Source organism: Papaver somniferum, chromosome 3 (assembly GCF_003573695.1).
Source record: "Papaver somniferum cultivar HN1 chromosome 3, ASM357369v1, whole genome shotgun sequence".
NCBI lineage: Eukaryota > Viridiplantae > Streptophyta > Magnoliopsida > Ranunculales > Papaveraceae > Papaver > Papaver somniferum.
This window is the reverse complement of record NC_039360.1, coordinates 61,091,655-61,163,743: the sequence shown is the minus strand read 5'-3', so window position 1 is coordinate 61,163,743 and position 72,089 is coordinate 61,091,655. Positions and strand designations below refer to the sequence as shown.

Here is a 72,089-nt window from a genome sequence, read left to right as displayed (position 1 = left end):
GTTATTCTAGTCCCATCTTAAGTCATAAATGTATTGTATGTAATCTTAATACTTCTCTTTTTGTGTGAATTTTGTGCTTCTGACTCAGAGTCTCAACCTTTTTTGGTTTCTGTTGGTTGTATGCCTTGATAATTGTCTGTTGTTTTATGCATGTTTAGATATATCCACCAGATTCTCTTCCAGAGGGTACATTACCCCATGTTTCTTGACCTATGTATGCTAATCTATGCAGTGGCTTACAACAATGGATCTTGGCATTTTGGAAGGCTGACATCCTTTGCTGGAAGACGTACATGTTATGATCAATCCTTAAAAAGGTTATATCTTATTGAAGGTATATCATATGATGAACAGAAGGATCTCTGGCACCTGGAAGTTAAATATATTTTGATTTTTTTCTTCTTGGTTGTTATTTTGAACAAGAAGTAGCTTATGTAGTTGAATTTGAGATACTTGGTTTCTCAAAGTTATAATTTTTCTATTGAAGCATCGTGTGTTACTGAATTTAAGTTAACTTAAATAAAATGGTTCAAATTTGTTTATAAAATTCCATATGCTGGCTTGTTTGTCTCAAGTATTAATATTCTGAAAGTGCTACTAATAAGAAAAAAAACACACTTAGCTGAATCATAGTGAAGCTGACTCAGCTGAATCACATCATGCTGAATCCAGCTGAATCTTAAAACCTATATTTCGACAAAGAGAGCCTGTTGTTATTTGTCTTATAAGACTGTTTTTGACAGTTTCTGCCCGTCCTAAATTCCACGTTTTGGACTAGTGAATGCAAATTGCAAACCGTCGCTATATAGTTCATGAACCGATTCGAGTGAATCAAATCGTTTTTGCTTCAATTGTGTCTTGTGTAGTTACATAAGATTTCCTTGCAATTGAACAACTCTCTAACGAGTTCATTTGAGTCACTTGAACTAGCTATGGTGAAGAAGAATATGGTTTATATGAAAGTGATCATATGGCTAACCATTTGGTTGACTTTGTTGAACCAACAAATGTACAAGTTTGGGTACGGTTACACAAGTCTAGAAACGTGCATTTCATTTGTGTGTAACAAGCTAGTTTTCGATCTAACGGTTGAAAGATATTAGCTTGAATCTAATCAGGTTTTCATCTAACGGTGAATATTGAATGCTTTGTTACCAAGCTAACATTGATTGCAAACCCTGATTTGAAAGACTATATAAGGGAGAACTCTAACAAATGGGAAACCTAATCCCCACATCTTATGTGTGATACTAGTTGTGATAAGCTAGAGTCGATTCTCCTTTAACCTTTGGTTTCTTCTTCTAAACCAGGTTAACGACTTAAAGACTTCATTGGGATTGTGAAGCCAGACCGATACTACTTTCTTGTAGTTGTGCGATCTGATCTTGCTGTTTCTATCATACGAGTACAAATGTAATAATTGTCTTGAGATTGATATCTCTGATAGGCAAGATATAAAAGAAATCACAAACACTTCGTCTCATCGTTTGTGATTCCGCAATATCTTTTTTCGCTGCGTCGATTAAGATTATTGTGAGGTGATTGATAATACTAGGCTGTTCTTCGGGAATATAAGTCCGGTTTATCATTTGGTTCCTGTTCACCTTGATTTATCAAAAGACGGAACAAAACTCATAGGTATATTAGTGGGAGATGGATTTAACTATTACCGTAGACTTTTCTGTGTATGATACAGATTTGTTTATTAAAGTCTTCAACTTAGGGTCATAGCAACTCTTAGTTGTGGGTGAGATCAGCTAAGGGAATCAAGTACGTAGCATCCTGCTGGGATCAGAGACGTAGGAGCATAACTGTACCTTGGATCAGTGTGAGATTGATTGGGGTTCAACTACAGTCCAGACCGAAGTTAATTTGGAGTAGGCTAGTGTCTGTAGCGGCTTAATACAGTGTGTGTTCAATCTGGACTAGGTCCCGGGGTTTTTCTTCATTTGCGGTTTCCTCGTTAACAAAATTCTGGTGTCTGTGTTATTTCTTTTCCGCATTATATTTTGTTATATAATTGAAATATCACAGGTTGTGCGTTGTTCAATCAATTAGAATATCCGACCTTTTGGTTGTTGATTTAAATTGATTGACACTTGGATATTGGTCTTTGGTACCATCCAAGTTATCTCTCTAGTATTTGATAAAGACTCGCAGATTTCTATTTGCTTGAGTATATATCAAATCGAGAGATTGAGATATAAACTCTTTGATATACTTTTTATCTAGATTGAGTCTGACTGTCTAGTTGATTATATAAAAAGTATATTGGAGTTTGTCCATACAGATTGCTAAGCGAAATATTGGGTGTGGTTGTTGTACCCCTGCTTTTTCAGTAATCACAACAGTTCTTCGTCTCAGACTCTTGTGATTCCGCAATAACTTCTTCTGTTAATCATTTAGGTTATTGTGAGGTGACTAATATTCTAGGATGCTCTTCGGGAGTATAAGACTGGATTATTAGTTGGTTCCTGTTCACCTTGATCTTTGTATCAAAAGACAGAATAAACAGAATAAAGGATATACATATCTGTGGAAGACAAATTTATTTACAAGTGTTCGATTTTGGGTCGTAACAACTCTTAGTTGTGGGTGAGATCAACTAAGGGAATCAAGTGCGCAGAATCCTGCGTGGTTCGAGAGGCGTAAGGAACACGGTTGTACCTTAATCGGTATGAGACTTGGTTAGGTCTCAACTGCATTCAAGTCCGAAGTTAACTTGTAGTATGCTAGAGTATTTAGCGGCTTAATACAGTGTGGTGTTCAAATCTGGACTAGGTCCAAGGGTTTTTCTGCAGTCGCGGTTTCCTCGTTAACAAAAATTCTAGTGTCTGTGTTATTTCTTTTCCGCATTATATTTGTCTATATAATTGAAATATCACAGATTGTGCATAGTTCAATCAGTTGATATATCCGATTTTTATCAGTTGATATATCAGTTGATTGACACTTGGTCATTGGTACCGTCAAAGTTCTTTCTCATATCAATCAGTCTCACGGATTTCTATCTAGTTGATTTACTGATTGTATTGAGAAAGAGATAAAGCTCTTTGATATATTTCTCTAACAAACGCATCACCAGGAATAAAATGTTTGTTTCTATGGATTCTATTAAAGATAAAGACTTGTCCGACTCAAATATAGATGAACATCTTGTTCCCATGAAACAGGCAAACATTGATAAGTGTTATCATTTTTACCTTACTAATGAGTCTGACTCTGAAGTAGAAAAGGAAGCAACCAAAGAAAGTGCAAAAATTATAAGACAAGCTAGAATTCAACTTACTGAAGTTATTTGGATGAAATACAAAGTCAATATGCTTATTGGTATGGTTAATGATCGTGACTTGCAATTAAAGATTTTCCGTGAAGAAAAAGCTGAAGTAAGCTTGTCAAGAAATTTACTAGAGGTGAAACTGGAGGAGAATACTTTAGAGAATAAACGGCTATTGAGTAAATCCCCTATTCAATGAACGGTTTGTTTTGAAAAGTCCACTATTGCTTATTGATAGACACATTTTTGTGTCTAATTTGTCCTCAATGTCCGTATTGTTGGAACTCTATTTTTGTACTAATATTGTGTTTTTATGTATTTTTAGGAAATAAACATTTTTGGAAAATTCGGCTCGAAAAGTTGATTTTGGCACCCCGGAGGACAAGTGTTATTCGGACTCTCGCCTTTAGATAAGGGGTAACCTAATTACTAAGGGCCACCCCCAGGTCACCCCCAAGGAATCTGCTATTCGCACCCCTACTCTGGATAGGGGACTACCAGTTTCTTCCCCATTTGAAACGATTTTGGCGGGAAATTTCTAAACAGTTCTGGCAGAATTTCGATCGTTAAAATGAAGGGGTTATGGGTCGATTCAATGGCTGAAATTTGGTATAGAGATGTGATATAGGTTAAGGAACATAGTATGGGTGACATGATCGATCAAATTTGGATGGAATTTTCGGTATGATTCACACACCCAAAACATAGCACTGTACTGTAACACGAGCAAAATTGAAGTTCTTGTGTGCATGGGGGAGTTCTGCTGGCGTTGGAAGAGTGTTGAGGCGTGAATAAGTCGAATGGGAGCGTGCAGGAAGAAAGTTGACGTGAGAAAATTCTTTAAATGGCAATTATTCTCTATTTTTGGCAGCGAGGAATAATCGAATTAAAGAGAGTATATACACAATCAATGGTCGGATTTTTGGCCTCAATTCACTATAAATACACGTACAATTAAAGTGAGCCAGGGGGTCGAGAGTTTTGGGAGCTAGGGAGAGCTAGAGAAGACAAAATCAGAGTTTAACAAAACTCTGTTTCTGCTGCTGCATGAAGATGAACACGAAGAACAATAGACTGTAAGAGACTGTCGTTCTTCAACAGTGACAGCGACAGTGGAGTGTGGGTCGTAGTTTCCCAAGACTACAACATTTCATATGTATCGTTCTTGTGTGACACTTCCTGTGGGTCGCACATTAGCTGTTTACACCATTTTCTCTTCTTCTCATCATTTGTAAACCATTTTTGAGCCATAATAAATTATTTTGAGAGCATTTATACTATAATGAGCTAATTCCCTCGTAACCAAGGCAATGGAGGAAGCTATTCACGCAACATAAATGGGTAACTATTTCATTTAATTATATAATTCACCTAATCGCTGCTTTTGCAGAGTTTTAAATTGTTTGAATGATTGTCTTAATTATTTGTTATTCAGTTTGATAGGTTATGCTTGGTTTAATCTCTTGATAATCTATGCTTAAGGTTTACAAATAATGTTTGAGAATCTGTATGATTGATAGTGAATTAAAGATAAAAGAGGACTTAAGAATTGAATATAGTTTTGAAATATTTATCATTCAATTTTGCATAATAGTGGAATCTAGTGTCTTGGTTACCTCTCTCACCCATTGTTAATAATTTTGTATATAATTGTATTAAATCTTTAAATTTAATATTCACAAGTCCGAGAGTATGAACCTCATTACTAAAATCCACAAAAAATCATTAATCACTTATGACAAAACTGAGATGTCAGAAAACATGACTACTTCTAATCGTGGTTCTCCAACGAAATCAGTTTATGAAGCCAAGTTGCTCTCCCTCCCAATCTCTAAAGATGTGCTTACAACTTCCTCTAATCAATGAACTACTGCATATCACGGGAGGAAGAAAACTTCTAACGATTATGTTAAACCTACTCACTCTAATCACTTCGGTGATCAGAAAGTATGTTTCTTTTATGGCACAAAGGGACGTGTTCGACGGAAGTGCAAATAAAGGTTGGATGATAATGATATTGGTTGACTCCAACACACTTTAGATTTAATTCTCAAAGGTGTAATTGATATTCGTATGTCTAAACCAATCGATTTTAGGACTCACCCTGAGAAATGTTCCAGTAAGATCATTTCAATTTGCTCCTCTAATGTCCGAACCTGTAATAATAGCTTTAACTTGAATCGATCAAGAAAGTTTCAAAATAATTCCTCACAAACTAGTATTCGGGATGATGTTCAAAGTGTTAAAAAGGTATCAGAAGAAGTCAATCACAATGGAGCTTCGAATTTGAAGGATATAAACATCTCATTGACAGACTGTCAAACTCCACCAAAAAAACTTCTTCAGGTAACGATTCAAACTTAGTCTCATATTTTGATGATAAAAAGTTTTATGATGTTTTTTCACATCAAAAAGGGTTTCCTCAAAAAATTGGAGGAAAAAAGAGGTTTAACCGTGAAAATCATTCATTTGATGAGCATAAAGCTCATACATGTGTTAATTAATCACAAGGTTTGAAATCTTACTCATGAAAAATCCCGTTGAGTAAGATATGCTAATGATCAGGTATACTTGATGGAAAAATGTTCTCTGTTTAGTTGAGCTATTTTCTTCTCGTTCATAGCTAGATTATTGTCTACAGACAACTTTGCATAAGTATTTTATTTGGTTAAAGTTCACTCCAAAGTTTTTTTTTTCGTATCATTAAGTTGATTACAAATAGTTTTTGTGCTAATCTTGTACTCTAAATTTTTCTCTTGTGAGAACATAAATTTATGGAGCTAAGATTCGTGAAACAAAAATTTTCACTTAGCAAAGATTGACATGTAACCATTTCAAGTTGCAAATGGGTTGTTACAGTATCTCTAAAGTTTTTTGGTTTGGGTTAAGATAGGATTTTCGTACGGGTACCCAAATAAGGAAGTGACGAACTGACTATAAAAACCCTAAAAATATATTCCCTAAAAACCGTTTATATACCTACCCTATTGAGTTGAGTTATCTCACTCTAGATTATTTTTTTCTTATATCAAGAATGTCTTCTCCTTCTCGCACTTGTGATTTTACGAAAGGATTTCTTGATAAGGGTATTGGTTACGGATCCAAAGGGAAGAAGAAAAGAACACTAGTAGAAGATGACCTTGTCAAATCTCATAAGTCTGAAGACTATCCTTATGTCTCATGCTACTATGCATATACTCATCAAGATTGTAGAGCATGATGAGATGGTTTCTGCTGAAGTTTTTCATGATTTTCTTAAATGTATTGAGAAAGCAAAACTGCAGCTCGTTGATACTATAAAAGGTCTCTATGTGTTACGAACTAAGTTGAAAAGGTTACTTCTGACCTTGTTCTCATGAAGACACATGTTAAATATCTTCTCAATGAGGATTTCTTCTCCGAGGAAGCAGTAGATGTTGTCAATCACAAGCTCAAAGATCTTAAAACCCATGAGGAATCAGAAAGTGTACTTTGATTTTAGTGCGGTCTTGTTTTGACTCTTAGGATTTTCGTTTTTTAATGTATATGAAACTTCTTATGAGAATTTATTCTTGTGTTTAAGAAGCAAAACTAGGGTTTGGAATAGCCAATATTGTGATTACACATAGTTATTGCCAGCGATTTTCATCTTGTAATGTTTTTAGATTTTTATTTAAATTCTAAAGTTCTGTGGAAGATGCTTTTTATAATATTTAATATTTTGGTTTTATATATTGCAAATGTCTTATGAGATATATACGTGTTTACGTTCGTGAACTGTGCTTATCTCATATATGCTCAAAAGTTAAGTCTATTATGTCTTAATGCAAATATTGATAAAAGATAGAATGAACTTTTGAGAAATTCTGCAGTATTTATCTTTCCCTGATCCATTTTTTATGTGAAAGTGCTGAATGGCTCCGTAAGTTTTCTTATGTTGAGTGTTTCCGATTAAATTAATCAATAAGGTCTCCTAGTGGTTAATTTATTCGAGTTTTCTGGATACAAATTCATGTGATTTGTTAATGTACAAAGAAATCCTTCTTTTCTTGTAAAAGTAAGGTCGCTCATGTTGTTCTCTTGGGAATGAAATCAAATGGGGGAGAGTTCTTAAATGAACTTGTGTTTAATTACCATATCTTTGTGGGGAGTGCGGCTGTGGAATACTGTAGGAGTTATCTTGTATCTTTATAAACTCCTTGATGAATACACTAAGTTTCAACTATGTGAAATCATTGAAACAAAGTTGATATGTTCTCTTTTAGTCATGAATTATCTTTTTGGAAATTTCATTATAATCCCGTAATTTTCGTACCTTTACCAATTTATATTGGCAAAAAGGGGGAGAATTATTTGGTAGTTCACACTACATACATATGGTTTACGGATCATTATGTAAGGGGGAGCGGTTTTCATTGTAAGATGGAAGTATTGACTAAGGGGGAGTGATACATATCACCATAGTATTATTTCAAAGTTGTGATACAATTGGACTTTGATTCTATATAATAATACTATGGCACTGTATAAAAATGATTGAGAACATCTGTTTTCTTATTGTTATGGCTACAGATCTTCAACAACAATGATGTTAAGTTGAACACATTCAGAATCGCTGGAGTACTTGGAGTAACGAAGAATTCAAGGAAAGTTGAAGAGCCAAGGAAATCAAGCATGATGGATGAGAAGCTACACAGTTTATTTATTTTGTAATCCATATGTATTGATAGTTTTGTCACTAAAATTGTCAAAAGGGGAGATTATTAGAGCACTGCTCGGTCGAACTCGCAAGCGTTGCTATCTCAAGCTTGTTTGTGAAGTTTAGTTGATCAAAACTATATACTTGATCTCTAGTCTACTTATAGCTATGTCTTGGATTAGGATAGAATGTGTAGTTGAGATTAAGACTTCACGGCGTTCACCAATTGAAGAAGAAGATCTACTGAGAAGCTTGAAGGAACTTCATCAACGAAAGGTATGTGGAGACTAAAACTTATCTATCACTCATAAGTATATTCTATTCTATATTCCAATGAAACTAAGTCGTATAGCTATATAGACTTTTACATTATGCACATTCGATATTTCGAGCTGAGTTTAACTCGCTCATCTATTTCTCGAAATACATGTTGGAAACTTTTTGCTTTAGGTGTTTTCATCATATTCTTGACGAGTTTAGTTGGAAACAATTTATTTGTTCGAAACTAAATATTAAGTCAAAAGATGATCACGTGAAAATTACCTTGAACATCTTATATGATTTGTGTGGGACAACCATTTGATGTTAGCTCAAGGAGTTTCGTATTAATCATTCGATCACTTGAAGCTAATAGTATGTGTGAGATTACCATTGTCGTCTTCTAAGGATGTTTCTATGATTGAAATAAGAGTTCCGAATGATTACCCATGTCTGGATACAACACGGTATGCATACCTAGTATGCGAACTGTATTTTGATGATTCAGGTATGGAACTCTTGTTTGCGTACCTAGTATGTGAAAGGATTTACCTGAGAAGTTCCGGAACTCTTGTTTGCGTACCTAGTATGTGAACGGGTTTACCTGAGTTGGGTCCGAAACGGTTGTTCGTGAACCGGGTTTGCGAACGCCTTGACTACACCAAGGTCCGGAGCTGTTGTTCGCGTACCCAATTTGCGAACATAGTGATTAAGTTCTAAAATCGGTAATGTGTAATTCTCATACTCATGAACTAAAACATTTATGATTTAAGGAATTAACTTTGCTAACCTTAACTTAATGTTTATGAATTGATTCTTGTATAATTACTTTGTGCAATCACGAATCAAACCGATTTCGCTTCAATTTGTTCGTGAATATTTCTATGCGATAGTGAACAATTGAACAACTCTATTGAAGCACCATTAGATTCATTTGATTATCAATCATGATTGATTGATCATCATATTTGATCTAGAAGTGTTCGATGAAAATGGTTAAGTCAAAAGTGTTCATATGGATAACTTTGGTTAACTGTTACTGAGCCAACCCAATATAAAATTTTAGGTACGGTTACCCCTATCTAAATATAAGTATATTTGATTTGTGTGTAACAAGCTAAGACCATCTAACGGTGGAGATTAATTGCTTAATTTCTAAGCAGACTTAGCTTGAATCTTAAATCAGGAGTTCATCTAACAGTGAATATTAAATGCTTTGTTACTAAGCTATCTTAGATTTGATTGTAAACAATCCTAATTTGAAAGACTATATAAGGGAGAACTCTAGAAACTGGAAAACCTAATCCCGACACTTCTCTGTGTCCTAGTTTCAAAGTAGAGTCGATTTTCCTTTAGCGTAGGTTTTCCAAAACCATTATTAGGTTAACGACTTGAAGACTTTATTTGGGATTCGCGAAGCCAAATCCAACTATTTTCTCTCTAGTTGCGTATTCTGATCTTACTTGTTCTATCGTATTGAGTTTTATCTTCTCTAAGATTTACTCGAGATTTATCTCCGATAGGTAAGATATAAAAAGTAATCACAACAGTTCTTCGTTTCAGACTCTTGTGATTCCGCAATAACTTCTTCTGTTAATCAGTTGGGTTATTGTGAGGTGACTAATATTTCTAGGTTGCTCTTCGGGAGTATAAGTGTTAGAGCATAGCTCGGTCAACCTCGCATGCGTTGCTATCTCAAGCATGTTTGTAAATGTTAGTGATCAAAACTATAAGTCTTGGTTTCTAGCCTACGTAGCTAAGTCTCGGAATAGGATAGAAAAGTGTAGTTGAGATCAAGGACTTCATGGTGATTCATCATACAACTACGAAGATCTATACAAGGAACCGTGGAATTTCATCAACAAAAAGGTATGTCGAGACTTGAACTTATCTATCACTTAAAAGTCCATCTCTTTTATCTCCTACTTCTTATGAGACAAAAATCGTATGCTATATAGACTAGATCATACACATTTGGCATTTCGAGCTGAGTATTCATTGCTTATCTTTTATCTCGAAATCGTGTGTTGGTAAAGCGTTTCTCTTTTATCAAGTTTATCTTCACCTAGTGACGAAAGTCATGAAAAGTTTCAATGAGAATTGCTCTGACGTGAATCGGTCTGTGAATAACGGATACATAGCGTCCTCTGAGAATATCTCAATGATTGAAATGAGAGTTTAGATTACATAACCATGTATTCCTTGAACTGAAGTTTTCGAACTTTGTTGATTAAGAGAAATCGGGAGGATTGTGGAATTGGCTTTCCAAGTCCGCGAATTGTCGGAAGTTCTCAACCGAGAATTTCTGCTGGATTTTCCGAAACTCGTTTGTGTGCTAAGTCCGCGAACTGGCGGAATTTCTCTTTCCGAGAATTTCTGTTGCGTTTGGAAAACTCAACCGATTAACTTAAGTCCGCGAACTTGTTTGTGAACTTAAGAGGTTGTGATCTAAAGATGTTCTATGAACATGAAACATTAAATTACTAAGGAATGCTTTATGTAAACCGTGGCTATAATGTTCATGAGCCGACTCAATCGAATCGAATCATCATTGTTTCAATTGTGTCTTGTGTAGTTACATAAGATCTCATATCAATTGAACAACTCTGTAACTAGTTCATTTGAGTCAATTGAACTAGTTATGGTGAAGAAGAACAAGGTTAATATGAAATGCTCATATGGTTAACCTTTTGGGTTACTATGTTGAACCAACATAAATGTACACGTTTGGGAATGGTTTTCACGAACCCAGTAAACGTCTACCCAAGTGTGTGTGACAAGCTAAGTTTTCGATCTAACAGTTGAGAAATATTAGCTTGAATCTAAATCAGATTCATCTAATGGTGAATAAGGATTGCTTTGTAACTAAGGCAAACCCCTGATTTGAAGGATATATAAAGGAGACATCTAGCATTGTGCAAAACTAATCCCCACACGTCTGTGTGCTACTAGTGCGCCCGCTAGAGTCGATCTCCACTAACCTTTGATTTTCTTCTCTAAAATCAGGTTAACGACTTAAAGACTTCATTGGGATTGTGAAGCCAGACCGATACTACTTTATCGTAGTTGTGTGATCTGATCTTGCATCTTCTATCGTACGAGTACAATCGATTGATTGGATTGAATCGTGAGAGTTCTCCGATAGGCAATATAAAGAAGTCACATACATCCTCGTCTCACTGTTTGTGATTCCTCGACAACCCGCTTGTGTAGTCAGGAAGGATTGTAGAGAGGTGATTGATTAATCTAGGTTGTTCTTCGGGAATATAAGACCGGATTATCAATTGGTTCATGTTACCTTGATTTTATATCTAAAAACGGAATAAAACCCAGGGTTTATCTGTGGGAGACAGATTTATCCTTTGATAGACTTTTGCGTGTGAGACAGATTTGTTTATTATCAAGTCTGTGATTTTGGGTTACAGCAACTCTTGGTTGTGGGTGAGATCATCTAAGAGAATCAAGTGCGCAATATCCTGCTGGGATCAGAGGCGTAGGAGTACAACTGTACCTTGGATCGGTGGGAGACTGTTTGGGGTTCAACTATAGTCCAGTCCGAAGTTAGTTTGCAGTAGGCTAGTGTCTGTAGCAGCTTAATACAATGTGTATTCAATCTGGACTAGGTCCAGGGGTTTTTCTGCATTTGCGGTTTCCTCGTTAACAAAATTTATGGTGTCTGTGTTATTTCTTTTCCGCATTATATTTTATATAATTGAAATAATACAGGTTGTGTGTTCGTGATCATCAATTGGAAATCCAACCTTTGGTTGTTGATTGATATTGATTGATCCTTGGACATTGGTCTTTGGTACCGTCCAAGTATTCCTTGTATTTGATAAAGACTCGCTATTGTTTTTAGCTTGAGTAAAAATCAAATCAAGAGAGAGATATTAACTCCTTGAGATACTTTTATCTAGATTGAGTCTGACTGTCTAGTTGATTCTCAGCAAAGTATTTCGGAGTTAGTCCATACATATTGCTAATCGAAATATTGGGTGGTGTTGTTAGACCCACGCTTTTCAATTGGTATCAGAGCAGGGAAACACGTTTAAGACCTAACAAGTCTGTGTTTGTAGCGATCTGACTCTATGGACAAGAGTACTATCTCTGATAAACGCGTCACCAGTAATAAAAATTCTCTCTCGTCTAAATATATTAAAGAGAAAAGTTCAATCTCGAATATAGAGAAACCTTGTGGTTCGACGAGACAGACAAACAATGACATGTGTGTTCATGATTACCCTTCGAAAGAGACATTCTCTTCTAATGAATGGGATACAGCTGAAGAGTGTAAATTGATTCTAAATCTTGTTAGAATTCAAGTTGTTAGAATGAATCAGTTAAAACACCATGTCAATGTTCTTCTTGGTATTGTAAGAGATTTCAAAGTCCATGGCAACGCTGAAGATCAGTCTTCATGCTTGACTCTTGAGGCCAGCCTCGAAGAGGACCCTTGGATATTGAACGTCGCTTGAATAAAATCTCCATTCAAGGATGTTCAGAGCAATCTAATGTACCAAGAACTTCTGATGCTTTACATTCAGAAGTAAATACAGATGTTCCTAATGTTTCCTCCAATCTTGAACTTGGGACATTCTGTAAAAGAGACAACACTTATGATGATGATATTAAGACTGCTTCCTCCAATCATTCCTATGATCAAAAGGTATGTCTTGTTTGTGAGACCAAGTGTTCTGTTAGACAAAAGAGAAACTCCAAGTTGAATAAAGACTTCTTAGTTCAACTTCAACACACCCTAGATTTGACTCTCAAAGGTATGACTGACATCCGTAGGATTGAGCCAATTGGTTTTCGTACATATCCTGTGTATGCTACCAGGAAAGTCAGTACAGTGAGTTCCTCCAATGTTCAATGGTAGAATATACGTCTTAATAATCATCGTCCTAAGAAAGTTTGACGCCTTGTCTCTAAATGCAACATTGTTCCTGTTGAGAAAGTCATTCTAGAAGAAAAGAAGATTGATAAGATAAGAAAAGAGATTAAAGAGGTAATTGTAAGGTACGAAGAGATTGTCAATAGATTATCTTCTTTCTCATGTCAAGGAACTTCTGGTAATAACTCTAACTATGTCTCTTATTTTGATGACAGTAAATTTTATGACAATTTCTCATGTCAAACAGGATCCCTCTCTAAGACTAATAGGAATAACAAACTTAACCAAAGACATAAACCTCGTAATGATCCTGTGGCTCGTACTTGTGCTAATTAATCACAAGGTTCGAGAACTTACTCATATAAAATCCTGTTGAGTAAGTAGTGTTAAAAACAGGTATACTTGTTGCTTGCATCTGTTAAGTTAAGCTATTTTCTTATCGTCCATAGCTAAACTTGTGTTGACATATTCGTTGAGATCAAGTATTGTTTAAGTCAAAAGAAAATGTTGCATACTGTCTTAAATTTTGTTTTTAGGTCCTGTTTTGAAAATGTTTGAAGGACTTTCCTTCCTGAGTATTTGTTGTACTCGAACGGATTTCGTTCTGGCCCGAGTCAACAGTTTCTGTTTGAAACCCTAAATTGTTGTCCCCAAGAATAAAATATCCAACCTCTTAGGGTTACAAGTCACGTACGTGTACTCCTGGTGGTTTTTCGGATTTTCAAGAATGTCTTCCTCCTCTTCTTGCTATGGTGGTTTTGCAAAAGGATTTCTTGACAAAGGTGTTGAGGTTGATTCCAAGAGGAAGAGAACACTTGTAGATGAAGATCATCCCAATGCTTCATGCTTCTTTGCTTATTCTCATGAAGATGTTGAGAAGGATGATATGATATCTGCTGAAGTTGTTCATGAATTTATTAAGTACTTTGGGGAAGCAAAACAACAACTTGTTGATACTCTAAAAGGTCTTGATAAGGTGAAATCTGAGTTGGAAAAGGTTGTGTCTGACCTTGGTCTCATAAAATCTCAAATCAATGATCTTCGTAAAGAGAATCATCTCTCTGATAATGCAGAGAAGGTTGTCGTTTAAAAGCTGGAAGACTCCTTGTCTTGTGAGGATCCTGTTGTGCCCTTATCCCTATCCGATGTCAGGGAAACAATGGAGTCTGATTCTCTCTAGCTTGTCTTTTTAGATGCCTAGGATGTCTTCTTTTTGGATTAGTTGGAAGAATAACTAGTGCTTTGAATAGCGATGATTGTGACTACACATAGCTATTTTTATTTTCATCTTCTTATGTTATTTTTTAGGTTTATTGGTATTAAATTTTAAAAATATTTGGAGGATGATGTTTATTGCAGTATTTTAATGGTTTGTGATATTACAAAATTTTTACGGGATATGTATTGTTTACGTCAGTGAACTTGAAGGTCCCATATTGCAGTCAAAAGTAAAGTCGTTCATGAATCGGTATTCTTATTGATGAAAGGACGAATAGACTTTTGACATATACAAAATTTAAGCCTATGCAATCATTAATTTGATGGAAAATATGATAAAATCTTTTGTTCAACAGGGATAAAGATCCTTGTATGTTATCCACGGTATTGATCTTCATTGATCCATTTTATTATGTTTTACCGTGAAGGCTCCATTGTATGTCTTATGTTGAGCACCTTACAACTAAGTCGATTTACCTTGTCTTTGTTGGTTGTTCCAAAAGATGTTATATGTCGAGCATTAGGAACTAAATTAATCAACTAGTTTGGTTATTTAGTTAGTACTCCATAAGTTTTCTTTCTTATGTTGAGTACATGTACGGTTAAGGTTGTCATATTCTATGATGAACTTAGTCGGGGTTCCATAAGTTCTCTTATGTTGAGCCCAAAATAATTAAATTGATTACTTCGGGTGATTAGTTTGGTTGTTTGTATTCCAATTAGATTAATTATAGGTTCTCTTGTAATTAATCTAGTTGAGATTTCATATATTCCACAAGTTCTTGTGTTGAGTATATGAAAGGCTACACTATCATGCTCTTTGGTTAATGTAGTCATATATTCCGTAAGGTTTTCCTTATGTTGAGTATTTGAACGGTTAAGTTAGTCATCTCCGTGTGATTGACTTAGTCGTAGATCCGTGAGTTTACTTATGTTGAGTACTTTCAAGTAAATTGATCACTTTTGTGGTTTGATTTAGTTGCGTATTCCAATTGAATTAATCATGGGTTTACTTGTAATTAATTTGGTTGAGCTTAGATATAGAAAATCATTCCTATGGGTTTTGGTGTCCAATAAAAAAAATCCTTCTTTTCTTTCGAGATTAAGGTCGCTCTTGTTGTTCTCTCGGGAATGACATCAAATGGGGGAGAGTTCTTTTGAACTTGTGCTTAATGGTAATATCTTGCGGGGAGTGTGGCTGTGGAATTTCATAGGGGTTATCTTGTATCTTAAAACTCCTTGATGCACCGTAGTATTATTGTTAAAGTCGTGATACAATTGGACTTTGATGTTATATAATAATACTATGACAATGTATAATAATGATCGAGAATCTTGATTTCTCTCATTGTTATAGCTACGGATCTTCAACAACGATGGTGCTAAACTTACAACCTTTGGGATCATTGGAGTACTTGGAAGGACTAAGATTTCAAGGAACGTTGAAGATTAGGCTATGGAATAGGAGCCACTAAAGTTTATTTTTTTTGTATTCCATATGTATTAATAGTTTTGTCACTAAAATTGACAAAAGGGGAGATTGTTAGAGCATAGATCGGTCAACCTCGCATGCGTTGCTATCTCAAGCGTGTTTGTCAATGTTAGTAATCAAAACTATAAGTCTTGATTTCTATCCTACATAGCTAAGTCTCGGACTAGGATAGAAAAGTGTAGTTGAGATCAAGGACTTCATGGTGATTCATCATACAACGACGAAGATCTATACAAGGAACCGTGGAATTTCATCAACAAAAAGGTATGTCGAGACTTGAACTTATCTATCACTTAAAAGTCCATCTCTTCTATCTCCTACTTCTTATGAGACAAAAATCGTATGCTATATAGACTAGATCATACACATTTGGCATTTCGAGCAGAGCATTCATTGTTTATCTTTTATCTCGAAATCGTGTGTTGGTAAAGTGTTTCGCTTTGATCAAGTTTATCTTCACCTAGTGACGAAAGTCATGAAAAGTTTCAATCACTTTGAGAATTTCTCTGACGTGAATCGGTCTGTGAATAACGGCTACATAGCATCCTCTGAGAATATCTCAATGATTGAAATGAGAGTTTAGATTAAATAACCATGTATTCCTTGAACCGAAGTTTTCAAACTTTGTTGATCAAAAGAAATCGGGAGGATTGTGGAATTGGCATTCCAAGTCCGCGAATTGTCGGAAGTTCTCGACCGAGAATTTCTACTGGATTTTCCAAAACTCGTTTGTGTGCTAAGTCCGCGAACTCAGTTCGCGAACTGGCGGAAGTTCTCTTTCCGAGAATATCTGCTGAGTTTGGAAAACTCAACCGATTAACTTAAGTCAGCGAACTTGTTTGTGAACTTAAGAGGTTATGATCTAAAGATGTGCTCTGAATATGAAACATTAAATTACTAAGGAATGCTTTATGGAAACCGTGGCTATAATGTTCATGAGCCGATCCAATCGAATCGAATCATCTTTGTTTCAATTGTGTCTTGTGTAGTTACATAAGATCTCTTAGCAATTGAACAACACTGTAACTAGTTTCAATTGAACTAGTTATGGTGAAGAATAACCAGGTTAATATGAAATGCTCATATGGTTAACCTTTTGGGTTACTATGTTGAACCAACATACATGTACACGTTTGGGCATGGTTTTAACGAACCCAATAAACGTCTACCCAAGTGTGTGTGACAAGCTAAGTCTTCGATCTAACGGTTGAGAAATATTAGCTTGACTTTAAATCCGGTTCATTTAACCGTGAATAAGGATTGCTTTGTAACTAAGGCAAAATCCTGATTTGAAGGCTATATAAAGGAGACATCTAGTATTGTGCAAAACTAATCCCCACACATCTGTGTGCTACTAGTGCGCCCGCTAGAGTCGGTCTCCATTAACCTTTGATTTTATTCTCTAAAATCAGGTTAACGAGTTAAAGACTTCATTGGGATTGTGGAGCCAGACCGATACTACTTTATCGTAGTTGTGTGATCTGATCTTGCATCTTCTATCGTACGAGTACAATCGATTGGTTGACTTGAGATCGTGAGAGTTCTCCGATAGGCAAGATAAAGAAGTCACAAACGTCTTCGTCTCACTGTTTGTGATTCCTCGACAATCTGCTTGTGTAGTCAGGAAGGATTGTAAAGAGGTGATTGATTAATCTAGGATGTTATTCGAGAATATAAGACCGGATTATCAATTGGTTCCTGTTACCTTGATTTTATATCTAAAGACGGAACAAAACCTAGGGTTTATCTGTGGGAGACAAATTTATCCTTTTATAGACTTTTCCTTGTGAGACAGATTTGTTTATTATCAAGTCTGTGATTTTGGGTTACAACAACTCTTGGTTGTGGGTGAGATCATCTAAGGGAATCAAGTGCGCAGTATCCTGCTGGGATCAGAGGCGTAGGAGTACAACTGTACCTTGGATCGGTGGGAGACTGATTGGGGTTCAACTATAGTCCAGTCCGAAGTTAGTTTGCAGTAGGCTAGTGTCTGTAGCAGCTTAATACAATGTGTATTCAATCTGGACTAGGTTCAGGGGTTTTTCTGCATTTTCGGTTTCCTCGTTAACAAAATTTCTGGTGTCTGTGTTATTTCTTTTCCGCATTATTTTTTTATATAATTGAAATAATACAGGTTGTGTGTTCGTGATCATCAATTGTAAATCCAACCTTTGGTTGTTGATTAATATTGATCCTTGGACATTGGTCTTTGGTACCGTCCAAGTATTCCTTGTTTTTGATAAAGACTCGTTATTGTTTTTATCTTGAGTAAAAATCAAATCAAGAGAGAGATATTAACTCCTTGAGATACATTTATCTATATTGAGTCTGACTATCTAGTTGATTCTCTAGCAAAGTATTTCGGAGTTAGTCCATACAGATTGCTAATTGAAATATTTGGTGGTGTTGTTAGATCCCCGCTTTTTCAATAAGACCGGATAATTAGTTGGTTCTTGTTCACCTTGATCTTTGTATTAAAAGACGGAACAAACAGAATAAAGGATAAACATATCTATGGGAGACAAATTTGTTTATAATTCTTCGACTTTGGGTCGTAGTAACTCTTAGTTGTGGCAGGTGATATCATCTAAGGGAATCAAGTGCGCAGAATCCGGTGTGGTTCTAGAGGCGTAAGGAACGCGACTGTACCTTAATCGGTGTGAGACTTGGTTAGGGCTCAACTGCATTCCGGTCTGAAGTTAGCTTGTATTAGGCTAGTGTCTGTAGCGGCTTAATACAGTGTGGTGTACAAATCTGGACTAGGTCCCGACGTTTTTCTATATTTGCGGTTTCCTCGTTAACAAAATTTCTGGTGTCTGTGTTATTTCTTTTCCGCATTATATTCGTTTATATAATTGAAATATCACAGGTTATGCGTAGTTCAATCAGTTGATAAATTCGACCTTGATTGTTGGATAGAACTTGATTGACACTTGGGCATTGGTCTTTGGTACCGTCCAAGTTCTTTCTCATATCAATCAGTCTCACGGATTTCCATCTAGTTGATTTACTAATTGTATTGAGAAAGAGATAAAGCTCTTTGTTATATTTCTTGATCGAGTTTCACTTTTAAGTTGGTGCTCTCGGAATTATATTGGAGTTTAGTCCATACATGTTGCCCGACGAATTATTGGGTGCAGTTGTTATACCCCCTCTTTTTCAAAAAGTTTTGATGAAAACTATTTTCGTCAGAAAAATTGTGAATGTGCACTTGTTATCAAAACGACTCTCGAGACTTCGTCCGGAGTCCGGTTTGAGTAGTTGACCACAACTTTCAAAGAGGATATACTCACTTTTTTTTCTCCAAAATGAAAATTTGAATTCGGAGTCTGTTAAGTTGGACCGATTACCCTGGACAGTTGAATTTCGGTTATTTTCCGGAAATTTTTTAGACTACACATCTATCAGTCTGGAGGCCATGAATATCAAAAAGTTAATCGAAATAAGTTGACCATTTGATATGTTATAGAGAATGCGTAGGCGAACAACTTTCATTTAGGATGTTTTACCTAGATTCCTACCCATTTGTACAGTTTTCGAGTTTAAAAACCATGCAACTCATAATTCAGTTTTTGAGCACGTTATGCGCTCTTTAGAACCGGTTTTGTCGACCAGTAATACCTATCATAAATTTAAATGATCCAAAAAATTTATAGGAAAACATCGAGGTCATACAAGCCATTTTAGTAAGTTGTATAGCATTGTTTGCGATAATCCCCATGCTAGAGCAATTGTCAATAATTGCGGATTTGGAACGATGTTTATAATTAATTACCCAAAACTTAACGACATGGCTCTAACTAGTGGCATACCATCTATACATTTCACTTGCCTAGTATTGAAATAGGCCTTACACCATGGGACTTCACACAAATATTAAGAATTTCTATTATCCTAGGAACCCGCGTATGTTTGCAACAAATGAGTCAAAAAAAAAAAGTGGGATAAACTTGTTCCCGAAACCATTGATTATTTGCTCCCTTTCATTGGCACGGATTTAAATCCAAAATTCGGATTGTATGTATCAACTGTTGCAAGACATCTAGAAAATTATCCACTCTGTCTAGATAATGTTAAATCTACTTCGAACTCCAGTTACAGTACGATTATATGGATTTCCTCCACAAACTTGTATAAAACTTTTAGAAAATTTGTCCCAAAGCATGTTCCTATCAATAGAATAAGTTTCTTCTTTCTCTATAACACAAAACGTAGTAACAAGATGCTTGTCTTCCAGAATAGAATAATTCTTTCTCGATTTAATTTGCGACATTTTTGTCTACAAAAGAGATGTATATGAAAAAAATAGAAGAGGCTTTTAAGTTGAGAAGATGATTTAAGGAGATTTGAGGGAAAAATCAAATCGTATGAAGATTTGGAGTGATTTGAGCTAGTTTTTATTTATAGATATTTTTGCCAACTTTTTTGGAAAAATATCCATTTATATTCGACGGTGGGGAAGACATAGCAGTTAAAAATAATGGATGGTTATTCAGACATGAGAGTGGTGCAACAACAAAAAATCAAGCAAATATTAATGCTTTCGTCAATTTTTTTTAATGGAATTTTTACGGACTAGACATCGGTTAACTATAATGAGGAACAATTGTGTTCCCTCTATAGTGAAGCTAGGGAATCCACCAGATTTAAGCAAAGCGGTGTCCCATAGCAGTCAGATTTAGCTAAACTGTTGCTACAACCAAGCCAAAACCCCAACCAATAAGCTTAGCCCGATGATGCTGCCAAATACCGTAGAAGGTACATAGGTACGTGATAAATGGTGAATGGTTGGGTAACTGTCACTTCTTCATCAATCAAACTATGTAATCATTGATTTCTTCCTTAATATTGTTCTTTTTCTGACAAAATAAAATAAAGTAAACGGAAAATGGATCATTTGTCCAAATATTTTTAAATCACGGTTCAAATGGACGAGTAAAAAATAGTTTGGGTGAAATGACCAAAAAAAGAATAGCAAGGATGAAATTGGATTCATCCTAACTTAAATTTAAAAAATAGCAAGGATGAAACTGGATACATCCTGTGTAAATTAAAAATAAGAAAAAATATTTGAAAAATGGGCACGATCAAACTGTTTACATCCCGCTTATTTTTACATTTTTATCCATTTAAACAGTATCAAAATCTAACTGTCCATTTCACCCAGGAATTGTTGATTTTGGTCTTTTTAACCAATTAATACAAATAATTATTATTGGGCCTTCTATCACCATAGAACAATTTTTCTATTTGATATGCTTTTAGTGGTTGAATTATTTGAGCACCATTCATTTTGGGACGGATAAGATCGTGAAGAATCGACTAGCAAACCAATACCATTTACCAATTCGTTTAGCACCAAAAAACATACAATATGGTGGACTCCCAGTCTCGAGTCATTTTTATAAGAGGCAGTGGGGTAGCGCTCATTTTTTTATAGATAGAAATAATAAAGATAAAAGATAAAGGAGAGCCTTATGACTTCTGCATTCTGTCCTGTAATGTCCATTATTGTTGTTACGCAAGACATGATCCTTTCAAATTACCATTATCATTAGATGCAGATGATTTAGATGACAACAGCTGATTAGCTTTTTTTTTCTTTTATAAACAAGTATTTATATTTTTGTGAAGATACAATTGCCGGACTACAATTTAGTGTAGATTCATCCAAAAGTTGTACGCCAAAAAATTATTGATATCCACTAACAACATTTCTAATAGCGTGTGAATCATTTTTTTTCTCGTGACACGTAGAATTTTAGACCCCAATTAACATAAATTCATCCTCAATGGTTGGATCCTACAAACTAGAAGAAATAAAAAAATAAATATGAAGGTGTTAAAGAAAGTCTTAATTACATCTTCACTTGCACCTCCACGTCTTATTTTCAATTATACTACCTCCGTCCCACTATTAATTATAAAGTAGGTCAACTAATAGTGAGACAGAGAGAGTATCATTTTTTTGGAAATTAGTTAAAGTAAAGATACACGGTTAAGATTTTATCATATAAAATATTCTAAGGATTAAACATTTCACTATTGGAGATAGTTTTTTAACCATGGGGTCCTACATTTACTATATGTGTAAAATATCCTAAATAAAAGTTTTAATTAGACTTCCACGTAGGATTTTTTATACCCACAGTTGGAGATGCTCTAAGGCCGGTTCCTATGGGGGGTGGGTAACCCACCCATTTGCCATGACAAAATGGACGCGCTACTATGGTAAAAATGTTAAGCGATCGAGTCTCCACCGTTCGGTTGATTTCAAACCTCCAACGACTTTTTCTCCACCGCTATAAAAATGTGACATTTACACACAAAAATTACACCAAATTTTTTACGCAAAAAAATTATATCTTTATCTATCTTATCTTTCAAAATGGCAAAGTTTGAATCTCAACTTGACTTGGCTACCCAACTTGATTTTTCCGGAGTGGTGTTTGAAGCCGCCGTTAGTAAGATATGTGAAGGTTATAAAGAAATAGGTAAAAACCAAAGAAGTCTACAAGTTTTGGATATTAACCAAATCAAACCTCCAACTAAGAAAAGACAAAGAAAAGTTCAAGGGAAGGAAAATTTGAAGGCAAAGAAGAAGATAAGCAAAGGAAACTCCGTTCATGAGCACATTGATTGGAAGTTTGGTGAAATGAAGAAGATAAACGAGATGAAAAACATTGTCCCAAATTTTATCTTTTAAAGTCTTTATTTTAAATTATGTCATTATCTAGATGAATGAAAGAAGCACTAATGTAAATTAAAATTCTAAAGTTGCTTTCCCAGATCACTGCACTACGTATATAAATTTGAAAGATGCACTAGTTTTATATTAATAATATCTTAAAATTAAAATTTGATACAAATGAAAGATGCATCATATTTGAGCTAATAATCTAAGCTCAGCATATTGGGGCAACACCCTCAAGATAAGATAACAACCATTGAACTGACAATCTTTTCCCACTCTGTTGCGCCATTCGTGCCGCCACATTTGCTTCACATCAAATGTGTTTTGACCATTTTGTCGGTTTCAATAGCCTTCAGTAAGTGCAGCAACAAACAAATTCACATCATTCCGAAACGATGACACAACCCATTTGCATCTCGATTATTAAGGTTCAATGTTTCTTCTTGAAATCTCTGAAATATGTGACTCGATAAAAGAAATCCTTGTTGTTGTTGTTGTCCAGCATTGACCATATCTTATATAACAAAAACATAATGCCTGCAAATGGATTCATCTTTAGCTATGCTAAATCTGCGACCTCGAACTGACATGTTGGATTTGTGGAGTGAAAGAATGGAGATTGAAGAAATGGCGTGAGTTGAAATGAAATTTGATATTGTATTTATAGGATGATGAAATGATGACCGTTAGATGAGATGATATAAGCGGTCGAAAGTATACCTACCGGTCTCGACCGCTCGGTGGAAACTTGACCTGGTCTGGCTAAGTGGCAAATTTGCCACTTAGCCAGGCCTGTTTGCTTGTTTTCCAGTTCCATAATGGGTGCAAAAATGGCAAATCTATTGATTTGCCACACCCATAAGAATCGGCCTAAAGATGTTATATCTCGATTTCTTGAAAAGAGGTATTATAATTTTTTTCATTTGAAGCAAAGATAGGTCAAATTTAAAAAATGACACTAACCCTTTTCCAAAAACGAGGGAGTATAAAATATTATCGCCTTTTACGAAGCCACTATTATATTTAAGTTTTTAAAAATTACTCGATCAGCTGAAATTAAGCCAGATTAGGTTGGAATCAATTTGGCTTCATTTTTAAAGATTTGACCAATTAGTAAATTTTACTTTGTCTCACTTTAGTTGCATAAATAAGTTTTTTGTAAGCAAAGGTGTAGGCTTCATTTTTAAGATTTGACCAATTAATAAATTTTACTCTGTTTCACTTTAATTGCATAAATAAGTTTTTTGTAAGCAAAAGTGTACGAAAAATTATTACCTAAAATTTCATAATTATCAAGAAAAAGCTAAAAACTAGGGAATGAAAACTAATAAATTAAACAAGTATTTTGGGAAGCAAGGGTTCATGTGAAAGTAATTTCAATTCCAAAATATTTTTACAAAACCTTAATTAAGCAATTATTTGGAACATAGGGGTAGTATTTGGCAGGTAAATCCCTCTGCAACCGATAACTTCTCGGGCCCTGAAGGGTTTTACTCGTGAGTACCTGGATAATTGTCTCTTTTCATTACTTTTTAGTCAAATTTAAAGGAAGCTTGTAGTTTGGATAAAATACCGACGGGTGATGAGATCTTTAATGTTTCCGATTTACTTATTTAAGACCGAAAAAATTAATCCATTATGGCGACGAAAGCAAGATTAAATTTTAAAAGTGTAGGTGGGCTGAAATTGTTGTATGGGTTAAAAATCAAAATTTTAAAGGGATATTAGTTATTTTTTAATTTACCGAGGAAAAAGTGAAATTCACACCCGATTTATAAATTTGGGGGTGCCTGGAGCATCCAAACACCTCTGGTTAAGTTACTGATCCACTGTTATCTGAACGAAACTAGACCCGATCAATAACTCATTTTTTTCTGTTTTTTCTTAAATAAGAAAGATATATAGCAGTAAAAAGGGTTGGTTGATTTTGTGATTCAGTCTTGTTTGTGACTGGCTCCATATGTGATGTCCTTGTAATGACTGGATCTGTTGGATTAATTTCGCAAAAGTCGATTAGAATCTTCCTAAAAGCCCACAGTATTAGATCTTCTTACCTTCTTTGCCAACAAGTCAGCTGTTCCATTTTCCTTTATATTTGCAAACTGGAAACCCATAAAAAAGACTTATTATTTTGTGATTTTCCTTGTTTCATCTAATATTGGTTTCACTGCCGTTTGATTGAGCTATTATTGTTTCAAATGTAGTTTATTGGTGACAGATTATGCTTTTCTGTGCCACAGTTTGTGATATTCTTTCCTTTGGCCCATTTAACCGTCTGTGACAAAGTTACTATTTCCGCTTATGAAGTTTTGATTGTCAGTACTAATTATAGCTTATAAAATCACTTTTGTTATAGGGAGGGGGGTTTTGAATCAAGGGAGTGGGAAAATCGTACTCAACTTACCTGATCATACCTATTCAATATTTTCCTATGACTCAGACAGAATTATCCTCGCGGAAAATCCTTACTCGGTTCCAAAACAAAAGAATAATCTTCATTTTTACTTCTTCTTCCAATTAACTATTAAAAACACTCATAAACCCTAACCCCAATTTCATATATGATTCATTTAATTTAAACCATCAAGATTTTGAACACTTCATCACCAAATCTATATCTTCGAAAAAAGAACGACGTTAATAGTGGATGAATATCGAGATTTGAAGGTTGCGTGGGAACCATTTTCAAAGCCAAGTGGGGAATCAAACGTAATGTCTGGTGAAGTTATGTCTTTAAATGTACCGGAGTATTCTGGAAACAAAAAATCATACGTAAAGATTAATCATCCATAAAACCTTGATTCTCTAAGTATGCTTATAAAAAGAAAGAAAATCATCAATAAAGCCTTGATTCGTTCATATCAGTAGAAGTGAAACAAATAATTCACGTTCATAAGAGGGAAAGTGAACACCAAATATATCTACCATGTAGGAGGAGGTAAAATGTTATATTTCACTACCACTTGAGAGACAACGAAATAGAAAAATTCACTGCCATTCTTGTGACGGTGAAATATAACGTATGAAACAAAGAGGTACTCTTGACAAACTCTAATCTTGGATCACGTATATGGAAATGCACTTGTTTCAGTTCACCGACGAACTCTGATTCTACAAACCTAAAATACGAAAATTGATCATTAACAATATGACAAACGGACAATTAAGAACCGATGGGATGTTTATTATTCAATGATCAAGCAATCATCAGTAGGCAAGATATTAGTCACGGTATAGTCTATATAGTCTCTAGTACGAGCACCAACGATTAGTGTTATTTCTCTTCTTCGTTGTACCCAGCAACTGGTTCTCGTTCACTCCGAAAAGAGAGGCATCTAATTTTCACGCTCGCCAGAGTGAATGAGAAAGGTTTGCTTCCATGGCTTTTTTGAAGCTCTTAAGAAAATATTCCATCTTTATTATTAGATAAAGGAATTTACAGTGTAACCTTATGTAGTATGATAGCATAATTAACATTGACGGAGCTGCGGGTCTTAAGGGTTATGCTTGTTCGGCCATTGAAAGAGATAGTGCAGAGGCTTTCCGTGGATACAGAACTAGAGATTTCAATTTCGCCACTCCTTTAGAAGCTGAAACATATGGAGCTCTCACTACTATATAGAGCTTGCAATAGAGAAGGAATTCACTAATATTGTGGTGGAGGGTGATGCTTTGGTGGTCTATAACATTCTGAAGAATAAAAGCTCTGATTTTCCTTGGCGCTTGAATAAGACAAGCCTTGAACAACATCTGAAGATGATTGGGTTGAATTTTTCAAAAGATTTTGGTAAGTATTTGGAAGGTTTATTTTTCATGGTTGAGTAGGGGGTTTTGCCGCATGAAAACTATGATTATCAAATGAGAAGACAAGCTTTCAACGATACCTAAAGATGATTTGGTTGAAAGTTTTCAGAAGAGTTTGATAAAAATAATAAATTGTGTTTGCTCTTCTCGATTGGAGTTCAGAGGAATAAGTGAAAAAAATGTTCAGTTCCGAAGAAATCAATGTATATTTGTGCGAAGTCGAGGGCAAATTTGTCTGATTCAGTAGATACTTAGACTCGCTTACATTTTATGAGTTGAGTCCGATTTTCTCATTCCCTTGATCCAAAAACCTCTTCCCTATAACAAAAGTGTATAAAATTACTTACAGTATATTTTATTAAGTGGGGTTACTAAATCCAAGATTCAAATCAAAGACCTTTCACTCACGAATTATTAAGATGGGAATCATCAATGCGTATGATGACAGAAATATTGAAGTGTACATTTTTCTCATTTATGTTCCCTACCTCAAGTATGGGAACCTAAATCCCTACCCATGTGGGCTGAGTCGAATCGGTTAACTTGTATACGTTGCTATTTATTATTCTCTTCATCAAAAAAAAGAAAGGTAGAAGTGTTACTTCCTTTAAACGATTGATTGACAGGAGGAAGACATAATTATTCCGTTCCATGTGAACAATCCTCGGGGAAGCCAAAGAATGAGTTTGCATAGAATTTTTGATCGTGTTTTTCTTACAAAATTAAAATAGGTTGGGGAGCAAAGCATTCAACATAAGCTTAACATGTAAACAATAACTAGGGTTGGTCTGGCTATTTAAATCTACGTAACTAGGGAGATCCGTTCCCATTTGCTATTTAAACAATAATTAGCATGTTTCCATGTCATTTTAATTTCGACTTCAAGATCTAAAATATTTAGAATTTAATTTGGGTACAGAATTTCAGAATGATTTTTGAAAGTCAAAAGAAGAAGAAAAATTGTGTGAAGTAAATTATTTTGTTTTTGAACGTAGTTCTTTTTGACTTCTGAAAACAGATTAAGTTAATTGGGGTAGTGGATAACACTTTAAACGTAGTTCTTTTTTACTTCTGAAAACAGATGAAGTTAGAAATTAATTGGGGTACATCATGTTAGAATAAAACCTAGAAATAAAAATGTTAACTTTTTATAAATCAATTTTTTTTTACTTTCAGAATTAACTTCTTCTTCGGCTATCCAAACACCTTCTTAGAATACGTGACTGATCACTCGAACTTGAAATAATCTTTTAATTAATTAATTAATAAAAAGGCAACCACTTGCAATATCTTAATGAATTATTTAACAAAATACGCATTTAATCTCACAAATTAGTCTATAAATAGATTTGATAGAGTTTAATTCTATCTACACTCAACCTAGTTCACACCATACTCAAAACTCCCATTAAAACCTCACACCTTAAACCATGGAATATTCTACTGATACTCTTTTCAGTTTCCAGTTATCAGCAACCAATATGGTTATTAGTCTCTTTGCTTTTGCTCTCTACTATTTGTTAGTATGGAGACCAAATACAAGATCTTCTCTCAAGGAAAAAAACCAGGCACCGGAACCAGCTGGTTCTTTGCCCTTCATTGGTCATCTCCATCTAATCGACCGATCAAACCCACAACACGTAGCTCTAGGAGCCATGGCTGACAAATACGGACCAGTTTTCACTGTTCAAATTGGTGTACACCCTACACTAATAGTGAGTAGCTGGGAGGCAGCAAAAGAATGTTTTACTACCAACGATAAGATATTTGTTTCCCGACCACGTCAAGCGGCAGGAAAATATATCGGCTACGACAATGCCATGTTAAGGTTCTCTTCCGATGGACCATATTGGACCGAAATTCGTAGAATATTGAAAACTGAACTTCTTTCCAATAATAGGCTGGCGTTGGTAAGAAAAGTATGGGAATCTGAGATTGATGTATCCATTAAAGAACTGTACGATGCAAACTGGGGTGTTGGCAACATCAAAGGAGCTCAACGAGCTCCAGCGTTGGTTGAGATGAAGCAATGGATTGGTGATCTAACCCTTAACATGTCTTCTAGGATGATTGCAGGGAAGAGATGCTTTGGTGCTGCGACCGACCCAGAAGCAAAGAAGTGTCAAGACGGATTGAGAGGCTTTGTTAAAGTAATGGGTCAGATGACGCTGGGGGATTCGATACCGTTTCTCGGATCCTTGGATTTGGACGGCCATGAACGAGAGATGAAGCGTGCTGGAGAGGATCTGGACCGTATACTAAGTGGATGGTTGGAAGAACACAAAATGAAGAGATCATCAGGCTCATCCTTAACAGAAGAGAAGGATTGGATGGATCTGATGTTATCAGTGCTCGAGGAAAATTCAAAGCTAAATGGTTATTCTGACGCGGATACCATCAACAAAGCTACATGTCTGGTATGTCAATCAGTTTATTCATATTATGCGTTTTCGATATGGAAGTGCACCTAAAGCATATACTTAATTGAAACTTGGTGATTCTTGCAGGATCTATTGCAGGGTGGTAGCGTCTGGACAATGTTTACTACACTATGGGCCGTCGCTTTACTAGTAAATAATCCCCAGGTACTGAAGAAGGCTCATGAGGAGTTGGACAACCATGTTGGCAAGGAAAGGCAAGTGGACGAATCTGATATCAAGGACCTCGCATACATCCGAGCTATAGTTAAGGAAGCAATGCGTCTGTATCCAGTGTCTATGCGTCTACTTGAATCCACGGAGGACTGCATTGTTGCTGGATACGACGTTCCAGCAGGGACACGATTAGTTGTGAATACTTGGAAGATTCAACGTGACCCACGAGTCTGGTCAGATCCATCAGAATTCATCCCTGAGAGATTTCTTACTAGTCCCCATAAAGATATAGATGTTAAGGGTCAACACTTTGAACTCACACCTTTTGGATCCGGCAGAAGGTCTTGCCCTGGAACTTCTCTCGGTCTTCAAATGGTAAACATGACAATTGCTCGTTTGGTTCATGGTTTCGAGTTCAAAACACCTTCAAACGCACCTGTTGATATGACCGAAGCCGTCGGTTTTGCGAATATGGTTAAAGCCACGCCACTAGGAGTCGTGCTCACCCCACGCCTCCCTAAGGAACTTTACGTTTAATTGTTGCGATTATGGCATAAGGAGCTACTTGTGAAATACCTAGCTATAATATCCTTATCATAAGAAGAGATCACTACAAAATGGATTCCGCATCATCTCTACGGGCCTAAAGTCGGGTGCTATCTAATATTCACCAGCGCGGAAGTCAATTTAGTACTCGTATTACATACTGGAATCTCTGAAGTGTGATGGGTTTGTTTGATTGAACAAAATAGAAGAGTGGAGTGGTTGCTTTTGCTTGTCTGAGTGTGTGTACAGTATGGATCAACCTCTGTCGTTGTTTAATTACTATCTGGATTCTGGAAAGCTTAATAAAGTTTGGTTTTGTAAGTAAAATATGGAACACCAATATTTCGCTTACTTGAACGGTTGCACCTATCCCTGATAGATAACGATGCCTATCATGATCGCTCCCACTGCTATGCACAAATTGGCTCATCCTGAAGGTATATATGTTTTCTGTTGGTCCAATCCATCATATATTTGATTAAGCTTTTGAGGTCTATTGTTGTCAAAACAAGAAAAGGTATGACTTCTTTGTCCGAGACTCCAAGATCAATTTTTTTAAACTTTTGTACAGGTGAGTTGGCAGCAGCACGAGCAGCATCAGCAGCTGGCACAATAATGGTTCGTTACTTTCTCCTTGTATATACTTATTGCCCATGCAATTGTTACAATCTCTGATCGACAAAACAAAGTTTCAACACCATTAAACATAGAAAAGTAATGTCATCTCAACTTTTGTTTAGTTAAACATACGGAAAATGTCTTTTAAACTCTGACATGGAAAAAGCTGCAATCTCCAAGACACTCGAAAGGTCCTAGAGCGCCTTCAGATGCGAGAATATAGAACAACAGTTAGTAAAACTAGCATAGCCAAAGCACAATCTTAATTCATCAAGGTCTTTATCATTTGCTGTGAATTTGCCATTTCACTTTTGTTCAGCTATACTTCTTCAGTCCTGAGACAAAATCTACATTGGATCTGGAAGCATGCAATAAACATAATTCAGAATTCCAGGTTATGTATTGGTGCTAATGCTATTTTCTAGAAGAGATTAGGCTCATAATATAGGCCTTCATTTGTAACTCAAAGATTTTAGGTAGTGTTTTGATTCGGATTTTTCTGTCGATCTTCTATGTAATGTCCTGAAGAGATAAAAGTGCATCTGAGTTTGTTACTCACTCCAATTTACACTTAAATGTGTTGCTCCAGACATTATCTTCATATGCAACATCCAGTCTTGATGAGGTGGCCTCAACAGGACCTGGCCTTCGCCTTTTCCAACTCTATGTAAGCTCAAAGCTCCTTCTTTTGTCCCTTCCTCCTCTCTTTTGCCTGTATCCAAGTTAGTGCATGTTTCTAAAAGAAGCAATTCTGGTGGATGTAAAGCCCTGACACAAATTACATTAAAAGAAAAGTGAGGAAGTTTATACATATCCAGGTTGTTTGTTTGTTTAGTTCCTCGTTCAGTTGATAGTTTTCAGGTTCTTTGATAGGCATCCAAAGACAGATATGGAGTTACTCAGCTGGTCAGGAGAGCTGAAAGAGCTGGCTTCAAGGCCATTGCCCTCACTGTTGATACTCCGAGACTTGGTCGAAGGGAAGCTGACATTAAGAACCGGTATGGCTGGATCAGTTGTCTTTATTCATACACAAGTTTTTAGTCTAACACTATTCAAGCTCAAAAGAGTCATACTGACACAATGACACTGTCTTGTTATGCTGCTAACTTGAAGTTACTTGCATCTTTTAAGACAGTTTTTCATTTAATCTGATATGTGGCAGATTTGTAGTACCTTCATCTGTGACATTGAAGATCTTTGAGGGTTTGGATAATGGGGAGTCGGACAAGGTACAATAAACTCTGGTATTATGAAATCTGGTCTGATACTCTTTGCATTCTGCTTGTTAATGATTTCTTTCATATATGGGTTCATGATGCAGACAAATAATTCTGGATTTGCCGCATATGTTGCTGGCCAAGTTGTCCAGTCCCTAAGCTGGGAATTTCCCTGACTGCAGATGTGAAATTTACAGCCGCATGATTCTTTATCCTGTGATCGTGCTGTCAGCATTGCAAAATCTAGCCATTTCAGGATGCCACTTCAGATATTATTGTGTCAGGCTGTAAGCTACTTTGAGTATATACAACGGTCAAAAGATATTTTGCTGATGAATTTCCCTTGGGCTCGTCACAGGATGTGGAGTGGCTTCAGACAATCACCAAACTTCCAATTTTATTGAAGGGTGTGATGACTGCTGAGGATAGTGCAAATTTCTCTAATTAATCTTACACTGATCACATACAGCAAGACTATGTATACAAGCAGGAGCAGCTGGAATTATTGTTTCTAACCATGGAGCTCGCCAACTGGATTATGTCCCTGCTACTATTAGTTGTTTGGAAGAGGTACGTGTACTCATATTCACCTTGTTCTAGTGAAAAAAAAAAGTTATACAAAAGTTTGTGTAGATTACAAAAGTTATACACCAAAACATAACTAGTAAATTCTAACAGAGCGCAACATCTACCAAGTAAATTTCAGGTTGTAAGAGCTGCAGAAGGACAAGTTCCCGTGTTTCTGGATCGTGGGACTGATGTTTTCAAAGCATTGGCATTGGGAGCTTCTGGCATCTTCGTGAGTGGATATTAAAAATTGGGTTGTGATGACTTTGCTAATCTACTCTTCTCTTTGTAATATTAACCCAGCTCATAAATTTTGTTTATAAGAATGTTAAAAATTTGCGGGCATCCAACTCACGGCCTTAACACGTGGACCTTGCACGTGTGGGTCTTGGGTGTGCAGGTGACATCGGTCATGGTCCACCCCACGTACAGGTCATACGAGTGACCAGTCATTTGGTCACGGGTGTACATGTGCCCACTCGGGTCACGACGGCTATTGATTCGGTCTACATCATGTGTATGGGACCCAGCTCTGATACCATGTTAAAGTCTACGGGCATCAAACTCAAAGCCAATTGGCAATGAGTGGAGCGGCCCTTCCATATTATATTTTAAGTTCATTATGCGGAAACTAGTGATGTGGGACTATTTATCCTTTCACAAATAATTTCAGATTTGAAGGCCTGTTTTGTTCTCCTTGGCTGTTGATGGTGAGGCTGGTGTAAGAAAGGTACTTCAAATGCTCCGCGATGAGTTTGAACTAACCATGGCATTAAGTGGATGTCGTTCTCTCAGCGAGATCACTCGTAACCACATTATCACTGATTGGGATGTTCCTCGCCCATTCACCAGATTATAATACTCAGATATTTCAGCATGCAACTGATTGTTCGGTCCCTTTGCTTCAGAGAAGAATTTAAGTACAGGATTTTCTGATGACTAGAGAAGGTGATTTTGTCGCCAAGGGGGGTTAATTGCATAAGGTACATGCTATCAAGACTGAGATTTAGGCTATTTGTAGAATAAAAAGAAATGAAAACAGACTTCTACAAAACTGATGTTCTAATATGGTGGTAAGGTTAAATATTGGGAAAATTAGGGGGAGATTCAAAAAAAATAATATTCACATTGTCAAGCCCACAATTAATTTTAGGTACTGTGACACCCATAATTATTTCCGTGACACCCATAATTATAAGAAATTGTTAAAAATGTACGCATCAGGGATTATGCATCAGGGGTATAATTGTCAACGCAACTTGGATATAACATATCTAAAAATCCGCGCCTTGGAATTTTACAAATTTTATATCGTTGGAAATCTTTTTAAGAGAGCTACGCAACGAGTACAAACAAGAATATTAAAAAAAAAATCACGAAAAAATTAGAGGTGATCATCATTTTAGGCAAAATTTTCGAAAACTTGATACATAACCATTATGCAGCCACCAAAAAAGATGCATAACACATTCTGCAGATGCATAACGAATTATGCAACCATTTTCTCCACTACATAACAAATTATGCATTTGGATAACAAAGTTATGCATTGTTTTGGTTGATTTTAGTGCGTACATAAAAAAAATTGATGCATAATGCAGTATGCATCCATATTTACGGATGCATATAAGATTATGCATTTATTTTCTCGATGCATAAAAGATTGTGTAACAATTTTATCGATGCATAATGCATTATGCAGTCATATTTTCGGATGCATAAAAGGTTATGCATCTATTTTCACGACTGCATAACATGTTATGTAGATATTATTGTAGGTGCATGACAAGTTATGCAACCTTATTTTTTGTTGGTTTCAATACTAAGAAAAAAGTAGCTGCATAACGTGTTATGCAACCTTTTTCAGGACTGCATAACAAGTTATGCAACAACTTTTGTAGATGCATAACAGGTTATGCAACCATTTTCATAGCTGCATAACAAGTTATTCAACCATTATGACCAAACATCAACACCAATATGACCAAATACATATGTGGCTTCCCAACCAACAACACCAACACCTCTCAAAAACGACTAAAACTATAAAGTACCATAACAATTCTGAAAAAAGCAACAAAACAAAAGCATCCACAACAACTATTTTCCACTACCCCTTGAAAAACAACCAATGAACCCATTGAAACCGGCAGCAAACTTTTGTTACAGGGTCAAGAAAATATGGCAAACTGACCCACCTTTCTTCCTTGTTTTCTCGTCAAATACCAGAGACAAATACTCATGTATTCATAAGCAACTTGTTCTTGAATCCAGCTCAACTGGTAATCTTCTAAACGGACTCAGACACCACTTTAAATCCTCTCCAAAACCTGTGCAAAGACTCACCACTCTATAGTTAAAAGGTGGCAACAAGAACTGGCCGGTCATTCAGGCATTTAGCCAAGCACCTTGTGTGCAGTTTTGAGTTGGTGACGGATTGTGTAATGGATGCATCTTGGAAACTACCAGAATCAATTTCTTACCAGAAAATGTGGATTAGAGACAAACCCACTGTCCTAAACATTCACATAAACCTCAGACATTCATCAAAATGCACTTTATTCACTGAAGTTAACAACAACAACAACTTTCCTCTCTTCCCTGGATGATATAACTTCTGAAACTGTTCACTATCAATCCTTTTTGTGAAGCCAAATTCGATAAAAACACATCTTCATTTTCTTCTCCGCTTCACATTCCTTGTCTTAACCTCCTCCATTACTCACCCAAATCGATGGCAGCAACTCGTTTTCTTCCTTATCTCCATCGGCCAAAAATTCCATCTCTTAAACCTTCTATTGATACCTTCACATACGACGACGGAACCACTGTCAAACTTCTGAATCGACCAACCAATTTCTGCATCTTCCTGTGTTGAACTCACATCACAATTTCGATACCATCTGCTGCCATCTTGGAATCAAAGACAAACCCAAGTTCTTAAATCTTCTCAACATCACAGACCCACCTTCGAATTTCTCTTCCTTTCCAATCAACACACAGACTACAACCCATTTTTCGCAATTCAAAATTAGCAATGTCTTCTCATCTGCTTTGATTTCAAAATCTCACAGATCCCCTTTCCTCTTCTTGAACAGCAACCTTCCATCTGATTGAAAAAACCCCAATCTCAGTTTCTTCTTTGATTCAACCAAAATCATAGTAGCAAGCTCTCCCTCGAATCTTCGTTGTCTAAATTCTTCGATTTCCTTATCTGAGTTAAAAAGAATTGAAGATGATGAAGAAGAAAAAAGAACGACAACCGAATTTTATAAATTATGGGTCTGAGAATAATTTTCTTCCAGAAAATGGGTGCGCACCTTTAGTTTTGGAAGCGTGGGTTTCACAGTGGAAAGATCTGGGAGAATGGGTTTCCCTGTAGTTTTCACTTAAATATTACCCGTTTGAACTTTCATCTAGCCCAGCTGTTACAGTTTTGCTAGATTCCTCAGCTGTAGTCGTCGGTTTGACTTTAACCTTGGCTGGTTGTAAAACTAGATCTCCATGAGGTGGAAACCCACGGTGAACTTCTTGAATTATAATTGCTTCCCTGAATTGTTGCGATTCTTCACGTGTAATGGCCTCACGAAACTTTGAAAAAAAGAGTGAAAGCAAAGGACTTAGATTACAAGAAAGGAAAAGAAACGACACAAATCGAAACAATCTATAGGTAAGAAAAACGAGCAAAAAAAGCAAAAGTAGAAAATCAATTTGTTAGTAACTTGTTTTGGAACTTCAGGATATGCTTGCTTAACTCGCATACTAAGGCACTAGACACACCACAAACCAGACTGCTGCAAAATAATACATCTACTTGGCTTATATTCAATGCAGACTTCAGTCATTTTGTCTATTACCTAAATCGTATTAAAAACTGTATGCATATACAGAAAAAAAGAAGAAACAAATTACCCATCACAGTCAATTAGATAAATCATAAATTGGTTTATTTATCAGTTCGGCGCCATAAGCTGTAACCAAGTGCAGTTTGTCCCCTCCAGAAAAACCCTTTCATATTATTGTTTCATATCACTGACATTTGCAACTTTAGGGCATTCTATCTTCACTAACAGAGTCAATTTTCCAAATTTTAGTTATTTTAAAAAAAATGATAAGATCACTTAGTCAGTACAGTTTTTCCAAATTTATTCCTTACACTAGTATATCCTTCTATTTTATGGTTATCACTTTATCTTTTCACAAACAAAATCCGACGTGCGAGCTTCGCAAGCAGGACATGGGAAAGGATGATGAAAGATAAAATACATGCCTTCGAAAATAGACTCGTTGTGTCGATTTCCAAGAAGAAACCCACGACAAACTTCTTAAATTACAATTCTATCCCTGAATTGTTGAGATTCCTCACGCGCAATGGCCTCATGAAGCTTCAAAAAAAGAGTAAAGGAAAGAAAGACTTAGGGTGCCGAGAAAGAAGCAAAGACACAAATCGAAACAAAATATAGGTAAGAAAAATGAGCAAACAAAAAATCAAAAGTAGGAAATCGATTTGTTAGTCACTGGTAATTATAACTTCAGGATGTGCTTGGTTTGCTCACATACTTAAACACCATACACCAGACACAGCACAAACCAGATTGTTGCAAAATAATACATCCACCTAGTTATATTCCCAAAATTGACATGGACAACTATCTTCAATCATTTTGTCTGTTACCCTAATCGTATTAAAAACTATACAAAAGAAAATTACCAATCACAATCAATTAGATAATTTGGTTTATTTAGTAGTTCTGCCATGTAAACCGTATACAAGGTGCAGTTTTCTCCTCCATAAAAACCCTTTCAAATTGTTCTTCCATATCATTCTTGGCATTCACAACTTCGGGGCATTCTATCTTTCACTAAAAGTGTCAATTTCGGAACTCTGGTTTCTAAATTGGTAAGACCACGTAGTGAGCACCACCTTTTCAAATCGGAAAATGGGTCATTTGTCCAAATATTTTTAAATCACGGTTCAAATGGACGAGTAAAAAATAGTTTTGGTGAAATGGCCAAAAAAAAATAGTAAGGATGAAACTGGTTTTATCCTACCTTAAATTTAAAAAATAGCAAGGATGAAACTGGATACATCCTGTGTAAATTAAAAATAAGAAAAAATATTTGAAAATGGGCACGATGAAACTGGTTACATCCTGCCTATTTTTACATTTTTGTCCATTTAAACAATATCAAAATCTAACTGTCCATTTCACCCAGGAATTGTTGATTTTGGTCTTTTTAACCAATTTTGTGTTTTCAAATTTATTACTTAGCATCTTCCATCTTCCATCTTCCACGCCACCTCAGCATTTGGAACCGTGGATGGAAGTGCAAGTGTAGTGGTGGAATAGTGAAAACGACATTCTTAATAGCGCTAAGAAAACGCTATTCTTAATAGCGTTAAAAAAACGCTATTAAGAATAGCGTTTTTTATCAGTCGTTAGATTTCAACAACTCATCCTAAATCTACGGACAAAAAAAAACGTTATTCTTAATAGCGTTTTCTTAGCGGTATTCTTATTGGCGTTCATATGGATTCCACGAACCCTTCCACGAAACGGTGGAACCTTGCTTGGATTTTCTGTGGAAAATCCCAACTTGGAAGCCATTAGACTTGACATTCCATGTTTTTCCACACTTGGAATAAGTTGGATTCCACCATAAGACTTGCTCTTACACTAGTTTATCCTTCTATTAAGCTTATCACCTTATCCTTTCATAACAGAATCCTATGTGCGACCCTCACATGCAGGACAAAGAAAAGGGTGATGAAAGATAAAAGGCATGCCTTCGGAAATAGACTTGTTAGGTCACTTCCACTCCTTGTAAACTCCGATGTTGCTGGAGTCTACTGGGAGTGGTATACTATTGAGAACCCTAGTAGTTACCTCTGATTTCCTTAAACACATCTATTGTCACATAGGTATTCAACAAAAACAGATTCTAGTATCAGTATATATTAATTTTCTCTACGCTGACCAGCTTTCCTAAAGAAAATATAGCAGGAGCCAGGAACCACAGTGTGTGGTGTAGAAAATTCATCAAGGTGGTCATATTTCCCCAGAGTAGAGAAGATTAGTCGAACTTTTAATCACTATTGAAACAGTATTATCCATTTGGCCTACACGAACTTGTTACCTGTGCATCTAGATCCAGATATACAAGTGAATACGAGGGATGTTCTAAGAAAAACAAAAAATAACCAACTGTATATCAGACTATTCTTTACCCAATACTTAGGTAAAACCTAATCTTTTAGTTGGTTAGAAGTCAGAACTTAGAAGTAGCTCATCAAGGGGACATATAGAGCAAGCAATAGAAAATGTTGACGGGATTAACTGACATCTGAATATAAGCATATTAGCGCAAACATAGAATCCGAAATAAAATATCATGTATGGAGAATCCATTTCTAAGTTAATGCAAAAAATAAAGATTCCTCTCTCTATTCTAATTATCTTCTTTCTTGCAGTTTCTACATCACTAGTTATCTTCTAAAGAAAGAAAGTTGGCATGGGAACTAATCGCTCTTAAAATGTTTTTCCATTTCAGCATATATCTGTTTACCAAATAGATGGGAAACTCACACCTTGTTTGTTTGCAGCTGACTCATCTGAGTCATCTGGATCTGAGTGAAATCACCTGACTCATCTGGATCTGACTCACTAAGGTCTGAGTCAGAAAATATGTTTGTTTTGTGAGTCAGACCTGACTCAGCTGACTGGATTTTTTTGGATAGAAAATGCCCTTGTGCACGTTTCAAACCATAACATTTATCACTACTGAAACATCACAAATTGTTCCATTCCAGTCTAAACAACTTTCCCTTTTGATGGAATTAAACATATTAAACATCATAAAACAATAAAATCTAAAGATTAAAGTCCTACAAACATAAAAGAAGCAACAAAATCTAAAGGAGACTGGCTATCTCATCACGTAAGTTGTTCATATATATCTGCTCTTGTCGTCCAAACAGACGAGGTGCATTTTCTTCCGTTTCCGCTTCCACTTCGACTTCCACCTGTGTCTCATTCATATCAAATGTCTCATTCTCATATTCTTTAAATAACCAATCATCCAATGCATTACGACGTAGAAAGTTATGTATTGACATGCAAGCAATAACGATATCTCTTTGAGTCTCAAATGAGTAAGAAGGCATTTTACTTAAGACGGGAAATCTTACTTTCAATACCCCGAATGCTCTCTCAATCACATTCCTCAATCGAGCATGGGCTTGATTAAACTTCTCCTCTTTTGCCGTTGGAGGTACTCTTCGGTAATCACCTATCCAATACCTTATGTTGCGATGCGGACACATAAACCCTTGTGTATGAGAGTACGCAACATCACATAGATAGTATTTTCCTGCAAATTTTCAACAAAAACATTATGAAGTCATGATGATGAAACTGCAGCAAGAGGTAACATATATGCTAGTCCAAAGTAAGGAAAGAAAAATGAAACTGAAGCGTAAATCAATAAGGTATGACAATGCGAATGACCAAAGTGTAAAACAAGAATCCCTGTCAACTACATTGAGCAATATTATGTGGCAAAAGAGGGGAACCAAGACTTCACACCCTCATATTAACTTGTTCATGGCATGGCCAATGTAATGTTTACTGAATTCGAACAATCCAATCTATGCCAAACCCAAAAATAATGATCCTAATTCCTAAGTAGAGTTCGGTATTGTAATCAATTTCCTAATTATAATGGCAGCACAGTTTATTTTTCCTACAATTCAAATATATAAGAACGCAGTGCACAAGAATCTAAATAAATTGAGTAAAGAAAACAAACCCAATGCATAAAAATGGGACTTAAAATAGATATATTACCTGGTGAAGGTAAAAGAAACTTGAAATATGGATCACGCACTGCCTCGGTCAACACTCTCGAGTCATGAGCAGTGGCTTCCCATCCAACCACTACATACAAAAAGTACATATCCCAATCACATATCGCAAGCACGTTTTGGGTACATTCTCCTCTTCCCCTTCCTCTATACGGTGTTTGCTTCTCGACTGGAAGAGTGCCATCCAATGCACCAACAGCACCTTTGAAAGCACCTTCTATGAGACGTTTATGCCTTTTAGTTATATCTGGCTTGTCAAATACATTAGACGGAGGAACTAAAACTTCAGCAGACCAAATCTTCATAGCATCCAACACTTCATGAAAATACTTACTAACCGTTTCACCCGAATGTTGAAAGTGATACAAAACTACACAATTCCTACAGTTGTGCCAAATTGTATATAAGAACATTTCCATCGTCTCCTCTACTTCTATATATTTACTATTCTCTAAAAGTCCTTTGGCTCGGAACTCATTGCATAATAGGGTAAAAGGAACCTTACTCATTCTCAATAGGTTGTACATATTCCTTGGATTTCCATCTAACAGGTCTTGGGTGAAAGCCTTTCCCGTTAAAATTGACTTCTTGTACTTAGGATTTTTCCATATTGGGTTCGCAAGTAATCCCAGTGGTTTCTCAACTTTTTTTGTGTGATGGTACAGTCATACTTCTCAGAAAAGAACTTGCACAAATTTCCCCACAAAGTTTGCTTCAAAGAAGTTCCAGAAAATCCATACTCAGTAGCTTGTGCCAAACACTGGTCAATAAATAGCCCTCTAAATTCTGGGACGCTCCTAAAAGTTATCTTATTTGCTTTCTCATCTTCCTTTTTCTCCATAGAGAACTAGCATAAAGTAAAACAAATACAAGACGTGGGTAATTTGAAACAAAAAGAGTGTGCTAACTTTTGAGAATTACCATACAAAGTAATTTACCACTAGGCATGATCTTTATGCATTCAGGATATACGGGTTTAAAATGAAGATAGAATATTTGACGGCGAAAAGTAAAAGCAATGGTTGGCACCAGATCCTCATTACTGTCCTAATATCAAAAGAGATATTCGCCAAAAGAATGCAACTAAAACCACAACTGCTGACCATTAACTCAGTTTTTCCTTCCTACTTTGACAGTATATGCCTACTGAAATCACTAGCTTGAAAATGTATGAAGAAACTGACATGACAGAAAGAAAAAAAGGTTTTAGCACACCTTTACCCAACACCCTTTCTTAGATATCAGTGACACAACAATTAGATGTTATATTGTGTTCATGCACGAAACCAAATACTATGTAGCAACAAATTAAAATGTTCTTTTATGTTACTGCGAAACACAAACATGTATATTTTAGAGTTTTTCACTCATTCAAGTCCATATACACCTGTATATCAACTAAATAATATAGAAAATACTACTCCAATTGCTTTTAACTTATAACTAGATATACAAATGTAACAAATAATGGAAGTCATAAAAAATGACATCAACAATTTCTGGGTAAAGCTAACTGATCTTGAATCAAAACTCTCAATAATCTTTGAAAGGTAGGACATGACATCAAAATCCATATAAGATGACATATTCTATCATGCATAATGATCAAGTAAAACAGTTCTCTCTTTGGCATTTTCACAAACAGCAAAAAGCTAACAAAACCCTAAAACAGTGACAAGTACCAACATTCTCTGATGATCAAACAAATTTCAGTAAAAAACCCTAAAATTAGTGACAACCCCACATTCAAAAACCCACAAAGATACGGAAAAACTACATCAAATCTACCAAGAAACCCCTAGAATTAAAAGATCCAAGAACTGAACAAAAGGGGGCAACTGAAATTGAAAGAGATCAAGGGTAAAAGAATGAACTACCATCAAATACTCAAATTAGCATATCAAAAAAGAAACCCAATATTCCAAAATCATCAAAAACCCATATGAAAATGATAGCAAATATATGGATGCGAAATTATACCTGATGTCGATTCTTCTAAAACAAGCTGATGAGTTGAAAGTGATAAGTTGAGAAATTAGTTGTGAGTGATGAAGCAAACGATCAGTAAGAAACTAGTAGATCTATTAAGAGAGGGATGAAGAAGATAACTCTCTGAGAAGGAGATCTAGGTTTTTCCCCAATCCTCCATTTCTGCTCTCGATGGAAAAACTGACGGAAGAAACGAGGAAAAGAAAAATGAAAGAAATCTCTGATTTAAAGGATGAAGGGTATTTTTGTATATTCTTGCGACTCAGTGGTTTGAGTGATTGAGTCAGTGGCATCTTCACACCTGACTCTATAGGTCTCGAGTCAGGGGTTGGCAGCGAGTCAGCTTGTGAGTCAGGGGTTATAAAAAATACAAAACAAACAGTCTGACTGCTGACTCGGCGCGAGTCAGGGATTGACTCAGACCCAGACGCCGAGTCAGCTGCAAACAAACAAGTCCTCAATATCTGATTTGTATGTCTCAAGCAAATGGGTAAAATGAGCAATTAAAGACTATGCAAATATGAGATGGAAGAAGTTTCGAGGTTACACTTACAGAGGGATCAAATGGCTTTCCAACTGTTCCAATAACAGCGACATTCAAACTTCTCATGGTTTCCACAAATTGCTTGTATATGCCTTGATAACTGGTAACAAGCTTTTCTTCCTTCTCTGTTTCTGGTATGCATTGTTGCTTGGCTCTCTCCTTCTTTGACTCAACCTACCTAAGGCATTTTTGTTTTTCCTTTATTAGATATAAGGTAATTTATTGACCGTATCTATAGTTAAGAAAATTTATTTATTTCAATTGGATGAGAAACTAAGTGAAAAATTTATAAGAATCGCTCTGAAGATTTGTACAGTATGTATAGTTGAGGTAACAAAAAGAAAACAAAACACTCGTTTGATGGTTATAACGGCGTGCGAATTTCCAATATGAAACTATGTCTCCCTGAAAAAGAATACAAAGCAATAGGTATGTATCTTTTTCAAAAAGAAAAAAGAAAAAAGAAAGGTATGCATTGGCAACGGCCAAATAGGTATCCATTTCCAACAGATAATCACATTATACATATTTCACTACCTTAAGCATGAAAGTTCCAGCGTAAGATTGTCAACTACTGACTGCAATAAGACCCATATATAAGCAGCTAAAACCGTGATGAAATTGATAGAAGACAGAGCGAAGATAGACAGACATAAACAGTTCTTGGTGGAACTAAAATTACAGAAGTCATTCTACACCTCCAACAACCAAAAGCAAAGATATAGTTAAACATTTTATCTAACTTTTGACCCAAGTAGTTTGCAGAAGAGCAGAAACGAACAAACTGCTTATCGTTAGTCATTTCGTTTCCGAATCTACACTAAGATAAAAGACTAGACACTGTTGATAAATGTGAAATGTTTCGGCAAGTTTATCAAACAACAAACGAAAATAATAATGTCTGCGTGCGCAATTGCAAATTTAACGAGACTTTAACAAAGAATAAGAACTTGGCATCCTGTCTCGCTTGTCCGTATTATTTCCCTTGTACCTGAAGCATAATGAAAACAAGACGGAATTAAAAGATAAGCTAAACAAGGCAGAAAAATGTGCTTACGCATTTTCAAGATCATTAGCACTAGTGGTATTTAGGCAACGATATATGGTACTGCCATGGTTTTTACTTATTAGCATTAGCTAATACGCCGTATTCGACCAATGGGGGACTGGGTAATGGAGCATGCACATGGACAAGAAAAAATACGTACAAAGTAGAAACCTTCTTTTTTCTGTAATAAAGTGATGAGAGAAACAATTAATTACCTCGTTGCCTTTTGTTTTCGAATTTTTTGTTTTTTTTTCCTTAAGCCTACCTCCAATGCCGACAAGTACTTAGGAAATGGCTCCCTTTTTTTTTATTTTTTATCTCAGGATCGTCGTGGATGGTAACTTGTCCATCAATATTTTTTTCCACTGTGTATGGGATAATTGGAGTTTGGTATTTAGGTTGAAAGCAATGCTAGGTTTTGGTCTAACATTTGTCCAACGTTAGGACTTGGTACCTGGACCAGACGTTGAATGTCATTGGCTATTTATGGCCAGGATTCACTTAATTTTATAAAATAAAAATGTTATAAAATTATCAGTTTACAAATGTACCCCTAAATTATTATAATTCACAGGTACCCCTAAACAACAATTCTGGGTGCCTCAGTAACTTAGTCTTGGATAATGCCAAAACAATATCGAGGAGATATCATTTCTCTTCTATTCCTTCTTCCTTCTCACCGCAGCCACCGTCATCAGTTTCCCTATTTTTTCCCCACCACCTCAACCGTTGTAACACCACCATAATCACCACCACCAGTTTGAACAAACAACAATATGGGTTTTAATTCAGTGAAATTTGGGTTTCAATATAACGATATTTGGGTTTCGATTCGAATCAGTAAATTGGGGGTTTGATTTGATTCGAAAAATAAGGTTTTGTTTGATTTCAGAAGTTGTTTAGGTTGGAATTGATAGAGGAGATGGGTGGATTCATTTTCTGCTAAATCTATTGCTGTTGTTGTTTGCTGTTAAATGGAATTTGAATCTAGAAGAAGACAAGGAATAGTTGAATTTGTTACTGGTTTTGTCTAGGGTTTGACAGAGAAAACAAAAATTAGTAATAGGTTTGTTATAAATTGAGACAACGAAGAGAAGTTGGTGGTGATTCTAGAGTTCTGGGTCGATTGAGAAATTAGGGTTTGATTATTGTAGAGTTTTGAATCGAGAACTGACAGAGAAATAGGATCTGAAATGAGATGTTCCGTTAGGAATGAAGAAGAATTTGAACAAGAAAGAAACGAATCTGCTAATGTTGAAGCTGTGTGCCATGGTTTTCAGACAGAAGAAGAGAGATTCAGGGTTTGAGATCTTGAGAAGAAAAAGTAGTCTGGTGGTGGATTTGGAAGATGAAGTCTTCTGAAGATGGTCTGCTGGTAAAGGATAAAGGGTTTGTTGGTGCTGTAGTCAAGAATGAAGATTGGGGTTTGTTCCTGAGAATGGAGATTGGCGTTGTGGTCAGTTTATCGTGGCTTGGTCAATCGATTTGAGTTCAGTAAGGTGGTGACGAGAGTTAGCCGGTAAAGGGAAATGATCGCAGTGGTGGTTGATCCTGGTTTATATGCAATAGGGGTCTCATATGGTCTGAAATTGAGTATTAGTGAAGTGTTCCCATGGCTAGAATTAGTAAGGCAGTGGTCAGTGTTGGTTGATTCTGTCTTAGTTAAGCTAGTTCAGTACGACTGTAATCGGTTCAGATGGTTCTTTGGATGAAGTGTTGCTGTCGGTGCAGGAAGAGAGCTGGTGTTGTCGCAACCGGCGAAAGGGCAGGCAACAGAGCTGGTGTTGTGGTCAGTCCAGGGAGGAGTTGGATAAATGGGTTATGATAAGATTTTCTGTGCAGTTTTAGATGGTTTCAGAATTTTGTAAATATTAAGGAAACTGAAGGGTATTACAGTAAACTTCTTAATAATTACATTTTATGTAATTTTTTTAATAATTATTAAATAAAAGTTAAGACGTGAGTCAACGTCTGGTCCAGGTACCAAGCCCTAACGTTGGACAAATGTTAGATCAAAGCCTAGTGTTGGTCTAAACTTGACTACCAAACTCCAATTATACCTACTGATTTACCTGCTTGTATTTCCTGGTCTGGATCGTCAACATTGTTTGCCTCCATGCTAACCTTTTCAAGCTGTGCATTCAACTCTTCGATGCAAGCATCGAGATGACGCTTGACAATAGAAGCAGAACTTTCATCTATGGATCCTTTCATTGCAACAATAAGAGATTTATGTGCTAGATGACTATATCTAACACTGGAAGATTCGGTGCAGCTGGTGAGCATTGGAGTGCACATTTTATCAACTATAAGGCCGTCCTTGGCTTGTGGAGTCCACCTCTTCAAAAAGTACTGCGGAGGAATCTCAAAAATCTTTCGAGAAAGAAGCACTCTCAAGGCATGATTACATAAAATTCCTGTAAACTCAAAATCCATACAACTACACTCAATTCTGTTTTCCTTTTTGTAGAAACGTACGGTCCGATCTTTATCATTCTTGAGGTTGAACAACATCCCCACTTTATGAGTGGCAACTATATCATTCTCATCTTCAATTCTATCAAGAAAACAAGAGAACTTTTTAAGTTTCTCTTGAAATATTCGAAAGACCTTCCTAGTATAAATCTTGGCTGCTTGCTTTTCAAACCGTAACACAGTATTGAATATTGGTTTACTATGTTTACAATAGTAATCTTGTTGAATTACTTTCTCCCTCCAGTTCAACTGGGCTTTCTCATCTTGTTTACAATAGTAATCTTGTTAAATTATTGGCTTACCTCTTTTCTTCAGAATAAGCTTAACTTCGTTTTTGGAAGAAGAAAAATGCTTTTCTCGTCTGTTCGGTGATACACAGATTCGATACAGATTCTTAGGAAAAAATGGATCTCATAATATATTATAGGGGAATAATAACTAATCCGTTGTACACAATATTTGAAGATTTGTTTTTTGTGGAATGTCGGGGTAAATCAGTAAAACTTGCTTGGGAAGTTGAGAATTACGGAGGATAAACCGAAATTAGTTGAAAGGCAGTTTTTGTGGACACCGACGGACCTACAGCTGGGCTAAATGGGGCTTTAGTCCGGGTAGCCCTCCCAGTCCACAAGCTAAAAAAAAAAAAATTCTACTCCACCAAGGCTTCTAGCCCGGGTTTTACAAGGAAATTTATCCTTCCTAGACCCGTTCTTGCTTGTGAGTGACGTGTCAGCTAGATAGGAGGGGCCTCATACTCTAAGTATGAGGCCCCTCCTATCTAGCTGACACGTCACTTACAAGCAAGAACGGGTCTAAGTATGAGGCCCATTCCCATCGTAACCGGACCGCTAATTTGTCATGAGTTGGTTACATAGGATATTAAGATTTTTAATGTGTTTAATGAATACGTGTTTAATATGGTAATTAAGGCTGGTAATTAAAGATTTGAAGAATATTTTTTGGTTATGCATGAATGGAAAGTGAATAAATCTTCTCATGATTTTCTCTTCCTATAAAATCTCAACGATTTCTTTTATCTACTTTCTCTAATTATTTAACCGTGATCAAAGATTTTATTACCATATTAATACACATAACTTTTTTACGATAAGTTAAAAAAAAATCAACCGTAACAAAATACGGTTGGTTTACCCAATCGTAATTCTTGAAAAGTTGTAGTTTAAGAAGTTTTACGATTAGGTTTGGGATCGAACCTAACCGTATAATTATTATTTTTTAATTTACGATTAGGATTCTTAGTTTCCTAACTGTAACATCTTCGAAGAACAAATTTAAGTTGGCAAACCTAATTTTCTCTACAGATTGAGATTGGAAAAAAAGAAGAAAAGAATTAATGATGAAGGAGGGATGAATTAAAATTAGGTTTTGATTTAGTTTTTAGGTTTTTAATTTAGATGGAGGGTAGCTTAGACATTTGCTATTTGCATCAAAATATCCCATAACCAAAATTTTAGTTATTAAGAATCCATGTGAAGCCCCTCTATTGGATGTGACGCCCCAATAATAGCCTTCTTATTTGTAGACCTTCTGCTCGTGTCTTGCACATTTGTTTATTGACTCACCTGCGTCGCTCGGTCTTGACTCTTGACTCTGAGTTGAACGTTCATATCTGAGGTTGATTTATTTATTTTATTTTATTTTTCATTTGTAAAGAATTTGGTACTAGAGAATTTCGAACTCAAGCCACCGATATCAACATCCTGTAACTTTATCATTAATATCCGAAGTTTTATATATGGGACAGAAAGGATGGTGGAATGGAAGTTGTTTCTTAAATGTTACTGGGATCCCAATGTCCTAATATCCTCGTAAATATTGTTTCGAATTAAAGTGTGCGTTTATTTACATTTGGTTATTTGGTTTGTTTCTTGGTGCCATTACTTTTATGTTCGTTCGCGGTAAGAGATAATTGAAGGGACAAAAATGGCATATCATGTTGTAAAAGGCTAGTTGTTTTTTTTTTAAATAGAAAAAGGTACATTTGGTTTAGGTCTCACTGAATGAAATTGCTCGGCCACAGAGGCAGACTCGATTCCCATTCTTGACAAGTAGATGAACTTCTGACAAACTTATCGATCTCATCAGCTAAATTATTCGTGTTTCTATGAGAATAAACACAAGACCAGGAAATAAATTGATTAAGAAGTACTAAAGAATCAGTAATAGAATTTAAATTTGTCTATTTGACTGCGGAAAATTTCTCATTTGCTGCATTGATAACATTTAAATAGTATCCTTCAAAGATTACTTTTGATATCCCTTTGTCTAAAGCCATTCGACTTCTTCTAAAAATGTTGCAGCCCCGACTTGTTTTGGGTCCGTTGCTATCCTTGCACATCCTTTGGATCCGAAGCACAAAACTACATGTTGTAGAAGGCTATCAAAGCCTACAAAAAAAAATAAGAATTTAAGGGTTTGTTATTTCTTTGTGTTTTGTTGAAACATTGCACTTTCTTAAAGCATCCCCGTTGTTATTATTTGTTTTACTTGTATAATTTGTTTAAATAGGAGTTCATGTACAATATGGTGCCACTGCTAGTGATTATCTCATGGGAAGGTACTTAAATTTATGATGCATGAAATTTATTTAATCAACTAGAGTACGATTATGCAAAGGTATGTGATACCTATGGAGTTATTTAATACAATTTGATTAAGAAAGGATGGGATATGTTGTTCCTAAATTGTTGCTGTGAGATTTCATGCTTGACAGCCATCCGCTGCATGATTTGTCAATTCATCCGCTACCTAGTTTCCTTCCCTATAGTTGTACCTGAGAATATGTGACTTTTGTTGGCCTGATTAGTTATTATGAGCATATAAACAATAATTTAAAGATTCAATATTTATATTGTTAGGAGAATTTTTCTTTAACAAAAATAAATACACTACTTGAGTCATAAAGACGCAAAACACCATTTTCTCAAGTTAAAGATGAGGATGCGAACGTCTCTAGAATTAGACAGAGACGTTGTGAGCCAGACTCTCCCCTTGTTTACCAAGGTTTGTTGTATAAACAGATTTCCTACCTTTTTTGATTCTGGAAGCATTGGTTTTATGAGACCCATGTTGATTATCCAGATTCATCTTTTGCATGTTCTTTTGCAGTCTGGAAATTCTTTTGTTATTCCTCTTGAACCTCCAACACGTGCTTTGAACATGATTCGCATTTCCACAAAACGAACAAATCAAGGATCCTTTGTCTTGTTGAAGTGCCTTCTGTTTATCACAACTGTCAACCTTTATTTTTTCATGAATAGAAACAACGGGGTTGACAATACCTGCAGTCTTGCTTTTAAATCCTAAACCATTTGTGTTTCCAAAGGATTTCTGACCAAATAACATTGCTGAGATTTTGTGTTTCCAAAGAACGGTTTTTTGGTCGGAAACAACATAGTATCCAGAAATCACCAAGAACTGATAGCTTTTCACTCTGCAAGCCAGTTCCACTTTCTGATACGAGTCATAAAAAAAGCCACATCTTCGGAATTAACCATTCTGGTCTCAACACTCTCTTCGCTTCCCTCCCTAAGACCAACCCTTCTCCTTCACTTTGTGACCGAAGCAAGCCTGGAACGGCCATTTCTTGGTTTAGGCCGGGATTGTACAGATTGATCTCTCGAATCAAAAGTACTCCCGTGCAGTGCATTGTTTAGGGTTTAGATTCGTTTCTCATACACACACCCAAATTTACCAAAACCAGCAGAAACAGTTTTCACCCACAAACACATATCATAGACATCTTCACCAACTAAACTCCATTGAGATTTGTAAAATCCTGCTTGAAAACCTTCAGGACCTAGAGCAGACCAACTTTCCATGCTTTTTAAAGTACTAAGAATTTCTTCACTAGAGGGAGTAGTAACAAGCATTCTATTATCCTCATCAGTAATAATGGTTGGCAGATGATTATATAAATTTTCTTCAATATGAGGATTTGTTGAGGAACTTATATCTATAAATTTTTCAGTGAGGAGTGCTGCAACTTGATCTTTATAATGAACCCAGTTACCATTCCTGTCTTTGAGAGAATCAATATTATTTCTTGCTCTTTTTCTTTTGGTAAGAGTATGAAAATATTTTGTGTTGTTATCAATATCTTTGATAAAATTATGTCTAGACTTTTTCTTGTTGAACTCATGTTATATATGATGCCATTTTTGAAGTTCTTCATTAATTTGAAAAGCTTTAGAAGTATTTTCTTGAGAATAAGGAAGAGCTTGAACATCTAACAGGTTGCTGAAGAGAATCTACATTGAGATTGATATCCCAAAAATGAAGTTTATTCCATTGGAGAGATTAATCCTAGTCAATTGCAGTCTTTTGGTAAGTTTGAAAGCAGCAGATCCATGAACATGTGTACCCCAAGGTTTGGCAATCTCTACAACACATCTTCTATCATTAAGTCAGGTTTGGAAAAACTTGAAAGGTTTCCACAATTTTGGTTGGTTGTAATTTGTGATGAGCATTATAAGACAGTAATCACTTCCCATTTGAGTGAGATGAAGAAGTTTAGAATTTTTGAAGCATGTGTGCCAGCCAGCATTAACTAGTGCCATATCTATTCTAGATCTTCTTTTACCTGTAACCAAATTATTGCTAGTCCAAGTATTCTCGTGACCTGAACCAATATCTTTTAAACCAATATCTTGAAGAATAAAGTTCACCCAGCCATCACAAGAAGAAGAAGCACCAGAAGAATCCAAAAGATGAATATTAAGATCTCCTAATAGGCACCACCAAGGACTAACAATATTCTTACCTGTCTCATTGATAAATTCCTATTTCTCTTTCTTTTTGTTACCTTTTCCAAAACCATACATACAAGTTAAGAGCCAATCTGGTTGGCTGAGATCATCTTGAATAAGAAGATGGATCATATTATTTTCACCACTGAGGAATTCACAAGAAAACCCATTTTTCCACATAATAACTAATCCTCCAGTCATACCAACTGAAGAAAAGTATTTAACATTTGGGAAGTGATAGGCAGCAACTTTTGGTTTCACTAAGTTTAGCTTCACAGAGGAAAATGATGTCAGGGTTTGAGTTCTAATAATATCTTTTAGGTGATCCCTAGTATTAATGTTTTTAAGACCTTGAACATTCTAGGAAACTATCTTCATGCTGAAAAGACGAAAATAAACTAGAAACCACAGAAGAATTAATGAAGTAATATTTGGCAAAACAGGAGCTAAAGATGATGGTTATAAAGACACATCAATTATAGAAAGACCGGAGCAAAAAGAGAAAAAGCAAATAGAAAAATATAAAGAAATAAAAATAGACAATGAAAAAATTACCCGAGTCTCCTTGTGTGCAGCTTTAGTTTGGATATCTCTAGTTGTGTCTTTTTGATAAGATTGGTTGTATGCAATTATATTAGTGGAATTGCTAATGGAACTGTCTTCATTACCATTGATGCCTTCAGAAGAGTCTTTAGAGAGCCTACGTCTTTTACCAAGCCTAATATCTTTATTTGTTTCAGTATCTCCAGCATTCTTGAGAAGAAAGTTCATGTTAATGAATTCACCATCTTTTGGAGGAATGAAACAGTGTTCTTTGTAAATTTCTTCTGGGTGGTTTTAGTTACTGGAGTTGAACTTGTTGCAACTGTTTTCCTTAAGCTATTAGTATTTCCAAAGTAATAAGGTTTCTCATGAGCTTTGGCCAAGAAGATTTCTGCATCTTTACAAGAAACTTTGCAATGTTTAATAACATAGCACTCACTGCAAATACATGTTGTCTGCCTTTCATAGAAGAATTTAATCCATCTGCTCACCCCTGCATTAGTTATAACTTTAACTCCTCTCCTTAATGGATTCATTAGTTTATATTAACATAGACCTACACTTGAACTCCATTCACGAGAACTGCATATTCTGGTTGAATCTTAACAACATCCCCATGATACTATTAATTTTGGTAACAGCTGTTGTGTTCATATATTCTGGAAGTAAATATTTTTGCTAAATCCAAAAGAGTTGAAAACCCCAGTGTTTTTCAGTGTAGATCATATCAGGAATATAGTCATGTACTACTAGCAACTGCTTATTGATACTCCATGGCCTCTCATCTATAACCTTATTCAACAGATTCCATTCACTGAATTTAAAGATCAGAGTGTTAGGATCTACCTCCACTATTTTGACTTCTTCAGCAGAAATGAAAGGCCAAGTGAACTTGATGTATTTTTCAACCATGTTATAACTCATTTTCCTTCAGTGATAACTTTACCAATGACACTGGCTTCCCATTTACCTTCCTCTCCATTCTCTTGATTGTTTTCTGATTGAACAACCACAACTTCATTAGTGTTCCCTAAATCCAGTACCGCTTGCTTGAACTTGTTGACAAGATCACCAACTTGGCTTGCATCTTCTCCCTCTATTTTTCCTTTTATGAGTTTTCTAGGGTTTATGTTTCTATGCTCAAAATGTATATTATAAGAATACAAATCCTGAAGACAAGTGGGTATATGGTAAGCACTATAAATATGGGATATACTTTGGTTACATTGTTGGAAATAAATCTGGTAGCAAATAAGTTGACTAGATTTAGATATATGGAAAGAGTTGCAGTTGTCGACTAACTAACCCAAAAAATAAGGAAATAAACTTGTTGACCACGGCATGAATTACAGAATTTGAATATTTTTGAATTCTTCAGAGAGAGGGCTCTAGGAGGAGAATGAATCAGTAAACTGTACCGATCCTTCATCTTCTTCCATAGCAAATAAGAGACATAATCACAGACATGCCAGCTTTCAAACGATTAGAAAACTTCTCAGCAAACGCAATAATCACAACAACAAACGTAAAAGCAAACACCATAAGAGATAATCCAAACTGCAAGCACATTATGGAGAACACAGGAAAAGTTAGAAATTCATTTTTAGAAATTAAAACAGATGTTTTTAATAAGAGATATTAAGAAAATTACTGGAAAAGTGATTAGATTAAGAATAACATAGTCAGAAGGTGAATATAGATTAGATCAGCATATGAAAACTGCACAAAATCAAATTATATAATTCATGAAATATGAAAAAGATTTTAAGAAAATTTAGTCACTGAGTTGACTCATTACAGACGCCCGATTCCCAGAGCAAGCCTCAACAAGTTGCCTTGAATGACATGTACTAAGCGCAAAGTCAATAACATGTATTGACTATCAAATGATATAAAATCAACTATTAATGGGACAAAATTAAAAAATGATTAGCTCAACTAATTTGCGACGGAGAGAGTATAAAATATATGTCCAACTTCAAGAAAATAATTAGCACTTTGAAGAGTGAACAATCAGAAGAAAATACATAACAATTAGCCTATTTTATGTGGGATTCTCTAATATCAATTCCTAATTTCATACCAGTTTAGAAGCAATTAATGAAACATTGAATTGCAAATGATACCCCGTTAAAATCCTATTTTACTAGGGTTTTTATGTGAAATAATAGAGATGAACCGGAGATGAAGAGGTGTGGAGGAAATAAGTCAGAAGTCTTTGTTCCAATGTACAACAGTTTTTCTCTACCATAAGTTGAACGTACTTTTTACTTATCGACTTAAGTCGAAAAATGACTTCGAAGGGGATGGGTTGCCAAACACCCAAATCGAAGTTTGAACCTAAGAAAATTGAGCGCCAGAATTAGACGATTGAGATGTAGACGCGTGTATAAATAAAGTGTATCCATAGTGTAAACTTGGCAGTGCATATATATCAGGCATCAAAAATTTGACGCGTATACTTTATTTTTTTCTGTTGGAAAATCCCCATTCTCGAGATGAGTACTCAAGAAACAACAGCAGCAGGTGAAGAACTTTCTTGATCTTTTTTCTCTACTCGATTTCCTTTCCATTGAGTTAATGGTGATGATTTTCCTTTATGATGGATTTTAGGAAATGTGAACACAAAATCGAAGAACAAACTAGTAGCAGGTAATTGATTCTTAGATCAAAATCTTTGATTTCTTGTTTTTTTTAGTTGAATTCGGTTTCTCCAGAGGAATTTGGTGATGAAATTGTAAATTTTTTGTATAGGATTGACGAGTATTCCGATATATGTATGGAATTGGGTAATGTTGGTGCCCACATTGGTTTGCATATCGAGTATTACTTACAAGGTTATAATTCTCATAAACCCTAATCTTTGTTGTTGTTGTTGATGTTGTTATGCTTGAAATGCTGTGATTCTGTCGAAATCTAATAATATTTCTTTCTATTAGCTCGTGAGCACGAAGGATGTGCTGTTGCCTTATCAAGCATACGTTCATTACATGCCGATTTCACTTGTGGTTTGATTTCTTTCACATTTTCTTTGTTGATTTTCCAAACTCGGGGTTGTTTGAATTAAGACTAATGTGTTTTTCGTACGGTTGCAGCTGATAATGATATACTTTTGGGCAATTAATGTCGGCATTATGGAGTATTGTGGAGTTAAATTCCCACAAATCATGGGATTAAGCGAGAGATACCTCCGATTTTCTGCGATTTGGATGGTAAAATTCATGACTTTTAAGTTGGTTTTAATTGTTTAGCTCTTAGGTTTTCCATATGTGAAGTTGTTTTTGTTGAGTAATCTTGTTGTTGATGCCGATTCATCCTCGTGTGTTTAGTATATAATAATAGATTCTGCTGGTAAATTCAGCTTGTATATGGAATTGTTATGGCTTAGAAATTGTTGGTTTTGGGGATGTCATGACCTTTGATAATAGTCATAAGGTTCAATTGAGAGATCAGGAGCATTATTTGTTTCTTAGAAGTTAGAATTAAGCTAGCCATTTGATTGATGTTGAGATTCTCAGTAATATAAGGTTTCTGGATAAATTGGGGGTCTCTTGTCAGTTAGTTCGGAAGAAGATCATCACTTGCAGGTGAAAGTTTCCAGCTATTGATGAAGTAATGATTAATATAGGTTGTTCTAGAAATGATGAGTCTGGGGGGTCTGCGGCTATTATTAGGGAGATCATGTTACAGCTGCTACTGGCCCTAAAACTGCTTTCACTCATGAAATGCAGGGAGTTGACTTGAGATTGCTTATGAAGTTGGCAGTGAAGTTAAATTTGCGTAAGGTCCATATTGGCACTGATTATATGGCAGTGTACAATCTGTTCACTAGTAAGCACCCTAAGCCTATTTGGAGTATTATGGTTGCAGCTTTGCATCCTAGAGAGATGTTTGTTCATATTGATCCTAGTGATTTCAGTTTTGAGCTTCAGAAGATTATGGAGGAGGATATGAATTTAGTTTACTATAGGATGGTTTGTTTGTTTTTTGGTTATGTTTTATTGGGGGCTCCTTAACCCCGAGAAAAATGTTGAGTACTCCCACTCCATAATGCAGTATCTTCCGTATTGGAACACGATTAAATTTTGTTATTTTATTGTTCCAGTGCACATCACTCTTGGCGATTCTGATGCTATCGAGCTTGCTGGTTTTTTTCTTTGTGTATGAACCTGTTTCACCGCGACGATACATTGCCTATGGAGTACTGGTAACAATCTACTCTTCAGTTGGATTGTTGAGTATATTCTTTGTTCTGTGTTCTTCATTTGTTATTATCAACTTTTGTAGGGTCTCCTATACCTTGTATATGCAATTCTTATCTGCTCATGGGGAGACTTCTTCTACCGATCATCTCGTTTATATTTGATCATGAGACTTCAAAGTTCTTTTACTGCTAAAACGGTTCTCTTTGCAGACGCTTTAGTGGGTGACATTCTCACCTCACTAACTAAGGTATCTCTCGTGCATGGTTGGCTAAGAGATATCTCTTCAGAGTTCTTTCATTGCTTATACCAAGATTTTGCATGCTTGTTTGCAGGTTCTTAGCGGTCTTGGATGTTCTATTATAGAAATTACCAAACATACGGTTGTTACATCTGCCTGGGTAGACCACAATTGTGGCTACAACCCAATTGCTGTAAATGTGCTGCAAATGCTTCCACATCTTTGGCGAATGCACCAATGTATTAAGAAAAGCATCCAAGATACGGATTTTCGCGAGCAATTCTTCAATGGTATGAAAAACTAGCTAAACTTTGTTATTTCTGACTTCAACTATTTATAACAATTTCTGTTTATCTAATTGCAGCTCTGAAATATTTGAGCACAATCATAATGATTGTGTTCAACTTGGTTTACGCTATCCACCCTAGCAAGGGATGGGAAGTTACATGGATATGCTTCAGTGCGTTGAATTCAGCATATCTCTTCTACTGGGACATTATTCATGACTGGAATATGATTGGCAGGACAAGAAACCCAGAATTGTGGCCAAATAAAAAGTTCCAACTTATTAAATGGGTAAGGTTATAAAATTCACCTTGAGAGCCAGGGTTCCTGTGGTGTAGAAAGCCACTAGAAGAGAACCATACTTATGTCTTTTCATTTTCTAGTTATTGTTCCTATCTCATGCTAAAAACAAAAACTGACCTATTAATTCTGTTTGTGCAGGTTTTATACATATGGTTTATTCTTTTCGATCTAGGTGCGCGAGTAGCATGGCTATATCGTTTGAGCAGCAAGGCTAATGATGCGAGATTTGCATTACTGGCTGCAGTCATAGAGTTACTAAGGCGCTCACAGTGGATCTATTTCAGAGTAGAGAAAGAAGATAGAGAAAATGCAAGTGGTCGGTCTTAAACGAATTTTCTTACATAATACACAAAAAGTAGTATAATCATAGCAGGAACAAAATGGTATATATACACCCCACATAGACAAATACAAACAAGCTAGACATAGTTTAGTTCCATACTTCCATGACAGTTGATAATCTTGCTCTGCTTTGACAAACAATTAACAACAAGGTCAGAAACATTGTGTGCCGATTACCAATGTAAAACTGCTCTGTAAATTTGAATGTCTTCCTTTGTACAGGAACTACATCAGTTTCTTTACTCCTTAATGGTAGTCCTTTTAACAGTTTTGTACCATCAAGAGGCATTCGGCAGGGGGATTCTTTATCCCCTTGCCTGTTCATACTGTTCATACTATCGATGCTTGCTCTGGACTCTTAACCCAAGTTGAGAACTCCAAGCTCATTCACGGACAAAGCTTCCACACAGGTTACCAATCCTTCCAAGATTGGCATTTGGTCATGTTCTGTTATAACGTTTTTTTTTATGTAGTTCACATAAAAAATACAGCAGTATTGCTTGAAGTTAGACACGCCAATTCAAGGTAGATTCGATATCATCTAACTGAACAATGCCAAGATATTTTTGGCTGTGCCCAGGTATAAGTAGCTAGTGTAAGTTATGAAATTACGGTAAGCTCTCCTTGCCCTCTTAAAACACCAAACTTCTGGCAAACCAAAACCAAGTCCCGTGTTTGTTAAGGGGTTGAATAATCTTTATGTAATCCCCAAAGTATAAATTAGAAGACTATGAAGATTAAAATATCACAATATTGTCTTGTTCAGTGAATCTTTGAAGTAATTTGTTGATCCGGTTATTTGTATGAGTGTCATGTTGAATTCTCTTGTGCTTCCACACAAGTAATTTGTAGTTCGGCGAGGACATTCGTGAATTTTAATTTTGATATATTTTAACAAATAATTTTGTTATTTGCGTTTTTCTGTTTCTCTCTTTCCCGTGATTTTTATAACAAATCTTAGGATATATTTTGAAAGTCAAGGAGTAAAGGAAAGTCTACCCCAAACTATCTGAAAAATTCTCCAACCTCCGGCTTAATGCTAGCGAGTTTCGAATCGAGATCATTACATTAACACGTTGGTCTTAGTTCAACATGTTTTAGAGATAAAATACTGCATGTTTTAGAGATGAAATACTGCAATTTGTAAGTTAAGGGTTCGACCCGTCAGTCCCCACAAAAAAGGCTTTGCATATGAAAGAGGGTACAGTGCTGTGCTGGAAGTGGGGCCGGGCCGGCTGGCTTGATCCCACCCCAGCTTTGCCCATACCAAAAAAGATTGCCCTCGAGTAAACGGGTATCGAATCGGCTATTGACTTGAGTAACTGTCGCCATAAGTAAAGAATACCCTCTTCCCGTTAAGGTAGCTGAGCTTAGTTTTGCGTGAGGAGACGAATACTGCCCAGCCCATGGAGTTCGTAGTAGCTATCAGTGGGTGTTTATCAAAGAGTATAAGAGTAGTTGAATACTGTTACTCAAGATTGCATAGAGGTAACCGAAGTACCAAAGTTTAAGAGTAGTTGAATACTGTCACTCAAGATTGCATATCATAGAGGTAACCAAAGTACCAAACTGCTCGGCTCAAGGGACAATAGAAAAATATAAAAAAGATCCTGAGCAGAGAACACATGAAGAACCAAAAGTAATTAAGAGAGCATTTTGCAGTAGGAACAGGGTAAGATGCACAAGATATTAGGATTAAAAATTAGAAGAAAAAGAAATAACACAAAAGGGACAAGCAAGATAAAAGGGAAGAGAATGCAAGAAGATGAGCAATAAAAGCAGCAGTAGGACTAATTAGAGAGCTAGAATAGAGATAAGGGGAACATGTGGAGGAACTTATAATTACAAGGGTAAGTTTAAAAAGTAACAAGAGAAGAAGAACTAAGTAGAACTATAGTGGCAATACTGTGGTAGATATACACTAAAGGGTGCTGTTACATAGACGGATGATAACTGGTAAAATTAAAGAGATGACTACAAGAAAGACTATAGATGGTAGCGACACACATGAAAGGAAGTATAAAAGACTAAGTAATACAAACGGAAGCACCAGGTAAGCTAGATCAGGGTTCAGCAAAACAGCCAAAAAAAAGGCGGCAACTTTAGAAAAGAGGAAGATAAGAGATCCTGATAATACAAAAATTTCTTACTGGCCCAGTAAAAACAATCTAACAGCTTAGTTCCCAATGGTATTTGGCAGGTGGAAGCTAAGACACTCACTACCTTAGTTCTCAATGGTAAACAGGTATTGTCTAATGCAGACGCTAACTGCCTTGGAACAGGTAATGTCTAAAGCAGAGATCTCTCGCAGAGAAGTCAACCTAGTCCAGCTTAAGTAATCTCAAACCAGCCAAGTTATATCTTTAAACAATTACATATGCGGTCTTTCGTGGCGGCAAGAAGAGCTAACACCTCAGACTGATAGTGTAACCATCTATATGTGAACAGAACAGAACAGAACAGAACAATATAATACAAGACCCAAAATTAACAGTTGATTGAAGCAAGTGCAACTGACAATTTCAACAGGTTAGTTAAGGAGACGGAAATTCCCAAATATGCAAGATATCAAAACTCTGAAAGATATCTAGAGATTGTCATTCCTAACTGTAAGAAAATGCCCTATCAAAAGTTACGAGCTACAAGGAAAAAAGGTTACAGGTTGTCATCTCCCTTTATATGTTCCAGGAATTACTTCAACATTGCATAAATCTTTTCCATAACAATGGTTAATATGTAAACATGAATTTTGCTCATAGTAATTTATGCCATACATAATGATTCAACTAAAAAACTGTCATAAATATGAAAATATATTAATTTTAACATATATCGATTCAAGGTATTGAAAGGCGAAAGAAAAGAGAGCAAAAGCGAATAACTTAACCTGTTGACGGCACAACGTGAAGGTGCAACTTTTTAACAACTAAAGAAATTAAAAGTCCGACTACTAGTCCAAACAACATAACAAGGCATATGATCCAATAGCGCCATTTTGCTAGAGGAGCAAATTTCCACAACGTAGTAGGTGACCCATTCTTTATAAACGCCCTTACCAGATTTGGATATTCTTCCCCCATGAAATCAAAATAACCAATCCAAGTAGCATATCTAGTGGTGGTGGTTGTATCCCTGGCTATAGCAGGGATAGTGGTTGTAGTATGATGGTCAATTTCAAACCAGCCCCTTTCATAAGCTTTACCAGCAACTAAAATAGTTTCAGCTCTATCGCGAAAATGCTCAGCAACAAATTCTTCAAAATACTTTGGTGGTTTATGAAGAAGCAACAGCATCGTCTTACAATTGAACGCAAAAATGCATGTTTTATGAAACGAAGCTATATGCTTCAGTTTTTCTTCCGCACTGTTAGTAACAGGGAATGTATAAGTTTTTGGAACATTCAGTGTAACCGGCGGCTCATAAGAAACTAAGTTGTGATGAATTGCTAGTAAGAGTTGCAAAACATTGGACTCTTCAGTGTTCCACCATTTATTTAGAGGTGGAATTCTTTCATCCATGAATACATAACCAAAAGAACAATAATGAAGTTTGGGAGGTGAATTAGGGTAATCACAGGGAAATTGAATATCGAAAAAGAATAAACCGTCGTGATAAGGGGTACCTTTTGGTCCGACAATAACAGCTTTCAAGAGATCAAATCTTCTTTGTTTGTAAACCTTGACATATATCGAATCAGGTAATCCTTGTTTCAAAATCTCCCATTCTCGCCGTATTCTTGTCTTAAGTTCTGAATCCATTGGGTACTGATTAACATAATAGTGGTGCTCCTTAATTGAGTTTTGGGTTTTCTCTTCATCATCATCATCATCAGTCGTATCGAATTGTTTAAATTTACTTGTTTTCACTTGACTTTCCTCTTCCCGATCTTCTGATACTTTAATCTCAATTTTCTCAGTTTTCGCGTCCATCTTCACTCTCCGGCCGGTTAGGTTTCTATCTTTCATTTTTAGTTAATGTATATCACGAACTGTTACACGTTCTCAAACTCTTACTGCCAGCGAACGAGGTGGACTTTAGCACACCCCACAAGAACGATTTCTTGGGCACTAGCCCATTTTGGTGGGTGCCTACTCATTTTATTTGGGGATGGATATTTGAAGTAAAATCTAGCCATCCCTTATTTTATTTTTTATTTTGTAAGGAAACTAAATTTATTATTAAGTGTTACGAATTACACGCCCTGTTAGAACTTGGGCATTATCTAAAACAATAAAATGGTTTAAAAAACCTGGTGCTGTATCCATCCATATTTCAGTTGTTCAATTCTGATTTGGATTTCCTACTCCGTCTGCTCCTCTGTTTGCCAGTGCGTCAGCCACCTGGTTACCTTCTCTATATGTATGTGATATGCGAAGGTGAAGAATTTGTCATAGGAGTTTTTATATGTCTTCCAGTAGATGATACAAGTTCCACGGATAAGTGAACTCTCCCCTGAGTGTTGTAAGCCAATAAACTAATGTTGCAGAGTCCATTTCCAAATGTAAATAAGAGGTGTGCATATTTACCGCTTCTCTGAGGCCAAAGAGACACGCTTTTGATTCTGTAACTATCGACATTGTGATTCCTAGCGGTATTGCTGCTGAAACAATGTGTTTACCATGATGATTCCTTAGAATGTAACCTGCTCCTGCTATTCCATGATGTCCTGGTATTCCACGTACCTCACCATCAGTGTTGAGTTTTAACCCAGGTGCATCCGGTGGTCTCCATATAACAGAGATTGTACGATATGTTTTTTGATGATGAATATTGATAGTCGGTGCTTGGCTGATGACGGCTGAAGGAGTGTGAGATGAAGCAAATTGGAATTCCCGGAATATGTTAATGATATTATACGCCGGATGTTGATTGCATGTCTGTTGGAAAACTTGTTGGTTCCTTGCAAGCCATATACCCCATAACGTGAAGCAAATAAGCGACTCATTATTCCCTCTCAAAGTTTTATCAGTGCTGAAAAAAATTTGTACTGATTGTTGATGTAATAATGGAATAAACTGCCGGAGTGATGGGCATATTGCTGCAGTGTGAGTCCATATCTGCAGAGATACCTGACACTGAAAGAATAGATGTTCTATTGATTCTATTGGGGTATTGCATCCTGGACACATCGGGTTGTAACTAATCTTCCTGGTGTAGAGCAATTCTTTGGTCGCCAGACCTTTGACAATCGCTTTCCATATAAAAAGTTGTATCTTCGGAGGGCAGAGAAGCTTCCAAATTTGCTTGAAGTTTATACTGTCATTTGAATCATCTTGATGTCTCTCTGGATTTCTGATGATATTTGAGTATGCTGACTTCACTGTGAAGTTTCCAGTTGGAGTTCCTCTCCGAACTAGTTTGTCATGACAAGCAGTGGATGGGAGGTGAATGCTGATTATTTGATGTGTGGTGGTAATGGAGGAAGAGATTGTTTCAATTTTCTGTCTATCCCACTGATTTGTGAGGGGATCAATTAAGTCAGCAACTTTGTAGAAACTGGAGAGCTGATTTGTTTGAAGTGGTGGGTGGTTTGGGATCCAGAGCGGGATAGACATCTCATTCCCAATGATACGAGTCATACCCTGGAGAAGAATTGGTTTTAAAGCAATAATAGCTTTCCCCGTTGGGCTTGGCTTAGATACACGTACCTGTTGAGTATTCAGCAAGTCACCTCCTTGTAGATATTTTGAGCTGTAGAGGCGAGACCATAAGGCTGATGGTTGCTTGTGTGTCGACCAAGCTCGTTTTAATAGTAGCGCTTGATTCATCGGTGCTGCTGCTCTAATACCAAGACCCACTTCTTCAATTGGTTTGGAGACTTTTTCCCAATTTATTTTATGAACTTTCCTTTCTTCCGTCGAATGACCCCATAAGAAATTCCTACTAATTTGATCAGGTTCTTATGAACATGCGTCGGTAGCATGGTGTTTTGCATTATATGATTGGTGGTTGTTGTGATAGAGGACTTGATCAATGTCAGCCTTCCCATTTGGTTGAGTGTGTGTGTTTTCCATCCCGATAACTTCATGGAGACTTTATTTATGATTGCGTTGTGGGCACTGCTAGATTGTCTACCTGAAGTCAGAGGAACACCTAAGTATGATATGGGTTTAGGCGAAAATTGGATGGGGAAAATTGTTTTCAATCTCTGTATAGTAGCATTGGGTAGGAGAGGATGATGGATTAGTGAGGACTTGTTGAGGTTGAACTGTTGACCAGCCGATGCACTATACTTGTTGAGTAAATGAAGCAGATTGTAACATTGATCCACTGTACCTTGACTTGTAAGGAGGAGATCATCTGCATACATTAAGTGTGATATTGCAGGTGCATTCCTTGATATTTTCACTCCTTTGTAAGTCCCTGTAGACTCAAGATGGAGTAAATTAGTAGAGAGAATTTCCGAGCAGAGTATAAAAACATACGGTGATAATGGATCTCCCTGCCGTATTCCACATTTTGGTTGAATAAACCCATGACGAGCACCATTGATTTTGATTGCATATGTTACTGAAGTTACACAGGACATTATTCTTTCGACCAACCACCTTGGAAATCCCAATGTGAGTAGAGCCTGCTGAATGAATTTCCAACTTAACTTATCGTAAGCTTTGTGAACGTCTAGTTTTAGTGCAAATTTTGGTGCTTTCCCGGGTTTAGTCGATCTGATATGGTGAAAAATTTCTTTAGCAATGGAGATGTTATCTTGAATTGATCTATCCGGAATGAATGCGCTTTGCAGAAGACTAACAATCTGATTGAGCAGTGGACGAATCCGGTTGATGATGATTTTTGCAACGACCTTATATGCAACATTACATAGGCTGATGGGTCTGTACTCCGCTGGTGAGGTTAGGCAATCTGTTTTTGGAATGAGTGTAATATTGGTGTGATTGATTTGATGTTCGAATATTCCAGTGTCAAAAAATTGCCAAACCATGTTACATAAAATGTTTGTAAAAGGTACTTGTAAACCCATCTGGGTCGGGTGCACTGTCGTTTGAGATGCCAGCCAAAGCATTCCTAATCTCATCGACTGTTACCGACACAGATAATTGATGTTGTTGTTCACCGGAAATTCTGGGAGATACACAAGAGAAAAGAGAACAGTCCACCTCAGTTGGGTTAGATTGGTATATTTTTTCAAAAAAGGATACAAAAGTTGTAACAATATCTTCATGTTTTGTTATCCAGATTTCATCATCAGTTTTAATACGGGTGATTGTGTTACGAGCTTTATGTATCGTTGCAGTAGTGTGGAAGAAACTGGTGTTTCTGTCTCCCATCTGGAGCTATTGAACCCGAGACCGTTGGCGCCAATAAATTTTCAAATGTTGCAGTAGCCGTTGATGTTGTAGCGGCGCCTGTTGTGCTTGGTCGACCGCCTCGTTTCTTTGCCTTCCCGAAGTGATAGTACAGAGGTATTGCGCCCTGTCCAAATGTTTCTCTGAAGCTTTGATACGTTTGGTTAATTCTGAAAAAGCGGGGGTATAACAACCTCACTCAATATTTCGATTAGCAATCTGTATGGAAAAACTATAATATACTTTCAAGAGAATCAACTAGACTCAATCTTAATAAAGTATATCAAAGATTTATATCTCTCTTTCTTGATTCAATTCTTTCTCAAGCAAATATAAATCTGCGAGTCTAATTGAATACAAGAGAAATCACTTGAACGGTACCAAAGACCAATGTTCAAGTATCAATCAATTTCAATCAACAACCAAAGGTCGGATTTCCAATTGATTGATTCTAACGTACAACCTGTGATATTTCAATTATATAAAAAAATATAATGCGGAATAGAAATAACACAGACATCATAATTTTGTTAACGAGGAAATCGTAAATGCAGAAAAACCCCGGGACCTAGTCCAGATTGAACACACACTGTATTAAGCCGCTACAGACACTAGCCTACTACAAACTAACTTCGGTCTGGACTGTAGTTGAACCCCAATCAATCTCACACTGATCCAAGGTACAATTATGCTCCTACGTCTCTAATCCCAGCAGGATACTACGCACTTGATTCCCTTAGTTGATCTCACCCACAACTAAGAGTTTCTACGACCCAAAGTCGAATACTATAATAAACAAATCTGTATCACATAGAAAAGTCTACAGGAATAGATAAACCTGTCTCCCATATAAATACCTACAAGTTTTTGTTCCGTCTTTTGATATATCAAGGTGAATAGGAACTAATTGATAAACCGGACTTATATTCCCGAAGAACAGCCTAGTATTGTCAATCACCTCACAATAATCTTAATCGACGCGGCGAAAGAAGATATTATGGAATCACAAATGATGAGACGAAGATGTTTGTGAATACTTTTGTATCTTGCCTATCGGATATATAAATCTCAAGTCAATCGTTACGAATGTACTCAAAATGACAGAAGATGCAAGATCAGATCACACAACTACGAGAAAGTAGTATCGGTCTGGCTTAACAATCCCAATGAAGTCATTAAGTCGTTAACCTGGTTTTTAAGAAGAAACCTAAGGTCAAAGGAGAATCAACTCTAGCTAATATAACTGTATCACACAAGAGGTGTGGGGATTATGTTTCCCAGTTGCTAGAGTTCTCCTTTATATAGTCTTTCAAATCAGGGTTTGCAATCAATGTTAGCTTGGTAACAAAGCATTAAATATTCACCGTTAGATGAAAGCCTGATTTGATTCAAGCTAATATCTTTCAACCGGTGGATCGAAAACTTAGCTTGTTACACACAAATGAAATGCACGATTTTAGGTTTGTGTAACCGTACCCAAACATGTACATTTGTTGATTCAATAATAGTTAACCAAATGGTTAGCCATATGAGCACTTTCATATCAACCATATTCTCCTTCACCATAACTAGTTCAAATGACTCAACTGAACTAGTTCGAGAGTTGTTCAATTGCAAGGAAATCTTATGTAACTACACAAGACACAATCGAAGTAAAAACGATTTGATTCACTCGAATCGGTTCATGAACTTTGTATCCACGGTTTGCATTTAGCATTCCTTAGTTAATATGAATAAGTTCACAAACAATCGTCTTTATATATAAACAACTTAAGTTCGCAGACTTAGTTCGCGGACTTAAGTTCCCGGAAGGAGTTCTCAAACTCCAGTAGATTTTCTCGGGTCGAGAACTTCCGCCAGTTCGCGGACTGAGTTCACGACTCTTGTTCCGGTTCTCTTGATCAACAAAGTTCACAAACTTCGGTTCAAGGAAAAAGGACTTATACATATATGTGTTGCCACACAATGCTTATATCCAACATTGGTTATATAATCTAAACTCTCATTTCAATCATTGAAACATTCTTAGAGGACGTTATATAGTTGTTATTCACAAACCATTTTTCGTCAAAGCAATTTTCAAAGTGATTGAAACATATCATGACTTTCTTCACTAGATAAAGTTGAACTTGGCCAAAGCGAAAGCTTACCAACACATATTTCGAGAAATTGATAGGCGAGATAAACTCGGCTCTAGCAAATGTGTATAATCAAAGTCTATATAGCAAAACAACTTTTGTCTCAAGATAGGAGATAGAGTAGATAGACTTTTGAGTGATAGATAAGTTCAAGTCTCCACATACCTTTTAGTCGATGAAGTTCCACCAGTTCCTTGAGTAGTCCTTCATCTTGTATGATGATTTCCATGGAGTTCTTGAGCTCAACTACACTTTCTATCCTAGTCCGAGACTTATCTATAGTAGACTAGAAATCAAGACTTATAGTTTTGATCACTAACATTGACAAACATGCTTGAGATAGCAACGCATGCGAGTTCGACCGAGAAATGCTCTAACAATCTCCCCCTTTGTCAATTTTAGTGACAAAATTATCAATACATATGGAATACAAAAAATAAATGAATTAACTTTTGTAGCTCCTATTCCACATTCCTAATCTTCAACATTACTCAAAATCTTCATCACTTCCAAGTACTCAAATGATCCCAAAGGTTGTAAGTTCAGCATCATCGTTGTTGAAAATCCGTAGCTATAACAACGAGAAAACAAGAGTTCTCAATCATTGTTATACAGTATCATAGTATCATTATCATTATATAGCATCAAAGTTCAATTGTATCACAACTTCGACAACAATACTATGGTGATATGTATCACTCCCCCTTAGTCAATACTCCATCTCACATGGAAACCACTACCCCTTACATAATGATCCGAAAACCATATGTATTTGTAGTGTGAACTACATATTAATTCTCCCCCCTTTTGTCAATAAAATTGGCAAAGGTACGAAAACGGGATCCTAATGAAATTTCCAAAAGAGACATTTCATGACCAAAAGAAAGCATATATCATCTTATTTAGATGCAATCATAAAGCCGAAGCTAAATGCATTCATCAAGGAGTTTATAAAGATACAAGATAGGGTTATTTTGTTTTTGGTACTCAAGTTTTGTCCAACTTTTGAGTTTGGTCTAACATTTGTCCAGCTTGGTGTTTGGTACTTGGAAAAGACGTTGACCCTCGTTGACTCGGTTAGATGCTGACTTCCGTTTAATAATTATTAAAAAATTAAATAAAATCTAATTATTAATAAAAGTTACTATTATACCCATTCACTTTACCAAACAAATCTCTAAAGACCTAAATTATTTTGTACTTCATCTTCTTACGCCTCCATAAAAATCACAACTGATAACCCCATGAACCATCTTTATATCCTGATTCTGAAATCGAGGGATGATGAGCGACGAAATCCAAATGAGTTTTATGAAATTGGATCGAGAAATAGAAAATTCAGATGAACTGAAGTCTGTAGAGGGGGTAGATCTATGCAGAACATATTGAATCTAAAAGTTGCTGAGATGGGAATTAGTTGGAGATGAAGCTGTTACTGATGAAATTGACAGATGGAATTGGTTAGGGTTTTGTTGCTAATGAGAAATCAGTGTAGAAACTGAAGATGTTGTAAGTCGATGTTGTGGATTTGGATGGGATTTAAGCACTGGAACATTGAGGAGAAGAATTAGGGTTCGAAACTACAAGAGCTTGGTTCTGTTGGCAGTAGAGATCGATGATACAGAAGAATAATAATACAGTTACAAAGAAGATGAAGAATTTAAGATGGGTTTTCCTCAGATTTGAATTCTAAGTGTTCGTAGGGGTTTTCGTTGTTGATGTTAATCTGGTAGAAGGAATGGGTTTGCTGGAGTGGATGACACAGTTGATTGAGATTTGGTCTTGATCGAGATGCAATTGGCATTTGTTGATATGGAATTTGGTATCAATTTTGGGGATTTCTAGCAGTGGATTAAAATTAGTGTTTACATCACTGGAAGATGAATTTGGCGGTTTTGTGAATGGATTCTGATATGAATTTGGCGGTTTTGTGAATGGATTCTGATTTCACAACAAGTAAGTGGATATTCTCTTTCAATTTTAAGGTTTTCGATGTATGAATGATCTTATGGTTGAATGACAGAAGAATTGATGTTCGTTTAGTTTGAAAACGAGTGGGATAATTCTGAATTTGGTGAAATTGATTCAACAAATCAATTTGGAGAAGGTTTCCCTGGATTATATTCTCAGAGACTTGAGTTGATGTCAATGGTGGTTGGATCTGTAACCGTTGAAGACTGACTTCATGTGTAGTATTTCATGGGGTTTATGCCTAATTGATGTGTGGGGTTTGTTTACAAAATGGGTATTAACCGAGTCACAGAGATTTCGTTTCGTGAAATGTTAGTAGCAGAACAGAAATGATGAAATTTGGAAGGTTGAGAAGATGGTGAAGAGAAGTTAAGTTCTGTAATCGAAGATAGAGAAAATGGTGAAGGGAAGTTATATAATCGTGTAAATATTTGTGAAGTTAAGGGTGTAATAGTAACTTTGACTAGTAATTAGATTTTATTTAATGTTTTTTATAATTACTAAACAGAAGTCAATATTTAACGTGGTCAACCCAGGTCAACGTCTTTTCCAAGTACCAAACACCAAGCCAGACAAATGTTAGACCAAACTCAAAAGTTGGACAAAACTTGAGTACCAAAAACAAAATAACCCTACAAGATAACCCCTATAATATTCCACAACCGCACTCTCCACAAAGATTTGGCAATTAAGCACAAGTTCAATTAAGAACTCTCTCCAATAATATGTCATTCCCGAAGGAAAAACAAGAGCGACCTTAATTTCAAAAGAAAAGAAGGATTTCTTTGGACAAAACAAATTACATACAAGTATGAATTTGAATCCAAAATACTCAATTAAATTAACCATAAGAAAACCAATGATTAATTCAATCAGAAATTCCCAACATAAGTGAACTTATGGAGACTCAAAAATACTTAATTAGATAAATCACAAGAGGACCCATAATTAATCTAATCGGAATACACAAACAAATTAATCACAAAAAATGTAATCAATTTAATTGGTCATGCTCGACATAAGAAAACTTACGGAGCAACAACTAAATAATCAAACGAGGATGATTAATTTAGTTGAACATGCTCGACATAAAATACCTCACGGAGCAACAAATAAGAATAACTCAGTCGATTGTGCTCAACATAAGACACTTTATGGAACAACACGGTATATGCACAAAAATTGTAGACCGGAGGTCGACCAAATACTATGGAATAAGCAAGGATGCATTCTATTTTCCATCACCATTTGCACAATGACATACAATAGACATAATCCTTGTAAACAAAAGATTTTAACCTATCTTCCATCAATAATTGACATAATAGGCTTAACTTGTATTTGTCAAAAGTTCATTCCTTCTTTTACCAATACATGCATATCGACATATAAAGGACTTAACTTTTGACATGGTATGGGACAAACACAGTTCACGGACGCAAACATTCATATCCCATAACAAATTGCAATATATAAAACCATAAAGATTAATACTGCAAAAATCATCTTCCAAACAATTTTTTAGAGTTTAAACAAATAAACCTAAAAACATGAAGATGAGAATGTTGGACATAGCTATGTGTAATCACAATAATGGCTATTCCAAACTCTAATTATTCTTCTAAAACAAGAAAATGATTTACTAGGCATTAAGACCTTTGAAGAATTCTTTATCATCGCCGAACTCCTTGCGTCAACAACCATTGGGACATAAGGTTCATGAAGATATGAGTTAATATCAATAAACCTTCTTGACTGATATCGGACCAGGGCCTTCTGAATCTCATGAGTCTTAAACACAAAAGCCTTTATTTGATGAATCTCCTTTTGCATCTCCTTCAACACTTCAAGAACATCAGAAAACTTATGAGAATTTGAAGGAACGACTCTAGGCTTCCTCACATTCCTTTTTTTTCTTTTCAATTTCGGAGCTAACGGAGATTTCTCTTTTTCCTTCATGATTGATGGCTTGACAATCATATTAACATCCTTTCCATCAGTAGACATGGTACTTGGAGCATCCATAGGCGTCTGGGTTTGTGAGAGGAAATCACAATCTCAACAAGTGGTCTTGAGATAAAAAGAAGTTTCAAGGAAGGAAAAAGGAATGTAGGGTTTGATGCGTGTCGTGACTGCAATCAAATTAATAATCTTATTTTCACACAATTAAATGGTAATATAATGGAAGTAAGGATCGTTCCCACGAAGAGCAGTGAGTTTTAGTTGTCAAAGTGTCACAAAGGGGGGGGGGAGGGTTTGTTTTTAGATTTGAACAAAGTAAATAAAAGCAATTGAAAAATATTAAGTTGTAAGCAATAGAGAGATGTGATCGAGGAATCCTTCTTTGTTAATAAACTGTCAATGATTTAATATATTCATCTATTCGTCATTAATCATAGATTATCACCAACCGTAGAATAACAAATACGCTTAGCTATTCCCAAAATTCCTTATATCACTGGATAACAGGTACGCTTAGTTACCAGATTCTATTCGTATGAACCACCTTGAGGTACGCTTACAGGATGTAATTCATCGAATGCTTTAGGGTTTGTGAATTTAGGTTTGATCCTAGTAGTTAGACTCAGTACGCTCGGTCTACTTGCTAGGGTTGTGTTTACACGCGATCGCTTTACAGAATCCCTCTGTAAGGTTTCACGTTTTCTACTTGTGTAAGGAATTATTCAATAATTACGGATATCCTAACCCTTACTAGCAATAGATTAGACTAACAAATATATTTAGTTGGCCACCTAAACAATCTATCAATCAATCATAAGTATTTTAATAGTAAACACAAACGATAATCATATGAAGAAATCAAAATAGATTCATATATTAAATCAAATCAAGTTTACAACTTAGAATTCATCCTCAATCAATAGGTGTTTATCTACTCATGGATGTAGAAACATCCATGATATACATATAAGAAAAGGTTAGAGATGTCGTTACGATTGGGAATCGCTCTGAAACCCTAGCTTTGATGTTTTTTCTCTCCAAGACTTACAATTTCGTGACCTAACAATATGATATCATTTTACATAACCTAACACCTTTTTATAGGTTTACATTGCTTGGTCTTCACGTATTTAGTTCGGTTCAAGAACCCGACCCGAAATAACGAAATAACGAATCCAAACGTGACCTTAGGCTTTCCAAGGTATTAATACACGTTTTCCACTTGCTAAGTTCGCAAACCCAGTCCGCGAACTTCAAATTCCAGCAGAAAATTTCGGAATTAAAGTATGAAACCTGTCCGCGAACTTTGTTGTCTTCGGTATTCAATAAAAGCTTGTTTTGGCCACAACTTCTTCATCCGAACTCGGAATGACCTCATTATTTTTGCATTCTTTTTATATTTCAATTATCTTCAAGATGGTGATGAGAAATCCTTAATTTGAATGATTTAAGATCTGTCTTTGTCCCTTCTCTTGATTTTGAGTGTTTTGCTCCTTTTCGTCGCTTTTCTTCCACTTCTCTTGGACTTGGGTGCTTGGGTACTTGGGATACTTCTCTTCTTAGATATTTTCAGCACATTGTAGCTCCTTTTTGGATGATTCACCTAATATAGACAAATAAGAGAAAACAAGAGTAATAATACGAATACATGCAAGAATAATAACTAAAACAAATATGGAATGAATACTAAAATCATATGAATTATGCACTTATCAAATTCCCCAACACTTAGCTTTTTCTAGTCCTCGAGAAAACTAAATAAAACTAATCCTAAATACAACAAGTCCATGTCGTGAGGGTACGGTCACTCTTAGCATGAATAACAGACCTTTAAACCCCTAGGTGTCCCTAGTGGACGAGTTATAGTCTCGTGAGGGCTTACAAGAGGTATACCTACAAAACTTACTCCAATTTCTCGCCTTGGAAGAACCATTAAGGATAGACACAAAGTAGAAAGCCAAATAATTAACTTGCATATGTTCTTTAGCTACAAACATCCCACATACATTCTAATAAACACACATAAGCAATTACTTGCGTGTGACATTCAACCTGATTGCAAAACTCCACTAAGATAGTCATCGTACTTGTTGCAACGTTTATCACAACACTCGCATACTGAAATCACATGGATAGATAAGAAAATGGAGATGGAAAAGTGAAGTGTGCAAATGTTAACTTAAGTGAAATATGTTACCCACAATACTTGTATGAATGTCTCAAAGGATTCTTATTTATAGCGCAATAGTTGA

The 72,089-nt window shown here is 36.0% G+C and overlaps 5 protein-coding genes and 1 long non-coding RNA gene across 9 annotated transcripts in view; 4 read left to right on the top strand and 2 right to left on the bottom strand.

The window, feature by feature from the left end:
* The window catches only part of LOC113356292, a 2,793-nt gene extending 2,254 nt beyond the window's left edge, over positions 1-539 (top strand). For all 3 annotated transcript variants that reach the window (XR_003362919.1, XR_003362920.1, XR_003362918.1), the window contains exon 6: positions 233-539. This is a non-coding gene — a long non-coding RNA (uncharacterized LOC113356292). The remainder of the gene's footprint in view (positions 1-232) is intronic.
* A 27,143-nt stretch (positions 540-27,682) lies between these two features.
* LOC113356290 (cytochrome P450 CYP82D47-like) lies at positions 27,683-29,782 on the top strand. The gene is made up of 2 exons (XM_026599387.1): positions 27,683-28,732; positions 28,823-29,782. Exons 1-2 carry the CDS (start codon positions 27,746-27,748, stop codon positions 29,444-29,446), a joined length of 1,611 nt encoding a protein of 536 aa, XP_026455172.1. The 5' UTR covers positions 27,683-27,745; the 3' UTR covers positions 29,447-29,782.
* On the top strand, positions 29,753-33,087 carry LOC113356291 (peroxisomal (S)-2-hydroxy-acid oxidase-like). 2 transcript variants are annotated; one of them, XM_026599389.1, is made up of 8 exons: positions 29,753-29,892; positions 30,027-30,073; positions 30,663-30,740; positions 30,947-31,071; positions 31,236-31,302; positions 31,395-31,860; positions 31,997-32,089; positions 32,258-33,087. In XM_026599389.1, exons 1-6 carry the CDS (start codon positions 29,841-29,843, stop codon positions 31,464-31,466), a joined length of 441 nt encoding a protein of 146 aa, XP_026455174.1. In that variant the 5' UTR covers positions 29,753-29,840; the 3' UTR covers positions 31,467-31,860; positions 31,997-32,089; positions 32,258-33,087. The 2 variants fall into 2 exon arrangements, with proteins under 2 accessions (XP_026455174.1, XP_026455173.1); XM_026599388.1 differs by having other exon boundaries at positions 31,997-33,087.
* Positions 33,088-35,253: 2,166 nt separating this feature from the next.
* LOC113359501 (protein GrpE-like) lies at positions 35,254-43,056 on the bottom strand. The gene is made up of 3 exons (XM_026603121.1): positions 42,907-43,056; positions 42,264-42,428; positions 35,254-35,448 (listed from the first exon to the last, which is right to left on the bottom strand). Exons 1-3 carry the CDS (start codon positions 43,054-43,056, stop codon positions 35,254-35,256), a joined length of 510 nt encoding a protein of 169 aa, XP_026458906.1.
* Positions 43,057-54,814: 11,758 nt separating this feature from the next.
* Positions 54,815-56,824, top strand: LOC113359499 (phosphate transporter PHO1 homolog 7-like). Its single transcript, XM_026603120.1, has 7 exons — positions 54,815-55,063; positions 55,195-55,296; positions 55,377-55,541; positions 55,627-55,822; positions 55,897-56,108; positions 56,259-56,436; positions 56,685-56,824. The coding sequence occupies exons 1-7, from the start codon at positions 54,815-54,817 to the stop codon at positions 56,822-56,824; spliced, it is 1,242 nt and encodes a 413-aa protein (XP_026458905.1).
* A 2,388-nt stretch (positions 56,825-59,212) lies between these two features.
* On the bottom strand, positions 59,213-60,447 carry LOC113356289 (putative ubiquitin-conjugating enzyme E2 38). The gene is made up of 2 exons (XM_026599386.1): positions 59,491-60,447; positions 59,213-59,450 (listed from the first exon to the last, which is right to left on the bottom strand). Exons 1-2 carry the CDS (start codon positions 60,425-60,427, stop codon positions 59,413-59,415), a joined length of 975 nt encoding a protein of 324 aa, XP_026455171.1. The 5' UTR covers positions 60,428-60,447; the 3' UTR covers positions 59,213-59,412.
* Between the last annotated feature and the right edge of the window lie 11,642 nt (positions 60,448-72,089).

Coding starts and splice junctions, on each gene's coding strand:
- LOC113356290 (XM_026599387.1), top strand. CDS start 27,746: ATGGAATATTCTACTGATACTCTTTTCAGTTTCCAGTTATCAGCAACC. Junction 28,733..28,822: donor TCAACAAAGCTACATGTCTG/GTATGTCAATCA, acceptor TGATTCTTGCAG/GATCTATTGCAGGGTGGTAG.
- LOC113356291 (XM_026599389.1), top strand. CDS start 29,841: ATGCCTATCATGATCGCTCCCACTGCTATGCACAAATTGGCTCATCCT. Junction 31,072..31,235: donor GAAGCTGACATTAAGAACCG/GTATGGCTGGAT, acceptor GATATGTGGCAG/ATTTGTAGTACCTTCATCTG. Junction 31,303..31,394: donor ATAATGGGGAGTCGGACAAG/GTACAATAAACT, acceptor TTCATGATGCAG/ACAAATAATTCTGGATTTGC.
- LOC113359501 (XM_026603121.1), bottom strand. CDS start 43,056: ATGACTAACGATAAGCAGTTTGTTCGTTTCTGCTCTTCTGCAAACTAC. Junction 42,429..42,906: donor TTCCACCAAGAACTGTTTAT/GTCTGTCTATCT, acceptor TGCCTTAGGTAG/GTTGAGTCAAAGAAGGAGAG. Junction 35,449..42,263: donor GAAAGCCATTTGATCCCTCT/GTAAGTGTAACC, acceptor TTTTTTTCAAAG/TTTCGTGAGGCCATTACACG.
- LOC113359499 (XM_026603120.1), top strand. CDS start 54,815: ATGCAGGGAGTTGACTTGAGATTGCTTATGAAGTTGGCAGTGAAGTTA. Junction 55,064..55,194: donor ATTTAGTTTACTATAGGATG/GTTTGTTTGTTT, acceptor TTATTGTTCCAG/TGCACATCACTCTTGGCGAT. Junction 55,297..55,376: donor ACATTGCCTATGGAGTACTG/GTAACAATCTAC, acceptor CAACTTTTGTAG/GGTCTCCTATACCTTGTATA.
- LOC113356289 (XM_026599386.1), bottom strand. CDS start 60,427: ATGAAAGATAGAAACCTAACCGGCCGGAGAGTGAAGATGGACGCGAAA. Junction 59,451..59,490: donor GTTTATAAAGAATGGGTCAC/CTACTACGTTGT, acceptor AGCAAAATGGCG/CTATTGGATCATATGCCTTG.